The 72,089-nt window shown below is 36.6% G+C and overlaps 1 protein-coding gene and 1 pseudogene across 2 annotated transcripts; both read left to right on the plus strand.

The window, feature by feature from the left end:
- Positions 1–19,324: 19,324 nt before the first annotated feature.
- Positions 19,325–47,279, plus strand: ZNF484 (zinc finger protein 484). Of its 2 annotated transcripts, XM_024732965.1 has the most exons (6): positions 19,426–19,460; positions 29,446–29,490; positions 31,643–31,744; positions 37,555–37,681; positions 37,957–38,052; positions 44,490–47,218. In XM_024732965.1, exons 4-6 carry the CDS (start codon positions 37,648–37,650, stop codon positions 46,814–46,816), a joined length of 2,457 nt encoding a protein of 818 aa, XP_024588733.1. In that variant the 5' UTR covers positions 19,426–19,460; positions 29,446–29,490; positions 31,643–31,744; positions 37,555–37,647; the 3' UTR covers positions 46,817–47,218. The 2 variants fall into 2 exon arrangements, with proteins under 2 accessions (XP_024588732.1, XP_024588733.1); XM_024732964.1 differs by lacking the exon at positions 31,643–31,744 and having other exon boundaries at positions 19,325–19,460; positions 44,490–47,279.
- LOC112391595 (protein archease pseudogene) lies at positions 46,907–47,358 on the plus strand (annotated as a pseudogene).
- Positions 47,359–72,089: the final 24,731 nt, after the last annotated feature.

The raw sequence follows: 72,089 nt of genomic DNA on the forward strand, positions 1-72,089 counted from the left end.
GAGCGGCTGGGCCCGTGAGCCATGGCCGCTGAGCTTGCGCATCCGGAGCCTGTACTCCGCAACGGGAAAGGCCACAACAGTGAGAGGCCCAGGGACCAAAAAAAAAGTAAAACATAGCATTACCATATAATTCATCAATACCACTTCTAGGTATATATCCCAAAGAACTGAAAGCAGAGATTCAAACAGATGCTTGCACACCAATATTCATAGCAGCATTTTTCTTAATAGCAAAAAGGTGGAAACAACTCAAATGTTCATTCATATAATAGATAAACAAAATGTGATATATACTGTACATACAATGGCATATTATTCAACCTAAAGAAGGAAATCCTGACACATGGTTCAGCATGGGTGACATGTGAAGACATTATGCTAAGGGAAATAAGCCAGGCACAAAAAGGACACATATTGTATGATTCCACTTATATGATGTACTTAGAGTCAAGTACATAGTCAAATTCATAGAGAAAAAAGTAGAATGATTGTCGCCAGAATTGGGATTAAGGAAGAATAGCAGTTATTGTTTAATGGGTCCAGTTTCAGTTGGGAAGATGAAAAAATTCTGGAGATAAATGATGGTGATGTTTTCAAAATAATGTGAGCATACTTAATGCCACTGAACTGTGCACTTAAAAATGGTTAACATGGTAAATTTTACATATGTATATTTTACCTCAATTTTTTTAAAAGCCAGTATTTTAATCCCCAAATAGGGAAACGAAGTAGGGGGTGCCTCCCATATTAAACAAAATGATCTCTTTTTTAGATAAAGAGAACAAATATTTTCCTCAGGTCCTTTTTTTGTTGTTGTTACCTCAAGTCTCTAAAATGTTTAGCAAAATGTTGAATTTCATGCCATGGGATGATTTTTCAGTCAATTTTTTGTTTACATACCATATTTGTAGTTTCTGGCTCTGAGTCATCAAGAAAAAAAAGTCCAAAGAGCATTAGAAATGTGAACAGTAGAAGCTAGTTCTGATTATTGTCTAAAGTTACTGTTTAGGGAAACAGTTTCTCATACTTCCTCATAATTCTCATATTAAATTTATATACTATTATAGGGAGGCAATTTTTGAGTCTAAGTTTCATTTTGGAGCCTCTGCATATGAAACAGACAGTTGAACAGTAAAAATATTTTGTTGTTCTTGTTCTAAGGCACCTCTCATATGAACAACTTGTTCATATTCAAGTTCTGCAACAGTGACCACTGTAATTCCAAAATGTTCTTGGTGTCTAATTGTGCCTGTTAGAAAGGTACTCTTAAGAATTAGCATTAGAGTGAGAAAACAGAAAGAGAGCAGGTGCTTTGTGTGCAGAAGGCACAGTTTTAATTTGAAAAAAACACATAAGAAATGCAAAGTAAGAGTGGTGCTGGTGGCCTATGTCTGTAGCCATGGCCACCAATAGGGAGGGGGTTCAATGCTGCCTTGTTATTATAGGGCAGGGATGAAATACAGGGTGCCACACATATTCTCGGAGCCTCAGAACCTGGTGAGGAGAAGGGCACAGATTTTTTGTGGTGTTTACTTGGAATTGGGTAGTACTATGGCCTAGATATCTGTGACCTTCCAAAATTCATATGTTGAAATCCTAATGAGGAACAGAGCTTGGCCAAGATGGTGGAGTAAGAAGTGGTGTACTCTCATGGTACACCAAAATTACAACTATCTACAGAGCAACTATTGATGAGAAGGACTGGAATCTACCAGAAAAGATTTGCAACTAAAGATATAAAGAAAGGACTAAAATAAGACAGGTAGGAGGAGCAGAGTCACAGTATAGTCAACACCCATACCCCAAGGTGGGCAACCCACAAATGGAAGGATACTTATGATTGCAGAGTTTCTTCCCAAAAAGTGAGGGTTCTGATCCCCATATCAGGCTCTCCATCTCGGGGGTCTTGCACTGGAAAGACAAGCCCCCAGAACATTTGGCTTTGAAGACCAGTGGGGCTTACTTTTGGAGGAGCAAGAGGGCTGTGGGAAATAGAGACTCCACTCTTAAAGGGCACACACAAAATTAGATACAGAAATCAGATGCACACAAATATCAGATGCAGAAAAATCTTTTGACAAAATTCAACAACTATTTATGATTAAAACCTCTTCATCAAGTGGATATAAAGGAAATATACCTCAACATAATAAAGACCATATATGATATGCCCACAGCTAACATCATACTCAACAGTGAAAAGCTGAAAGAGTTCCTTCTAAGATCGGGAACAAGACAAGTATGCCCACTTTTGCCACTTTTATTCAACATAATATTGGAAGTCCTGGCCACAGTGATCAGACAATAAAAAGAAATAAAAGGAATCCAAATTGGAAAGGAAAAAGTAAAAGTGTCACTGTTTGCACATGACATGATGCTATACATAAAAATTCCTAAAGACAGCAACAAAAAACTAATAGAGCTCATGAATGAATTTGGTAAAGACACAGGATACAAAATTAATATGCAGAAGTCTGCTGCATTTCTATGAAAACCTATAAGACACTGATGAAAGAAATTGAAGACAACACAAACAGTTGGAAAGATATACCATTTTAATAGATTGGAAGAATTAATTTTGTTAAAATGCCCATAGTACTCAAGGAAATCTACATATTCAATGCAACCTTTATTAAAATACCAAAGGCATTTTTCATAGAACTAGAAGAAATAATTGTAAAATTTGTATGGAAACACAAAAGACCCAGAATAGCAAAAACAATCTTGAGAAAGAAGAACAGAGCTGGAGAAATCATGCTCCATGACTTCAGATTATACTACAAAGCTACAGTAATCAAAACAGTATGGTACTGGCACAAAAGCAGACACACAGATCATTGGCACAAAATAGAGAGCCCAGAAATGAACCCAACATTCATGGTCAATTAACCTATGGCAAAGGAGGCAAGAACATACAATGTGGAAAAAGTCTCTTCAGTACGTCAGTGTTGGGAAAACTGGACAGCTACATGTAAAAGAATAAAATTAGAACATTCCTTCACAAGGAAACAAAAGCAAAAATAAACAAATGGGACTTAGCAAAACTTAAAAACTTTTGTACAGCAAAGGAAACCATTGACAAAACAAAAAGACAACCTACTGAATGGGAGAGTATATTTGCAAGTGAATGATCATAAGGGATTAATATCCAAAAATATAAACAACTCATACAACTCAATATCAAAAAAACAAACAACCCAATAAAAAAATGGGCAGAAGACCTGAATAGACATTTTTTGAAAGAAGACTTACAGATGGCTAACGAGCACATGAAAAGATGCTCAACATCACTAATCATCAGAAAAATGCAAGTCAAAACCACAGTGAGATATCACCTCATACCTGTCAGAATGGCTATCATCAAAAAGAACACAAATTTTGGTGAAGATATGGAGAAAAGGGAACCCTTGTACACTCTTGGTGGGAATGTACGTTGGTGCAACCACTGTGGAAAACAGTATGGAGGTTCCTTAAAAAACTAAAAATAGGGAATTCCCTGGTTGTTCAGTGGTTAATACTCCATGCTTCCACTGCCGGGGGTTTGGGTTCAATCCCTGGTCAGGGAACTAAGAACCTGCATGCCACGTGGTGTGGGGAAAAAAAAAAAGGAGAAAAGAAGGAAAAAATAAAAAGAAAGTGAAAAGGCAAACTAAAGGTTGGGGAAAAAATTAAAAATCAAAACTAAACTAAACTAAAAGTGGAACTACCATATGATCTAGCAGTTCAACTCCTGGGTATATATCTGAAGAAAATGAAAACACTAATTCAAAAAGATACACGCACCCCAATATTCATGGCAGCATTATTTGCAATAGCCAAGATATGAATACAACCTCAATGCCTATCAAGAGTTGAATGGATAAAGAAAATGTTGTATATATACACACAATGGAATTCTACCCAGCCAGACCAAAGAATGGAATTTTGCCATTTGCAACAACAGGGATGGACCTAGAGGGTGTTATGTATGCTTAGTGAAATAAGTCACAGGTAATGACAAATACTGTGTGTTATTACTTATATGTAGAATCTAAAAATAAACCTAAAAAATAATTAATCCAAGAAAAAGAAATAAATGAATATAACAGACAAAAATAGACTTACACATATAGAGAACAAATTAGTGGTTACCAGGGGGGAGAGGGAAGCGGGGATGTGCCAGATAGGGGTAGGGAATTAAGAGGTACAAACTACTATGTATAAAATAAATAATCTACAAGGATATATTGTACAGCACAGGGAATATAGCCAATATTTAATAATAACTTTAAATGGAGAATAATCTATAAAAATTATGAATCATTATGTTGTACACCTGAAACTAATATAATATTGTAAATCAACTATACCTCAAGAAATAAATAAATAAAATAAAGAGAAGTTAGAAAAATTCTAACCCCCAAAGATGATAATATTAGGAGGTGAGCATTTGGGAGGTGCTTAGGTCTTGATGATGGAACAATCATTAGTGGAATTAGTGCCTTATAAAATAGGTCCCAGAGAGATCCCTAGCCTCATCCACCACGTGAGGACACAGTCCACCATGTGAGGACACAGCAAGAAGGCACTAGCTATGTACCAGAAAGGGCCCTCACCAGAAGACAAACATGCTGGCACATTGATCTTGGACTTTTCAGCCTCCAGCACCATAAACATTAAATTTCTGTTGTTTATAAGCTACCCAGTCTGTGGTATTTCTTATAGCAGCCTGACCAGATTAAAACAGGTCAAAATGTTTCTGTCCTTCTGGACTGCCTTCTTCCTTGCTTTTTGCTAAATAGAGCTGGCTTTTCTTGGGGACAATTTTGTCTACATCCATTAGTGTTATAAGTTGTTATGTCTTCTTGGAGAGTTGACCCCTTTATCATTATGTAATGCTTCTCTTTATCCCCGATAATTTTCCTTGCTCTGAAGTCTGCTTTGTCTCAAATTAAAATAGCTACTCCAGCTTTCTTTTCATTAGTGAGTGTTAGCATGGTGTGTCTTTCTCCATCATTTTACTTTTAATCTATCTGTGTCTTTGTATTTAAAGTGGGTTTCTTGTAGACAACATATAGTTGGATCTTGCTTTTTGTCCACTCCGACAGTTTTTGTGTTTTACGTGTACTCAGTGTGTATTTAAACCATTGATGTTTAAAGTGATTATTGATATAGTTGAATAATATGTTTTCTTTCTATTTGTTGCCTTTGTTCTTTGTTTCTTTTTATTTGTTTCTACTTTTTCAGCCTTCTTTTGTTTAACTGAGCAATTGATATGATTCCATTTTATCTCCTCCCTTAGTGTGTCAATTATACTTCTTTATAAAGACTTCTTAAGTGATTGATTTGAGTGTTCAAAATACATTTATAACTAGTCCAACTCCTCTTTGAAATAACACAATACCACTTCACAGGTAGTGCAATTACCTTATAATGGAGTATTATATATCCAATTCCTTCCTCCATCCCTTACAACATTGCTGTCATTCATTTCACTTATCCATAGGCTATAGTCACTGATTATTTTGTTGCTATTATCATTTTGAACAAATTATTATCTCTTACCCTCAATTAAGAATAAGAAAAATGAAAGGTTTTATTTTACCTTAATTTATTCCTTCTCTAATATTCTTCCTTTTTTATGAGATCCAAGCTTTTGACCTATACATAATTTCCATTCTTTCTGAAGAATTTCTTTTAACATTTCTTGCAACACAAGTCTTCTGGTGACAAATTCCCTCAATTTTTGTTACTTTTGGAGGTAATTTCACTGTATACTACTTCTTCAGCTCCTTTCTCTCTTTCTTCTTCTTCTTTTATTCCCATTAATCAGATATCACACCATTTTTAACTGTCCCTTGGTTCTTGGATAATATGTTCTATCTTTTCCATTCCTTTTTATCTTTGCTTTTCATTTTGGAAAGTTTCTATTGACATATCTTCAAACTTACTGATTCTTGTCTGACTGAGTTCACTCTATTGATTAGCCTATTAAAGCAATTCTTTATTTCTGTTACAGTGTTTTTTATATCTAGCTCTTTCTTTTGATTCTTTCTTAAGAGTTTATATCTCTCTGCTTACATCACCCATCTATTCTTGCATGTTGTCCACTTTTTCCATTAGAGCCCTTAGCATATTAATCAAAATTGTATTAAGTTCCTAGTCTGAAATTTTCAATATCTCTGCTATATCTGAGTCTGTTTTGACAGTTGGGTTCTATCTTTTTAAACTGCTTTTTTTTGTTGTTGTTTTTATAGTATGCTTTGTGATTTTTTTGAAAGCTGGACATGATGTACTGGGTAAAAGTAACTGAATAGGTGTTTAGTATGGGGATTTATGTTTATCAGGATAGGAATTAAGCTGTATTTAGAGTTTACTGTAGCTGAATGTATCAGAGGCTATTTCCTCTAGTGCCCTTGGTTTTATCTCCCTTTTTGTACAAAAATGCTATTGATGTGGTGGTAAATGTGTGTGAGGGGGTATTCATTCTATATCCCTCTCATTAGGTTTCACGTTTAGTGAGTCTGTGCTCCTGGGCTGTGACCTTCACACGGGCTCCTCAGATTGTTTACACTTTAGGTGGGTCAGAAAGGCTTGAGGGAACTGGAGTTGGGTATTTCCCTTCCTTCATGTGTCTTCTTGAAAGACACAAGCTGATAAAATTCACACAAGCAGAAATAGACACTCTGTATAGGCGTATATCTATTAAAGAAGTATAGGCCTATATCTATTAAAGAAATTTAATCAATAATTAATAACCTTCTTAATAAAAAAGCACTAGGTCCAGATGGTTGCACTGGTAAATTCTAATAACTATTTTGAGAAGAAATTATACCAATTATTTACAGTCTCTTACAGAGGATAAGAGCAGAGGGAATATTTCCTAATTCTTTCTTTGAGATCAGGATTGTCCTAATACCAAAAACCAGACAAAAACTTTACAAGAAAAGGAAACTAAAGAACAACATCTTCCATAAATATAGATGCAAAACTCCTCAACAAAACATTAGCCAATTAAATCCAACATGTATAAAAAGAATTATACACCATGACTAAGTGAGATTTATCTCAAATATGTAAGGCTGGTTAAACACTAGAAAATCAATTCATATAATCCTTCATATCAATGGGCTAAAAAATTCAGATGATTATATTAATAGATACAGAAAAATAATTTGACAAAATCCAACACCCATTTATGATAAAACTCTCAGTAAACTAGGAATAGAGAGGAACTTTCTCAAGTTGATAAAGAATATTTATTTTAAAACCTATGCTAACATCATATTTAATCATGAGAAACTCAAAGCTTTACCACTAAGATCAAGTACAGTGCAAGGATGTCTCCTCTCACCACTCTTTTTCAACATCATACTAGAAATCATAGCTAATGCAATCAGACAAGGAAAGTAAATAAAATTATACAGATTTGGAAAGAGAAATAAAACTGTCTTTGTTCACAGATGACATGATAATCCATGTAGAAAATCTGAAAGAATCAACCAAAAAACTCCTACAACTAATATGTGATTATAGCAAGGTTTCAGAATACAAGGTTAAAATACAAAAGTCAATCACAGGGGCCTCCCTGGTGGCGCAGTGGTTGAGAGTCTGCCTGCCAATGCAGGGGACATGGGTTCGTGCCCCAGTCCGGGAAGGTCCCACATGCCACGGAGTGGCTGGGCCCTTAAGCCATGGCTGCTGAGCCTGCGCGTCCGCCTGTGCTCCGCAACGGGAGAGGCCACAACAGTGAGAGGCCCGTGTACAGCAAAAAAAAAAAAAAAAAAAAAAAAAAAAAAAAAAAGTCAATCACTTTCTTATATATCATCAATGAAAAAGCGGAACTTGAAATTAAAAACACAGTATCATTTATGTTAGCACAAATGAAATCTTTACATATAAAGCTAACAGAATATGCATAAGATCTATACCAGGTAAACTACAAAACTCTGATGAATCAAATCAAAGGAGAGCTAAATAAAAGGAGGGACATTTCATGTTTATGGATAGGAAGACTCAGACTCAGTATTGTCAGGATGTCAATTTTTCCCAGCTTGCTCTATAAATTCATTGTAACCCCAATCAAAATCCCAGCAAGTTATTTTGTGGATACTGACAAACTGATTCTAAACTTTATTTGGGGGAGTTCCCTGGTTGCCTAGTGGTTAGGATTCCAAGCTTTCACTGCTGTGGCTTGGGTTCAATCCCTGCTTGGTTATGGAACTAGATCCCACATGCATGCCACAACTAAGAGTTTGCATGTCGCAACTAGAGTCCACATGCTGCAACTAAGGAGCCCGCCTGACACAACTAAGGCCCAGTGCAACAAAATAAACAAATAAGTAAATGTACAGTTCAATGATTAAAAAAAAGAAGATATACAGATGTTAGATAAGCATATGAAAAGATGCTCCACATCATATGTCGGCAGGGAAATGCAAAATAAAACAGCAATGAGATACTACTACACGTCTATTGGAATGTCTAAAATCCAGAACACTGAAAACACCAAATGCTCATGAGGATGTGGAGCAAAAGGAATTCTCATTCATTGCTGATGGGAATGCAAAATTGTACAGCCAATTTGGAAGACAGTTTGACAGTTTCTCACAAAACTGAACACACTTTACCATATGACAGCATTTGTGCTCCTTTCAACCCAAAGTACTTGAAAATCTATGCCCAGACAAAAATCTCACATGGATGTTTATAGCAGCTTTATTTATAATTGGCAAATCTTGGAAGCAACCAAGATGTTCTTCAGTAGGTGAATGAATAAATAAACTGTGGTACATCCAGGCAATGGAATATTATTCAGTACTAAAGAGAAATGAGCTATTAAGCTATGAAAAGATGTGGAGGGATTTAAAAAGCATATTATTAAGTGAAAGAAGCCAAAGGCTATATACTGTATAATTCCAACTATATGAAATTCTAGTAAAGGCAAAACTATGGAGGCAGGAAAAAGATTAGTTGTTGCCAGGGGTTAGGGTAAGGGAATGGGTGAATAGGCAGAGCACAGAGAATTTTCACAGAGGGTATCATAATGATGGGTACATGTAATTATACATCTTCCAAACTTATATAATGGACAACACCAAGAGTGAACTTTAATGTAAGCTATGGATTTAAGTGATTATGTTGTGCCAACCTAGGTTGCTCAGTTATAACAAATGTACAATTCTGGTGGAGGATATTGATGATGGCAGAGGTTATGCAGGTATGGGGACAGGCAGTATATGAGAAATCTCTGTAGCTTTCTCTCAATTTTGCTTGGAAATTGAAATTGCTCAGAAATTTACATTCTTCTAAAAAATTCCTTTTTTGTCCTTTTAATATGCATGGGATCAGTAGTGATGTTCTCTCTTTCATTTCTGATACTAGTAATTTTGTCCTCTCTTTTTCTTAGTTAGCTTAGCTAGAGACTTATCAATTCCATTGATCTTTTCAAAAAACAAGCTTTTGGTTTTGTTCAGTTTCTCTATTAATATCCTGTTTTCAATTTTATTTATTTTTGCTCTAATTTTTATTTCTTTTCTTCTGCTTGCTTTAGTTTTACCTTGCCCTTTTTCTTTAACTTCCTAAGATGGACGTTTATTTTTTTTTAACTTTATTAATTATTTATTTTTACAGTAGGTCCTTGTTTGTTATCTAGTTTAAATATAGCAGTATGTACATGTCAACCCCATACTCCCAATCTATCCCTCCCCCTCCTCCTTCCCTCCTGGTAACCATAAGTTAATTCTCTAAGTCTGTGAGACTGTTTCTATTTTGTAAATAAGTTCATCTGTATTCATTTTTTTGATTTTTGCATGTAAGCTATATCATATGATATTTATCTTTCTCTGTCTAATTTATTTCCCTTAGTATGATAATCTCCAGGTCCATCCATGTTGCTGCAAATGGCATGATTTCATTCTTTTTAGTGGCTGAGTAATATTCCATTGTATGTATGTGCCACATCTTCTTTATCAATTCATCCGATGATGGACACTTAGGTTGCTTCCACGTCCTGACTATTGTAAATAGAGCTGCAATGAACACTTTGGTACATGACTCTTTTTGAATTATGGTTTTCTCAGGGTATATGTTGAGTAGTGGGATTTCTGTGTTGCATGATAGTTCTATTTTTAGTTTTTTAAGGAACCTCCATACTGTTCTCCATAGTGGCTGTAGCAATTTACATTCCCACCAACGGTGTATGAGGGTTCCCTTTTCTCCACAACCTCTGCAGCATTTATTGTTTGTAGATTTTTTGATGATGGCCATTCTGACCAGTGTGAGATGATATCTCATTGTAGTTTTAATTTGCATTTCTCTAATGATTAATGATGTTGAGCATTCTTTCATGTGTTTGTTGGCAGTCTGTATATCTTCTTTGGAGAAATGTCTATTTAGGTCTTCTGCCCATTTGGGGATTGGGTTGTTTGTTTTTTGTTATTGAGCTGCATGCACTGCTTGTAAATTTTGGAGAAGATTTGGGGTTGTCATGTTTCCATTGTTATTTGTTTCTAGGTATTTTTTGATTTCCTGTTTGATTTCTTCTGTGATCACTTGGTTATTAAGTAGTGTATTGTTTAGCCTCCGTGTGTTTGTATTTTTTACAGATATTTTCCTCTAATTGATATCTAGTCTCATAGCATTGTGGTCAGAAAAGATACTTGATATGATTTCAATTTTCTTAAATTTACCAAGGCTTGATTTGTGACCCAAGGTATGATCTATCCTGGAGAATGTTCCATGAGCACTTGAGAAAAATGTCAAAATATTTTAAAATTTTCTCCTAAGACTTTTTTGATACATGTGTTATTTAGCAGTGTATTGCAGAGTCTCCAAAAATTTTGGGATATTTCAGCTCCTTTTTTGTTGCTGATTTCTTGTTTAATTCCACTGTTGTCTGAGAACATACTTTATTTAATTTGTATTCCTGTAAATTTGTTAAGACCTGTTTAATGGCCTAGAATGTGATCTATCTTGGTGAATGTTCCATGTGAGCTTGAGTTCAACGTGTATTCTGCTGTTGTTTGATGAATTTTTTATAAATGTCTATTATGTCCAGTGGATTGATGGTGCTGGTGAGTTCAAATATATCATTACTGATTTTATGCCTATAGGATCTTTCAATTAGTGATAGAGGAATACTGAAGTCTCCAATAGTAACAGTGAATTTGACTTCTTCTCTTTTCAGTTCTACCAGTTTTTTTTCCAGTTTCATTGAGAAATAATTGACACACATCACTGTATAAATAAGTTTAAGGTGTACAGTATGGTGGTTGATTTATATATATTTTGAAATGATTATCACAATAAGGTTTAGTTAACATCTATCATCTCACATAGATACATAAATAGAAAAGAAAAAAGCAATCTTTAAATTTATAAATATTATGAGATGAAAATTTAATACCTCTTCCTGTCATTCCTCACCTTCTATCCAAAAATTTTATCATACTTTAAATTATATCATAATTAGTGTTTGCATCATTATAACAATGTAAATATAGCTCACTGCAGAACCTTTTAGAATACTGTGATTATATATCCTTTTTAAATATTGAAGTATAATTGACCTACAGCACTGTATTAGTTCCAGGTACACACCTCAGTGATTCAATATTTCTGTACATTACAAAATGATCACCACAGTAAGTCTAGCTACCATCGGTGACCATACAAATTTATTACAATATTATTGACTATATTCCCATAGCTGTACATTTCATTCCCATGACTCAATTATTTTGTAACTAGAAGTTTGTACCTCTTAATCTCCTTCACCTATTTCACTCAACCCCCCATCCTCCTCTCCTCTTGCAACCGTCTGTTTGTTCTCTGTATCTATGAGTCTCTCTGGTTTGTTTTGTTGTTGTTGTTCATTTGTTTCAGATTCCACATATAAGTGAAATCATACAGTATTTGTCTTTGTCTGATTTATTTCACTTAGCATAATACCCTCAAGGCCCATCCATGTTGTTACAAATGCCAAGATTTCATTCTTTTTTATGGCTGAGTAGTATTCCATTGTATGTGTATGTGTCTGTGTGAATATATAGATATTCATACGTCTTCTTTATCCATTCAATCTATTGATGGACACTTAGGTTGCATCCATATCTTGGCTATTGTAAATAATGCTGCTATGAACATTGGGGTACATGTGTCTTTTTGAATTAAGTTTTTTTGTTTTCTTCAGATTTGTACCCAGAAGTAGAATTGCTGGATCATATGGTAGCTTTTTTTAAAAAATAAATTTATTTTATTTATTTATTTACTTTTGGCTGTGTTTGGTCTTCATTGCTGGGCATGGGCTTTCTCTAATTGTGGTGAGTGGGGGCTACTCTTCATTGCAGAGCAGGGGCTCTAGGTGCGTGGGCTTCAGTAGTTGTGGTGCATGGGCTCAGTAGTTGTGGCTTGTGGGCTCTAGAGCACAGGCTCAGTAGTAGTGGCACATTGGCTTACTTGCGCTGTGGCACATGGGATCTTCCTGGACCAGGGCTTGAACCTGCATCCCCTGCATTGGCAGGCAGATTCTTAACCACTGTGCCACCAGGGAAGCCCCATATGGTAGTTTTATTTTTAGTTTTTTGAGGAACCTCCATACTGTTTTCCTCAGTGGCTGCCCCAATTTACATTCCTACCAACAGTGTACAAGTGTTCTTTTTTTCTCCATATCTTTGCCAACATTTGTTATTTGTGTTCTTTTTGATCATAGCCATTCTGACAGGTGTGAGGTGCTATTTTATTGCAATTTTGATTTGCATTTCTCTGATGATTAGTGATGTTGAGCATCTTTTCCTGTGCCTGTTAGCCATCTGTAAGTCTTCTTTGGAAAAATGACTATTCAGATCTTCTGCCCCCTCCTCCCTTTTATTTTTTGGCCATGCCACATGGCTTGCATGATCATAGTTCCCCAACCAGGGACTGGACCCTGGCCCAAAGCAGTGAAAGCACCAAGTCCTAACCACTGGACCACCAGGGAATTTCCCTCTGCCCATTTTTAGATTGGGTGGGTTGTTTGTTTTTTTGATAGTGAGTTTTATATATTTTAGATATTAACCCTTTATCAGCAATATCATTTGCAAATATATTCACCTATTCAGTAGGTTGTCTTTTAATTTTTTAAAAAAGATTTTTTTTATGTGGACCATTAACCCTTTATCAGCAATATCATTTGCAAATATATTCACCTATTCAGTAGGTTGTCTTTTAATTTTTTAAAAAAGATTTTTTTTATGTGGACCATTTTTAAAGTTTTTATTGAATTTGTTAAAATATTGCTTCTGTTTTATGTTTTGGTGTTTTGGTCATGAGGCATGTGAGATCTTAGCTCCCCGACCAGAGATCGAACCTGCACCCCAGCACTGGAAGGCAAAATCTTAACTGCTGGACCACCAGGGAAGTCCCCTCTTTTCATTTTTTTGATGATTTCCTTTGCTGTGCAAAACCTCTAGCTTTATTTTGACTAATGTTAGCATGCTATATCTTTCTCTATTACTTTAATTTGATCTATTTGTGTCTTAAAATATTTTTTGTTTAGTTTGAATCCACAGTTTATTTAGAAATAATTAATATATAACATTATGTAAACTTTAGCTGTACCGTGTAATGATTTGATACACATATATATTAGAAAATGATTACCACAAAAGATTAGTTAATACATCCATCATCTCACACAATTACAGTTTTTTATTGTGATATAATGGACATACAACATATCAGTTTCAGGTGTACAACATAATGATTTGATATATATGTATACATATGTACATATATATATAACAAAATGATCATTATTATAAGTCTAATTATATCCATTACCACACAGTAACAATGTTTTTCTTGTGATGAGAACCTTTAATATCTACCCTCAGCAACTCTCAAATATACAGTCCACTATTATTAACTATTTTCACCATACTGTACATTATGTCCCCAGGACTCATTTATTTTATAATTGGAAGTTTGTACCTTTTTAAAAAATAAATGTATGTATGTATGTATCTATTTATGGCTGCATTGGGTCTTTGTTGGCTGTTCACGGGCTTTCTGTAGTTGTGGCTAGCAGGGGCTACTCTTCATGGCGGTACAGGGGCTTCGCATTGCGGTGACTTCTCTTGTGGAGCACGGGCTCTAGGCGTGTGGGCATCAGTAGTTGTGGCACACGGGCTCAGTAGTTGTGGCTCGTGGACTCTAGAGTGCAGGCTCAGTAGCTGTGGCGCACGGGCTTTGTTGCTCCGTGGCATGTGAGATCTTCCTGGACCAGGGCTCAAACCCATGTCCCCTGCATCAGCTGGCAGATTCTTAACCACTGTGCCATGAGGGAAGTCCCAGAAGTTTGTACCTTTTGACTCCCTTCACCTCATTCAACCACCCCCACCCCCATGGCTGGCAACCACCAATTTGTCTGAGTTCAATTTTTTCCTTCTTTCTTTTTAAAATTTTCAAATATAAGTGAAATCATACAGTATTTGTCTTTCTCTGTTTGACTTATTTCACTTAGCATAATGCCCTCAAGGTCCATCCATGATGTTGCAAATGGCAGGGTTTCCTTCTTTTTATGGCTTAATAATTTTCCATTATATATACATATGAAGGTCTATACAGATCCTTTTCCCATTATTTAATTGAATTATGTCTTTTTGCTATTGAGTTGTATGAGTTCTTTATATATTTTGGATATTAACCCCTTGTCAGAAATAATTGATATATAACATTGTGTAAGTTTAAAGTGTACATTTCTCTCTACCTGGAGATAGTAGTGGATTTCACAGGTTAAATACTCCCCCCTTTGCTGCCCCCCTACTCCCTCCCAGACTTTAGATCCCAATGGTAAGTAAGGTTTTGTTACATGTACTTTTGACCAACTGGCTATAAATCAGAGGTTCCTGTGATTTCCTCCTTGGTTTCCATTAATTTGCTAGAGTGGATCACAGAACTCAGAGAGACATTTTACTTACTAGATTACCAGTTTATTATAAAAGGGAAAGGTATGGGGAATAGACACTGCACTTCCATGTCTTCTCTGAGAGCGTCACTCTTCCCAAATCTCCATGTGTTCACCAATTCAGAAAGTCTCTGAACTTTTGGATTTTTACAGAGGTGTCATTTCATAGACATGATTGATTAAATTGTTGGCCACTGGTGCTTGATTCAGACTCTCTCCCCTCCCTGGAGGTCAGTGGGGTGAGACTGAAAGTTAGGTAGGAGGTCAGGGGCCCCTGGTTAGCTCCCCTGATAACTAGCCCCCATCCTTAGGTGGTTTCCCAAAGTCACCTCATTAACATAACAAAAGACAACTTTTTCTTTCTTATCACTCAGGAAATTCCAAATGTTTTAGTAGCTTTGTGCCAGGAGTGGGGGGACAAAGACCAAATATATATATTTCTTTTTATAAATCACAGTATCACAGCTTCCAAACCATTTGTTGTGTTACCGAGTCTAAGCTTGTACTGCTTGCCCACAATAGGCCAATATGTCGAGAGACAAGTTATTGGGGCAAGGAATAGCGACTTTATTTGGAAAGTCAGAAAATTGAGAAGATGGCTGGCTAATGTCCTAAAGAACCATCTTAACTTGGAATAGAATTCAGGCTTCTTTTATGTTAAGGGAAAGGGGAAGCAGGAGGATTCAAGATTAAAGGGTAAAAGTGGAGTGCAGACTTCTTGGAGCCACCTGGCCTTCAAGGGAAGCATAAGATTTCTTTGTCCTTCTGCTTGCTCATGTAGGCTGGATCACAAGCCCCCTGTAAAAACTTAAAATTGTTAGTAGTTAGTTTTACTCTACCATTCTTATCTCTGCTTATTAGCAAGATTTCTGGGCTGAAAGCAAACTTATCTACAAGTAGTAGCCATAACTAGCTCAGGACCAGGGGATGGAAACTTTCCTCGGGGAACTTAATGAGCTATTTGGGCACAAGCAATATTTCTCTAATTTTTTTTTTTTTTTTTGAATATTTAACTCTTTATGCGCAGGACTAGAGTAATAGAGTATAAGCTAAAAAATGAGGGAGGCTGTTCCAACATGGTGTTAGTTCTGTTCTTCCTCTGTTACAGTTGGAAAGACTATCCTGCCATTGAATTGCTTTTGCACCTTTGTCAAAAATAAGTTGGCTGTACTTGTGTACTATTTCTGGGTTCCCAATTCTTTTTCTTTGAACTGTCTGTCTCTTTGCTAATATCAAACTGTCTTGATACTGTAGCTATATAATAAGTCTAAAAAATGAGTAGAATGATTTCCACTTTATTTTGTCTCAAAATTATTTTATTGAGCTGGCTGAGTCTTCCAGGGCTAGGTAGAATTAGAGTGGTGAGAACAAACATATTTGCCTTGTTCCCAAACTTAGGGGGAAAGCATTCAGTCTTTCATAATTTAATTTGATATTAGCTATAGTTTCCCCCCCTAACTTATGAAGTTAGGAAGTTCACCTCTACTCTTAATTCCTGACAGTTAAAAGAAAACAAGAAATGACTGTTCAATTTTGTCAAATGCCTTTTCTGCATCAATTGATATGATCATGTAATATCTTTAATTTTATCCTGTTAATATGATGGATTACAATGATTGGTTTAATTTATTCCATGACTTAATAAACACCACTTGGTAATAGTGTATGATTATTTTTATATATTTGTTAAAAACATAATAAGAGGCCCCAAATGGAGTCACTTATGCTAAACCTCATGTCACCAAACTGACACATACCTTAATTACAGTTTCAGCTCTCCAAGAAATAAAATCTTAAACCAGTCAATACGGAATCACCTGATCAGCACTTGTTAGGTAATCTGCCTGATAGACCCCTGTCATTCCCTAAAGGAAAGTAATCTTGCAATAACCAATCTGCTTTCTGCCTGATAGAAATAACTTCCTTGTTCCTGCTCTCTTCTGCCCATAAAAAAATTTCATTTTGCACAACTTCTCAGAGCTCCTTTCTATCTGCTACATTGGATGCTGCCAGGCTCATGAATCGTTGAATAAAGCCAATAAGATCTTTAAAATTTACTCAGTTGAATTTTATTTTTAATATATTTAAAAATTCTATTTGCTAATACTTTGTTAAGGATTTTTTCCTTATCAACATTCATGAAGTATATTGATCTGTATTCTTTTTTTTTTTTTTTTTGGTACTGTCCTTCATTTTGGTATCAGGGCAATACTGGGCTCATGAAGTTAGTTGGACTGTGTTCCTTTCAATTGTTTATTCTGAAAGAGATTGTGTAGAATTTGTGTTAATCTTTAAATGTTTGTTAGAAATCTCCAATCTCCAACATCTGGGCCTGAAGATTTCATTTTCAGATGTTTAAATTTTGACTTCAATTATAGAGCTACTCAACATATTTATTTCTTGCTGTGAAAGTTGTTGGAGTTTGTGCTTTTATGAGCAATTGGTGTATTTTTCTAAGTTGTCAAATTTATGTGTGTAGAATGGTTTTGGGTATCCTCTTTTTTTTAACGTCTTTATTGGAGTATAATTGCTTTACAATGGTGTGTTAGTTTCTGCTTTATAACGAAGTGAATCAGCTATACATATACATGTATCCCCATATCCCCTCCCTCTTGCATCTCCCTCTCACCCTCCTTATCCCACCCCTCTAGGTGGTCACAAAGCACCAAGCTGATCTCCCTGTGCTATGTAGCTGCTTCCCACTAGCTATCGATTTTACATTTGGTACTGTATATATGTCCATGCCACTCTCTCACTTTGTCCCTTCCCCATGTCTTCAAGTCCATTCTCTAGTAAGTCTGTGTCTTTATTCCCATCCTGCCCCTAAGTTCTTCATGACCTTTTTTTTTTTGCTCTTCCTCTTCTAGTTTATTAACGTGGGAACTTAGGTTATTGATTCGAGAATTTTCTTCTTTTCTAATGTAAACATTTAGCAGTATAAAATTCCTTTCACCACTACTTTACTTGTCAACTACAAATTTTGATACATTTCGTTTCCACTTTCATTCATTTCAATGTATTTAAAAAATTTCCTTGAGGGCTTCCCTGGTGGTGCAGTGGTTGAGAGTCCGCCTGCCGATGCAGGGGACATGGGCTCTTGCCCCAGTCCAGGAGGATCCCACATGCAGTGGAGCGGCTGGGCCCGTGAGCCATGGCCGCTGGGGCTGCGCGTCCAGAGCCTGTGCTCCACAACAGAAGAGGCCACAACAGTGAGAGGCCCGCATACGAAAAAAAAAAAAAAAAAATTTCCTTGAGTCTTCTCTTTTGACCCACGGATTATTTAGAATTGTGTTGTTTAATTTACAAGTGTTAATTTCCCATTGTCTTTCTGTTACTGGTTTCTTGTTTGATTCTATTGTGTCCAGAGAACATACTCTTGATGGAGAAAATTTTCACATACTGAGGTATGGAGAAGTCATTTTGGCTTATACATGATTCAGCCTGAACTTTGGGTGAACTAAAGCAGCCTGACTCATGGCCTGTCAAGTACACACAGTGTGTCTGCTTTAACCATTAAGGTAAAGAATGTCTGTTTCAAAGGTAAGGATAAATAACTCCCTTCCTATAGCTTCCAATGTTAACACTCCCTCAAAGATAAAGTTCCCTTTCCAGACACCAGGGTCCTGCTGTCTCGCTGTATATGTAATAAATCTGTCTCTTTTGAAAGCTTGAAGGAATATACCCCTGTCATGTTTGATGTATGCTCTTTGTTCTGATAAGGTTTAAGCTTATGCTAAAAACCATGCTTCAGGGGAGTGGTTCCTCAGAGCTATCTGAGAAGCTGTCTCCTGGGCTACAGTCCTCAGTTTGGCTCAAATAAAACTCTTTTATATTCCTATCTTAGATTGTTTACTTATTATTTCCATCAATACTCTCTAAGATTTCAGTTCTATTAAATTCGATAAGATTTGTTTTACAGCCCAGCTTATGGTATCCCTTGGTAAATGCTACATAGGTGCTTGCATAGAATGTTTATTCTACTGTTTGGGGGCGGAGTGTTTAATAATTGCTGATTAGATATTATTGTTTGATGGTGTTTGAAGCCACAGGAGTAGGGGAAAGGCCTGGGGCTACTTGGGGTGACGACTCTGGTCACCCACAGCTCTGGGTTGTTCCTGGCTTAATTCCAGGATACATACCTCTGGTCCACCTTTCCTCCTGACAACTCTTAACTACACACAAGTCTACGTCACTTCAACATGGCCGCCCACAGGCTTGAGTGACTACAGGGGCGCCGCCATAATGACTTCAAATTTAAGACATTTAGAGAGGGGCGGGGGTTCAGCAGAGCGCCATGTTGGATACTGGCAAGTTTTGGCAAAGAAGCCGCTACTGAGCATGCGCACACCCAGGAGGCGCCGAAGGAATTCCGCAAGGACAGGGAGGGATCCAGAAAAAGGAAGTGGGTGCTGTTGTCGTTCCAGTGATTAAATGACCACTGTCTTGAAAGAGCGAGGGTGAGGGGCTGGTGAGTGCAGGGAGTTTCCGAGGGCTGAGTGAAGAGGTGTCTCTGATGTCCGTGAAGAACAATCAGGTCAGTGATGGAGGCGGTCAGTGGGTGGAATAATAGGGGTCGGTGTGGTCTTGATGGTGGCTTCCCGGCGGATTGATAGTGGGGTCTTTAATGGTGGATCCGCGGAGACATGGGGTGGGAGTGATGGGGTCTACGATGGTGGATTCCCAGGCGGAGTGATGGGGTCTGTGGGATCTTTGATGTTGGATCTGTGGACGGCTTCCCGCAGTCTGTGGGGGGTGGGGAGGATAACTGTGGGGCCTGAGTAATGAAGGCTCTGAGGGGGAAGGATGCTAGATCTTCATTGATTTCCTCTCTTTTTTCTAATTACTGGTTTGTTTCTATTTCTGATATTTTAAAAGTTGTCGATGGAAATAATCAATAAATAATCATAACAGGAGTAGAAAAGAGTTTTATTTGAGCCAAACTGAGGACTGTAGCGCAGGAGATAGCGTCTCAGAAGGCTCTGAGGAACCTCTGGGTTGAAGCATGATTTTTAGCATAGTCTTATACCTTATCAGAACAAAAATCATACATCAAACATGACAGGGATATATTCCTTCAAGGTTTTAAGAGCACCAGATTTAGTACATATAATGAGAGAGCAGGACCTTGGTGTCTAGGAAGGGGATGCCATGGGAAGGGAGTTATTTATTTTTATCTTCGGAACAGACTTCTTTACTTTAATGGTTAAAGCAGATGTGCTGTGTGTGTTCACACAAGTTCAGGCAGAACCATGTATAAGCCAGAATGACTTCCCCATACCTCTGTATGTGAAAATTTTCTTTATCGTTATCATGGTACACTTTGCTAGAGACTTTTTGATCCCTTCCATATCCAGATTAGTAGCTACTGTGTCATTCCTAATATTTATGTATCATTTTCTTTCCCTTTTTTATTATCAATCATCTCAAGGTTTACTTTATTGGTCATTTTGAAGTACCGATTGTGTTTATACTCTCTTCTGTTTTTATATTAATTTTATCTTTTTATTTTTAGATAGTTTCTCTCTTATCTCCATTTTATGCAAATTGCCATTCTTTCCCTTGTTTTCCCAGTTTTATACTGGATACGTTTAGGGGTATAAAGTTTCTTTTATATACATCTTTATCTTTGAAATGTGTAAGTTCAGTTTGATGTTCCACTTTGATCCTGAGTTATTGGAGTTTCTTCATTCCCAAATTATTGATATGTTTTGTTTATTTAAAATTTTATTATATTGTCATAAACTGTAGACTACAAAGTCTCAACTTTTAAAAATTTGTCAAGATTTTCCTTGAAGACAAGTTACACAAGTTACATTGAACTTTGTTCAATGGTTATAGGAGAAAGTATATTTTCTGTTTGTGTGGTATAAACTTCTCTTCATGTATATTAAATATAGCCTGTTAGTATTTTTCAAGTTTTTTTCTTTCCTAATTTTGGTCTACTTGATTCATCATATTCTAAAAAAGATATAAAAATAATCTCTCACTAATAATTCACTTTGTAGTTCTATATGCTTTTTTGCTAGATTTATTTGTGTGTGTTTGGGGGAGAGACACACATAAACCTAATGGTTAATGCATTTTGTATCATTTTTTTCATTTATTGGATGCTATTATTACAGGATCCCTCTTTTCAACAAAAAGCAATTTCAATTTTGAATTTCACTTTGGTATTTATATTGCTATCCTTGTTTTCACTTTCATTTCATTTGGATGATTTATCTTTGCCCAGGTCTTTATTTTATATTTCTATTTGTCTCATTGTTTAGGTTAACTACTTATAATAGATACATTTTAGTTTTCTCAAATCCAACCTATAACTTAGTCTTTGTTTGTCAATAGGATAATTTTACCTTTTCAGTTTAGTGTAATAATGATTTACCTGATTTTTATACCTTCTGTTTTAATGTTTACTATTTATTTTAACTCATTTTCTTTTCCTTTTTCATACTTTTATTGGATTGATGAAATTTCTGTTCATTGTTTCCATTCTACACCCCAGATAACTCCTGTTTTTTTCCTGAGATAGTTTAAAATGTTTTGTCATAGGATAGTATTATTAATTTTCTGTTTAATGGCCTCCTTAATCACATAATCATCTTTTTAAATAATTATATATCTCTTGCAAAAATTATTGCTGAACAATTTTTCTATTTGCTGTTTCTCATCTGATTTATTTTACATTTGTTTGGAATACTTTTTGTGGGTATTTTCCTCAGGTAATGATAAGAGATATTCTTCAAGTGCTTTTATTTCTGAAAATGTCTTTGGCCCTAACAGAAGTGGTCCTTTAGATGCTACTTCTGATGTCAGTTAGCTTTCATTACTGCATATGGGGCATCTTGATTTTCTTAATTCTTTTTCTGTAAATAATCTGTTCTTTCACACATGATTTAGATGTGTTTTAGATTTTAAAGTTTACCTTTAAAATTCAAAAATATTCCTAGATTTGTTCACTGATTGAGCTCCAACTGGTGTGCGTGTTTGTGTGTAAATTTGTTGGAAAGGCTAATGGTGTAGGCCTAGTGAGTGGTGTGGATAGTGGTAGGAGTCCTTGGGTGATTTCTCAGAGTCCATCACAGGTGCAGGTATGTCTGGAATTGGAGTCTTGGGATTACTGAGGGAGATGCATTGTGGATAGTGTGGACAAAGAACACTGCCTGCCATTTCAGTAAACAAAGTATGTTGTGGCTATCAAGCCATCAGCCACTGCAGCCACCCCCAACTGTGCATCCTAAGGGGAATCCAGAATGGGGAAAAGCAGGATATTGGCCCTAGATAGTTAGATGCATGTCAAAGGAATGATTTCAGTGAGCCCAGACTCTTGCATCTCCCATATATAGGAAAGTGCTAAATTTATTAACTTGAGATGTCTGGATTTTCTTTAATTGACAGTAATCTTTTGATGTTCCAATTAGATGGTTTTGGTTTTGTTTTGTTTTGCAAAAACTCATATATATTCTGGCTCCTCCCTTACCTCTTTGGAACAGTCCCTCAGAGCTACCTGAGGGGCTGTATCCTGGGCTTAAGTCCTCAGTGAGTCTGCTGAATAAATAATAATCCTCACCTTTTAGGCTGTGCATTTTTTTTTCAGTCGACAGTAGTGATAACAGTGTGGAGGCCAGTTATTGGTACATGTGGTATTGTGATATAATAAGAAATATATATTTTGGGTTTCATCCACAGTTCCCAGCACATAGCTCCTAACACCTTTATTATTTTCTAAGTGATAAGGGCTATAGGGGCTTCTTTTGTTCCTGTCTCTTGAAATAGCATCAAAGGGATAGGGTGAAATTAGTGGGGGTTTTTTGCTATAAAACATTCCTTTCAACCACACCTGAAGTGATGTTTGGAAAGGCCCTAGTGAATTGCTGGATGGGGGCTGGTTGCCAGGGGAACTAAGCAAATTTTTAGCGTTTTAGAACTTGAAACCCACTCTCTGGCTGGAGGTTGAATCAGTTGCCAATGGCCAGTTATTTAATCAATCATTTGTACATTGTGAAGCCTCCATAAAAACCCAAAAGTGTGGGGTTTGGAGAGTTTCTGGATTGAACATGTTGAGATTCTGGGAGAGAGATGCACTGCTTCCGACATATCTTGCCATAACCATCTCTTCTATTCTACCTGGCTGTTTCTGAGTTATATTCTTTTATAATAAATTGGTAATCTAATAAGTAAAATATTTTCTTGAGTTCTATGAGCTGCTCTAGCAAATTAATGGAGACTGAGGAGGAGGTCGTGGGAACCTCTGATTATAACCAGTTGGTCAGAGCACAAGTAACAATCTGAACTTGTGATTGGCACCTGAAGTTGGGGTGGGGACAGTCTCATAGGACTAAGCCCTTAACCTGTGTGATCTAGTGCTAACTCTTAAGTAGATGGTGTCAGAACTGAGTTAAATTGTAGGACACCCAGCTGGTGTTGTAGAATTGCTTGGTTTGCGGCCCCCTCCTCCCAAAACACACACAACACACACACACACACACACACACACACACACACACACATTTGGTGGCCAGAAGTGTTGAGAATAGAGGAAAAATAACACAGGAGGAGTTTTTCCTTTTCAGGGCATGATTGATGTAGAACCAGGACCATGAGGTAGAGATGTTGGAGGTTCTGTGATCAGGGACTGTAGAATGAGTGATTGTGATCTTGTGGAGAGAGCAGTGAGTGGTGGCTTGAAGTGAGATCTTAGTTACATGCCCAAGAATTGGACCTGGGTAGCCTGGCTGAAAACCAAGAATCCTAGCCCCTAGACCAGCAAGGGCAAAGTTTCCCTGGCTCTTGCCCCATTTGAAAGCAAGAATGTTTCAAGGAGGCAGAAACCGTAAAAACAGATACAAAGTTTATTATTAGAGACACAGCACAACATGTGGGAGAGACATAGAGAAACAGTTTGTGTAGTTAAGACAGAAGCAAGGCAGAGATACACACCCGGAGAGAAAGAGTATGGGCATCCTCCCTAATGAGGAGGAGTGAAGCAAGGAGGTGGTTAAATCATTTATATAAGGCATTTCATCTGGGTCTTTGCTTATCTTTAACCAGTTATCTCACTTCTTTTTCCACACCTGACCTATCCTAGGTCCCTCCCTCACATGTATGCACATCTTTTTGCCAAGATGGATTCCAGTGCAGAAGCCTGTGGGAATGTTGACACCACCTATTATGGGGTGGCACCCCCTCCCTTTATTGACCCCTGAGGAGCCTTTCTATGCATGTGTAGTTGGGGAGGTCTCCTTGACCTCAAGCATGAGAAATATGTGGTCTCTTTATCATTTATCTGGGCAGGACTCAGGTCCTGTCTGCCCCTGCTATTACTGTTATCTTAAAGTGTCCACTGGAGGCAAAGTGCAGCTGTTTACCATTGTTCCTGTGTTCTTTCTATCTGGAAGTGTAAACAGGAAGCTGGCTGTAAATGTCTAACCTGGAGCCCATCTATTTCTTGCCTCAAGAAATATAAACAGAGGATGGTTGTAAATGTCTAGCCTGGAACCCATCTATCTTCTGCCTCAATTGCGGCCTGTGGGAAGCAGGACAAGGGAACCAGTGATTCTGATGTGTGAGTAATGGCTGCTGGGGTGAGGTCAGTGTGCAGCAGTTGACAGTTGTAGTAAGCAGATTGAGGAGTGGGAGTGAGGAATTGAGTGTCAGGGTTGGTGATGACTTGAGGGGCTGGTGAAGTCAGATAATGTTTGATACAGTAATTGCATTCTATGTGGATTACTGATTTTGTAATAATAGCAGTAATTAATATATAACAAGCACTTATGTGCCACACATGGACTGAGTGCTTTTTAAGTATTATAAAATTGGTTTATCTTAAAAGTATAAGGATGAGGAAACTGAGACTGAAGTAAGTTCTTCCGATTGTCACAGCTAGAAGATGGAAGACCTGGGATTCAAATGTACATTGATTTGGCTCCACACCTCATATATTTCCCCTGTGCCACCCTGTTCCATACTGTTTGATGCACTCTTGCGAGGACAGCTGAGAGGCTGTCACTGAGTGGCACTCTCTCTGTCAGGATCCCTTTGTGTTTCCACAGAGCCCTGAGGTCAGACCACTTAGTTGAACCTTCAGGATCGTTTTTTCAGACTCCAGCCCAACTTGGCCCGATAATCACTGGCAGTCTTTGGACCCTCACTCAACTTAGGGCTCCTGGGAAGACTGGAGTTCTAAGAAAACAGAGGTGAAGCTCATTGTGAACATGCCAGCCAAAAAGAGCTTGTCTCATAGATCGCATATCCAGTTCAAATCCTGGCTTGGCAGGAATATGACAGTTCCTGTGAGTGGGGAGGGGGAAGCCCAGAAGCATGAATCTTTTCAGAGGTGGACTTGCTGAAACAAAGCATGATCCTTTGCAATGTGAACAATGCATGGCTCATGTCAAGTACTCAAAGGCTGTTCCCTGTAGTGGGAGAGGATTTATTTTTTTAAGTTTTTATTATAGAAAATTTCAAACATACAGGAAAGTAGAGAAAATGTTATAATGAACCTACAAATGCCCTCATCACCCAGTCTCAATAATTATCAACTATTTGCCAGTGTTGTTTCACCTATCTCTTCTCACTTGCTTTGTTCTAGTTAGAATATCTTAAAACAAATCTTGGATACCATGTCATTTTACCCACAAATACTTTAACATGCAAATCCAACTGGTGTGGACTTTTTTCTCCCACATAACCCCCAGGCCATTACTCACCTAACAAAAGTTACAGTAGCTCCATAATATCATCTGCTCTTCAATCTATAGTCAGAGATCTCTGATTATTTTGGACAAAGAAAGTTGTCATCTGCTGTATCAGTAAACAAAGGAAGTTGTGGTCAACAATCCATCAGCCACTGCACTCACCCCCACTGTGCACCCTGAGGTGATTCAGGATGGAAAAAAACCAGGATACTGGCCCTAGATATTTAAGGTGCATATCAAAGCCATGATTTAATGAGCCCAGACTCTGAATCTTCCCATACATAGAGAACTGCTAAATTCATTAACTTGAGATGTCTGGATTTTCTTTTCTTTTTTTAAAATTTTTATTGGATATAATTGATTTACAATGTTGTGTTAGTTTCTGGTGTACAGCAAAGTGAATCAGTTATACTTATGCATATATCCACTTTTTTTTAGATTCTTTTCCCATATAGGCTATTACAGTGGATTTTCTTTAACAGTAATCTTTTCATATTCCAGCTACCTATTTTTTTTTTTTTTTTTTTTGTAAAAACTCCTATATATCCTGGCTCCTCCCTTACCTTTTTGGAACAGTCTCTCAGAGCTATCTGAGAGGCTGCATCCTGGGCTTAAGTTCTCAGCAAGTCTGCCAAATAAAACATAATTCTCACCTTTTAGATTGTGCATTTTTTTCAGCTGATGTTATCTAAAAAATGACTTTTTAAACTTTTCCTATGAAAATTTAAAAAATACAAATGTAGAGAAAGTAGTATAAATAAGCTTCATTTAGGGAACTTCCCTGGTGGTCCAGTGGTAAAGAATCCGCCTTCCAATGCAGGGGATGCGGGTTCGATCCCTGGTCAGGGAACTAGGATCCCACATGCCACGGGTCAACTAAGCCTGTGCACCACAGCTACTGAGCTTGTGCGCCTCAACTAGAGAGCCCATGTGCCACAAACTACAGAGCCCATGCGCTCTGGAGCCCGTGTGCCATAACTAGAGAAGAGAAAAACCCCACGCCACAACTAGAGAGAAACCCTCACGCCGCAATTACCCATCAATTTTCACAATTATCAACTCATGCCCAGTCATTTGTCGTCTATCCCTTCCTCCAATATTTCTTTTCTTCTGCTGGATTATTTTGAAGCAAATCTCAAAGATTTTGTCATTTTATCCATAAATATTTCAATATGTAAAATTCCTTTAATAAAAATAGCCACGTCACACCTTAAAAAATTACAATACATTTTAAAGTATCATTTTATGTGGATTGGATTGGTAAGATTTAGAGGCTTGATCAGATTCAGATTCCTTTTTTTGTTTTTCTTTTTTGGGGAGCAAGACTACTTCCCAGGTGATATACTTGATCAGGAGGCACATAATGTCTGGTTATCTGTTTTGTGATGTGAGCAGCCATTGATGATTGTTTCTTAGATCCATATTTCATTATGTGTGCAAAATGGACATTTCTATTTCTACCATTCCTTTACTTTGTCAACTTATAAAAATGCATAATGTGAGAGTTGAGAGTTGTCTTATTTGGGGCAAAATGAGGACCATAGCCCAGGAGACTGTTTTATATAGCTCTGAGAAACTGCTCCGAGAGCTAGTGGGGAGGGTCACTATTATATATGATTCAGGTGAAGGGGGTGGTACGTACAGTCAAGCACACATTTTGGCAAAGTCTTGCTGCTAGTCCTGCGAAGGTTGCTGCTAGTCACAAGGAGCAGATGTCTCTGTTAATGATTTTAATGCCTTTCTAGATATGAGGAGATGCAAGAATTTGGGCTCATAAAATATTCTCCTGAAAATATCTTACTATCTGCAGGGCTGTTCTGCCAGTTTTTGCCAGAGCATCAAGTGCCTCATTCCTGATCTCCACCATGAACTCCTTTCAGGATGTGTTGAAGGTCAGCAGCTGCAGTGGCTAGTGACTTAACCCTTGTAGAGGCAGATGGCCAGTGCCAATTTTTAGTTGGCAACTTGTAGCTGGAATAATTATATAAGCAGAAAGAGAAATTCCTTCATGAAGTGTTTGGTGATGCTTGACTGACTCTTTTGCTTTTTGACAAGTTTCAAAAATAACAGTTTGATTCCCTGATACTTTCCAAAGGTGCTAGAAATGTTCTCTCTCTTGATCTGGATGGCAGATGTGAAAAATAGGGGAAAGTGCTGTATACTTAATATTAATGTACTTTACATAAGTTATACCACACAAAAAAATTAGCAAAGAAGTAACCAAAATGTTGTTTATATTAAAAAGTGTATGTTAGAAGCAAAAATTTTAAAAGTCCATCATAAAAAGATACTGGGGAGGATAGGTCTAGGGTAAAAGGGACACAGTCCCCAATGTATGAGTCTCGATTGGAACATGCTTTCAACAAAACAGCAAGAAAAGGTTTTTCTGGGGTAATTGGGAATTTTGAATATGAGCTGAATATTAAAGTGTTATAGAATTGCTAATAATTTTCTCAGGCATGATAATGATCTTTTAGGAGATTGATGTTATGAATTTAGGCATGAAGTGTCATGACATCTGCAACTTTCAAATGGTTCAGCCAAAGAAAAAGTATATACACCAGTATACTCATATATATGTATGCATTTACATGTAACTATGTTTATATAGAAAGATTAAACAAATATGGCAAAATACTAATTGTTGAAACTAGATGGAAGGTATATGTGTATTTCTTGTACTAATAATTCAACTCTTTATGTTAGAAAACTCAATAAAAAAATTAGACGGGCTTCCCTGGTGGCGCAGTGGTTGAGAGTCCGCCTGCTGATGGAGGGGACACGGGTTCGTGCCCCGGTCCGGGAAGATCCCACATGTAGCGGAGCGGCTAGGCCCGGAGCGGCTGAGCCTGCGCGTCCGGAGCCTGTGCTCCGCAACGGGAGAGGCCACAACAGTGAGAGGCCTGCGTACCGCAAAAAAAAAAAAAAAAAAATTAGAAAACAGTGGCTTCTGTCAGTAAGTGACTTAGGTCTTAAGGTTTATTAACTAGAACCAAATCCACTTACTATGTTGTAGTTAAGACAAAGTTTCCATTGACAGTTCCCTTTTAAGAATGGGAAGCGGGAATTCCCTGGTGGTTCAGTGGTTAGGACTCAGCACTTTCACTGCTGGGTCCTGGTTCAATTCCTGTTCTGGTAGCTAAGATCCCGCAAGCCGTGGGGTGTGGCCCCCCAAAAAAAGAACTGTAAGCAAAGAACAGTGAAAAAGCTAGCAGTCTCCCTTTTTTTGGTCTTACTTACGGATATTCTCACTACTTGTGATGGGCTGGTCACAGAAGCTCAGAGCAAAATCATTAAAAAGTTACTTTGCTTTTTACTAGCAAATAAGAAAAATATAAACGTTCAAATTACTTATAATTTTACCATCACCCAAATATTATATCTGTCAACATATAGCTCCTTCCAGATAATTTTCTCTATGTGCATGAATTCATTCATGTATGTGTGTATGTACACACATATTGTTCAATGAAAATGGACTCATACTGTTTGGTACATATTTTTATTTTTACTTAGCATTTTAACACATTTTTCTACAGTAGTTTAATTTTACATGACATTATGTCTATGGATGCCCTATAAAGTATTTAAAGCTGTCCACAATTATTGTTATCAAGATGTTTCTAAACTTTTTCTTTTTGGTATTAGCTGTGGTAAAACTCCTGGATTTAAATCTTTGTGCAACACAGGATGATTTTTTTATAATGTAATTCTAGGAATAAGTTTTTGGGTCAGTTGCATGGACACTAAATGATGTATATGTCCATGTGTGCCATTGACACACTTCCTTCTCTCATCGGTCTCTCTGTCAATCTGTTTTTTCAGATCTCTGCCCCTTTTCCAGAAGAACCAGAAATGACCAAGTCCCTGGTGAGTTCTTATTTGTTCATGTATTTATTTGTTGCTTTCTTTATTTTTTAGTGGATTTTAGGAGGCATCTATTAAACCATATAGTAAATGTGTAAGTATAAATAAATGAAAACTAAGATCAGAGAAAGTAAAGAAGAGATTATCAACTCCAAGTCAAGCTTGGATTATAGGTATATGTGAGTTGTGTGGCTTCACACAGTTATGAACTTTGAACTGTAAAATTGTCTGATCTTCCTGAAAGACATAGCAATGATGGAAGTGAAATTCATGGTTTATATTGTTGAAAAGTAATTTATTTCATCTATAGTAACTATTTTCTGGTTTTTGATGTTTGAGAAAATTTTTGATAGATCTTCAGATGAATGGAGATAGGACAGTGTCTTTAACAACCCTGTTAGAAGTTCACTAACAGGTTTTCTATAGTGACTTACAAAGCAGTGCTTTTCAACTTGCACATGACTTCAGATTCTGATTTAATAGGACTGGGATTCCCACAGGATGTTAGTGCTGCTGGTGCAAGGACCACCTTGTGAGGCAAAAGTTTTGAGTGAATGGATGTTGAGTTTTGGCAGTTGCTTTTTCTGCATCAGTTGACATGGTCAGGTGATTTTCCTTTTTAGCTTATTGCTGCGGTAGGTTACATTGATTGATTTTCACATATTGAGCAGCCTTGCAACCTCTGAATAATTTCCACTTGGTCATGACATACACTTCTTTTTATATATTTGTATTTGCTAGTATATTTTTTAAGGATTTTGTAATCATGTTTAGGAGGGATATTGTTCTGTTTTTTTCTTTCATTACTACTATGCATGGATGAAAGTCCCAAAACTCCACTTGGCTTTTTTCTTTTTCCATACCACTCCATTGGAGCGTGATGGGGCCCCTCTGTTCAGCCAGGCAAGAGTGGGAATCTAAGCTACCCACTGGGTCTTTGCTGATGGGCATGGGATCAGGCCCCGAGTTTTCTGTTTATTTATTATGTTTGACTGGAGCATGTTTTGCCTAAAGGTTTTCTGTTTCTAGATTGCCCCTTTTCTGGTCTTTTAGCTAGAGAGAGCAGACTTTTCTGTGAGTTTTTTTGTTGTGCCTTTGTTGGTGTTTCTGGGTTGTAGGCTTTTCTAGTACTTGGTCAGGGCTGTATGAGTCAATAGACTTCAGGAAACTCATGCTGTGTAGTTCTTTGGTTCCTAAGGTCCCTAGACAGTTTGCTTTTTTTCTTTAAGCTTTCAGTCTTCTTATGTTTGCTTTATGGATAATGTCTATGGTTACTAGAGGTACTTAGTGGGTGAATAGGGACAAGTGCATCTACTCTGTTTTTCCAGGGGTTGAAGTCAGTTCATTGATTTTTTTTTAAAAGGAGGAGTTATTTATATATTAAGCATGGTCTTTTGTTTTTTTCAATTTTTTTACCTCTTTGTTCTTTGCATTTTAACTTTTAAAAGTAAATATTTAATTTTGAATATCATTAAGGTTATAGATATGTTTACTCAATCAAATAGTTTTTTGAAGCTTCATTTAAAAAAAAACAAACCACCTGTTAGCTGCTCTCTTATCCCTCAAATTGCAGCTTCTTAAAGGTAATCACGTCACTCTGAACTCAATTGAACTAATTTTTTTAGTATTTACGTTCCCATGTCTAAATAACATGTTTATATTGGTACCTTTTGGTTTTCAGTTTTAGGCAGTTTCTACTGACTTAGCACAATGGAAAATAGGGATTTAACTCTCTTTCAGACACTTAAGGCTTCAACACTTATACGAACATTTCTTCTTCCCCTCCTTCTAATATAGGTATATCATAATTTTGGGTAAATCAATAGGCTGTATTTATTATTATGATTATTTTAATTATATTCACAGCTGAACCATTTATTTTACCTTTTATGCACTATTTTTTGTTTTACCTGGAATTAATTATTGTTTGGTTTAATCATTTGTTTCATTTTCCATATTTGGATCACTAATTCAACTCCACATTCTTCCCAGGTATATAAATATCTTCTCAATATGTTAAAATATATTAGATAATAACAGTAATCACAAACATTAATATAGGCTTACTATATGCTAGGCACTATAAACATTCTCTATTAACTGATTTAATCATAACCCCTTTGAGGTATCTATAATCATTATCCTCATTTTACAGAGAAGGAAACAGATCCACAGAGAAGTAACTTGCCCTGGGTCACACTGCTAGTAAGTGGTGAAGCCAGAAGTAAAACCCAAGCAATTTGGCTCCAGAATATAGGTATTTATTTCAGCTGTTGAAAGAAGCTTCCCTTAGAGTCTTTGACCTGCTTGAAGTTGCTCTCTATTTGATACTCATCTACTGACTTGGGGGTCTCCCTTTGGCATGATACTAGGAATTCCTTTCATGTCTCTCAAGTATTGGAGCTCTTGTTTTCTGGCTGTTTCCTGATTTATGCTTTCATTTTTAGAGAATATTATCCAGTAGCTCTCTAGAAAGTATTGTGTGGAAAGTAAATTTTTTGAGACCTTGCATGTCTGGAAATATTTTTATTTTACCCTCAGTAATTTCATAGCTAATTCTAGATTGTAAGTCATTTTTACTCAGAAATTTTAAGCCACTCTTTTTACTTTTACTATCCCATCTTTTCTTACTGGATGTGATAGGCAGAATAATAACCCCCAAAGGTATCCACATCCTAATTCCTGAAACCCGTGAATATGTTACTTCACATGACACTAGGGACTTTGAAGATGTGATTAAGTTAAGGATTTTGAGATGGGGTGATTATTCTGGGTTATCTGGGAGGGCCCAGTGTAATCACAGTTCCTTATAAGTGAAAGAGGGAGGCAGAAGGGTCAGAGTCAAGGGGAGATTTGAAGATGCTACTCTGCTGGCTTTGAAGATAGAGGAAGGGACCACGAGCCTCTTAGAAGTCATATAAGACAAGGAAATGGATTCTCCCTTATAGCCTCCAGAAGGAGTGCATCCAACACACTGATTTTAGCCCAGTAAGAACTATTTTCAACTTCTGACCTCCAGAACTGTAAGATAATAAATTTGTGTTTTAAGTTTGTGGCAATTTGTTGCAGCAGCAATAGGAAACCATTACAGATTTTGGTACCTGGAAGTGGAATGATGCTGTAACAAATACCCAAAAATGTCAAATGGCTTCGGAATTTGGTAATAGAAACTGTAAAAATTTTGAAGAGTATAATAGCAAGAGCCTAGATTTCCTCGAACAGACTGATAATAGAAATATGAATGTTAACTCTGCTCGAGGACTCAGAATGAAGTGAGGAGCACACTAGGAAAAAAGCTATATTGTTTTAGAGAATATTTCAATTATTATAAACAGACTATTGATAGAAATATGGGTGTTAATGGTGCCGCTGCTGAAGACTCAGAAGGAAATGAGGAACGTGTTACTGGAAACGGGAGGAAAAGGACATCTCTGTTATACAGTGGCAGAAAGCTTAGCTGAATTTTGTCCTGTAGTTATGTGAAAAGCAGATTTGTCAATGATGAACTTGTATTTTTCTCTGAGGAGATTTTCAAGCAAAAGGTTGAAGATGTAGCCTGGTTTCTTCTTCTTGCTTATAGTAAAATATGAATGTTAAGAGACAGATTGAAGGAAGAACTGTCGAGCAAAAAGGAACTAGATTTGATGTTTTGGGAAATTTTGGGGCTATCAAGATTCCAAAAGATGCTAAAATTAGTTTCACTGTAGGAACGTATGCTCTTGAGAGAAAGTCAAGGGTGTGGAAAGATGTTTGTATATATTTCTAGGTTTTTAGAAAAAAACGTAGGTATTTAGCAGGATGAATAGGGTGGAATGCATTTAACTTTTTTTTTTTTTTGAACTGGAAGTCTCAATCTTTGCTGTTAATTTGATTGTTTAGTTTATTTATATTTAATGCAATTACTGATATACTTGAATTTATATCCAGGGTTATTTTCTTTCTTTCTTTCTTTTTAAATTAATTAATTAATTATTTTGGCTGCATTGGGTCTTTGTTGCCGGGCACGGGCTCTCTCTAGTTGTAGCGAGCAGGGGCTACTCTTCGTTGTGGTGCCTAGGCTTCTCATTGTGGTGGCTTCTTTGTTGTGGAGCATGGGCTCTAGGCACATGGGCTTCAGTAGTTGTGGCACGCAGGCTCAGTAGTTGTAGTGTGAGGGCTTAGTTGCTCTGCAGTATGTGGGATCTTCCTGGACCAAGGCTCGAACCCATGTCCCCTGCATTGGCAGGCAGATTCTTAATCACTATGCCACCAGGGAAGTCCTATATCCAGTTTTATTAGTTTTATGTTTGAACTGTCTGTTTAATATTATTTTTACATTCCTTTCTTGACTTTCTTTTAGATTAGTCAAAATTTTAATTTTAATTTTGTTAACTTGCTTGTTATACATTCTTTCGTTTCCCTAGATATTACAATATCCATTTTTAACTCATTATTACCTTTCCCCCTTCTCAATAGATACTAAAACACCTTAATTCCATTTGCTGCATTTAAATTCTACACATATTTTAAACTTCACAAGATATTACTACTCTTACTGTTTTTGCATAGTCAGTATTTACAGTATTGTAAAGTGGGATTTGAGAAACTTCTTGAATCTTTGAGTTGCTGTCATTCACCATTACTTTTTCAAATTTTGCTTCTGCCTCATATTCTCCCTCTTTATCTTCTCAGACTACAATATGTTTTTCCTTTTCACTGTGTTGTACATGTGATACGTCACATGCACTTGTGTTTATTTTATTTAAAAAAAACTCTGTGGTCTGGTTTGTATATTTTCTGTTTGCTTGTCTTCCATTTCAGTAATTCTGTATTCTGCAATTAAACCTCTCTCAGTTCTTGATTTTAGATACTGAATTTTTCAGTTTTCATTTGATATCTTTATTATAAGTCCCATTTTCTCTAATGAAATTCTCCATCTTTTCTTCTAACTCCAAAGTGCTGTAGGACTGTTTCTTTTGAATTTTTTTCCTCTGGTTTTGGATATTTGGCCCCGTTTTCTGATAGGCATAGGATTTCTTTTATTGTATCAAAACATGTATAAAGCATTGTAGAAGATCTAGATTATGATATCTTTCTCAATAGTGGATTCATCTTTCCCTGAGCAGATAGAGTAGAAGATGAACATCTTTATCCAGTCAGGCACAGTGTTATGTTGAATCAAGGCTGAGTTTAAGCCCTAATAATAGTCTACCTTTGGTTCACTCTGGCCATCTAAGATTTTCAGCTGAGAGCCTGGTTTGTCCTCTGTGGACCCTCCTCCTGATAGATGCCAACTCTGTCTTCTTACCAGACTACTAAAATTTTGCTTTGCTTTTCAGAGGTTATTCTGCTTAAGTTTTTAGTCTTCTGCTCATACAACCCTAGGATTTGACAGATGTCTTGAGGGGAAAATTGGCCATGTGTTTGAGTTCTGGTTTCTCTGTCACCCAACTGTAGCCTTCTACTTGTTCAAAGCTGGATTTTCACCTTTTGCCACACCCAGAACTGGTAAATACTCCCAGTGTAAAAGTGTCTGCGCACATCAACTTAAATCTTCAATGTTCTCTTGAGAGTCTTAGTACCTAACAAGCTTCCAGTACTTCCAAACAGATGATTTCAGTATTTCATCTGGCATTTATAGTTATTCTTGGAAGAAACACTGGACTGCCACAAACTATTGTATGCCATCTGGAAATGACAGTGCCTCAAAAGGGTCTTCTTCACATACCATATATATTGCCCATTTAAAGTGTGCATTCAGTGGGTTTTAGTATATTCATGGAGTTGTGCACCCTTTTTCACAGTTGTAGAACATTTTCTTTCTTTCCCTCCCTACTCCGACACATACCTTTACTGCTGACATCCTTCCATTCCCCCCTAGCCCTGGGCAACCAGTAGTCTTCTTTCTGTCTCAATAGGTTTGCCTGTTCTGGACATCTCATATAAATAGAATCATATAATATGTGGTCTTTTGTGACTGGCTTCTTTCACTTAGCATAGTATTTTCAAGATTCATCCATATTGTAGCATAAATCAGTATACTTCATTTCTTGTTATGGCTGAATAATCTCTTGTATGTATATACCACATTTTAAAATTCATCATTAGTTGGCAGACGTTGCACTGGTTTTATTTTTGACTATTAAGAATAATGCTACTATGAACATTCCTATACAAGTTTCATATGGATAAGTGTTTTTATTTCTATTGGGTATGTACCTAGAAGTGGAACTGTTGGGTCATATTATTCCTTTTGAGGAAGTATCAGACTGTTTTACAAAGTGACTGCACCATTTTACATTCCCATCTTTACTGTATGAGGGTTCCAGTTTCTCCACTTCCTCACTAACACTTGTTATTATGTGTCTTTTTTTTTTTTTAATTATAGCCATCCTAATGGGTGCATTTTTCTGATGACTAGTGACTAATGATTTAAGCAGTTTTTTAAATGTCAGAATGAAAATTTTAATGTCATTTATTATTTTGCTACAAAATAATAATAAAAATACAGATAGGCACAAACAGCATTTTTTAAATTATAATCATCTTAGTGAATTTGAAGGGGTATCTCTTTGATTTGAATTTCAATATCCCTTATGACTAAAGATATTGAGACCCTCTCATGTGCTTTTTTGGCCATTTGTATATCTTCTTTGCAGATATGTATATTCAGATTCTTGATCCATTTTTAATTGGATCATTTATCTTTTTATTGAGTTGTAAGAGTTCTTTATCTATTCTATACACAAGTCCCTTATCAGATATATAATTGCAAACATTTTCTCTCAGTCTTTGGGTTGTCTTTTCACTCTCTTTTTTTAAAAGTACACCTTTTATATGTTTGTTTGTTTGTTTTGGCTGCGCCACAGGGCATGTGAGATCTTAGTTCCCCAACCAGAGATCGAACCCATGCCCCCTGCAGTGGAAGCACAGTGACCTAACCACTGGACCACCAGAGAATTCTCCCTGTGTTTTCATTTTATTGATGGTAACCTTTTAAACACAAAGTTTTTAATTTTGATAAAGTCCAATTTATCTATTTTTTTCTTTGGTTGCTTGTGCTTTTGATTTTATATCTAAGGATTGACATATATATGCTACCAAATGTAAAATAGTTATCTAGTGGGAAGCAGCAGCATAGCACAGGGAGGTCAGCTGGGTGCTTTGTGATGACCTAGAGGGGTGGGATAGGGAGGGTGGGAGGGAGGCTCAAGAGGGAGGGGATATGGGGATATATGTATACATATAGCTGATTCACTTTGTTGTACAACAGAAACTACAACAGAAACTAACACAGTATTGTGAAACAATTAGTCTCCAATAAAGATCTATTAAAAAAAAAAAGAAATCATTGCCAAATCCAATGTCACAAAGATATACCCTTCTTAGCTAAAACTTAAGAACATTTAGGTCTTTTGATCCATTTTGAGTTTATTTTTTTAATATGGCATGAGGTAGGAGTCCAACCTCATTTTTTTGCATGTGGATGTCCACTTGTCCTAGCACCATTTGTTGAAAAGACTATTTTTCCCCTTTTAAATTGTTTTGACACCTGTGTTGAATTATCAGTTTACCCTAAATATGAGGGTTTATTTCTGGATTCTTGGTTACATTCCATTGAATTCTATCATCTATATTTATACCAATACCACACAGTTTATTGGAAAAAGAGGCCTATTTTATTCATCTTTTTTAAAGAAAGAATTGACTTAGTAGATTGATGAGTGCAAAGTGAAAAGCAGAAGATATATTCTAAGTGAAGTGTTAATGAAATATGGCATACATAGAAAAGAATGCACAAATCATGTATGCAGCTTGATGAGTTTTCACAGCTTATTCTTTTGTAACCAGCACACAGATAAAAACAAAACAAAATAAAACTCCAGAATATTATCAGAACCATAGAAAGAATGGCATGATACTTTTAATATTTATTTTTTCCTTGAAATAATAATATAAAATTTAGGTATTTAGTGGGAATCTTATATGTCATATCATGTTAAAAATTATTAAAAATAAGTTTCTAAATATCTTGTTCCTGTCCTGCAATCCTGATCCTTTACATTGAATAAGCATGTGTTTTTCCAGGGATCAGTGTCTTTCAAGGATGTAACTGTAGACTTCAGCAGGGAGGAGTGGCAACAGTTGGACCTTGCTCAGAAAAGTCTATACAGGGATGTAATGCTGGAAAACTATTTCAACTTGATCTCAGTGGGTAAGCACAGCTCTGCTGGGTAAGGCTGTACCTAATTGAGTGTATTTTCTTTCTCAGTGGAATTTCTGAAATCTGTGAGATTTCTGAGGTACGTGGGACTTCTAAAGACTGCAGGACATCTGAAGTGTGTAATAGTTTTGTCCTTATTTTTTGTCCTATGTTCTTAACAATATTATGAATATACTTCTGTTCCCCATGAACTTTTCTGGAAAGTAAATGGAATATTTCATTGTATGACCTCTGAAATCAAGTATTTTATCATTTCCTGTTATTAGGGTGTCAAGTTCCCAAACCAGAAGTCATTTTCAACTTGGAGCGGGGAGAACAGCCATGTATGTTGGATGGTGAAATCTCAAGCCAAAGCTATCTAGGTGAGTAGGGAACAAAAAGCATAAGAGATAGCACAACCGAACTGCAGTTGTACTGGCAGAGGCTGACAACTTTGAAGTGCTATTATTATGATGTTTCTCAACATTCTGAACTTTTGGAACTGCATGGATAGAGTTGATATTGGCCCCTTGGACATCTAAATGCCATCCCCACTTCAGGCCCCTTCCAATATCAGTGTCTTTGTTGCTTGACTTTTTTTTTTTTTTTAGCAGAGTTCCCTGTGCTATTCAGTAAGTCCTTGCTGGTTGTCTATTAAATTAAATTAATTAATTAATTTAAAAAGCATCTTTATTGGAGTATAATTGCTTTACAATGGTGTGTTAGTTTCTGCTTTATAACAAAGTGAATCAGCTATACATATACATATATCCCCATATCTCCTCCCTCTTGCATCTTCCTCCCACCCTCCCTATTCCACCCCTCTAGGTGGTCACAAAGCACTGAGCTGATCTTCCTGTGCTATGTGGCTGCTTCCCACTAGCTATCTGTTTTACATTTGCTAGTGTATATATGTCCATGCCACTCTCTTCATCCCACTTTGCTTGACTTTTTAGGAGGGATGTGCTACAACTACTGGTATGTTGGATTTAAGATACTGCCTTTTTGCTTTCCCTCCCTTTTTATAGAATTTTTTTATTCTTTTTACCTCCATCAAGGTCTTAAATCGTTTTCTTGCACATTCAGGGGCTCATAGAGTTGCTTTTTAAAAAAATTACTGTGGGTCACACTCCTGCTGATTTCTTTTCATTGTTTTTCTTTTCCCTTAGTGCTTCAGAATTGTCACCTAGAGATGGCCTTATTATATCTTCTCCCATGCCTCTCCTCCAACTGTTGACTTTGAGGGTACCATTACCTACAATTGGGGACAGGTTTTTATTGTATGTGATATTAGTAATTATGCTTCCTGACATTTTTTTCCTACCTGGCTAGTGTAACACAACACTCACTAGGTCTTTCTGATTAATTTATTAATTTTGATATTTTACAAAAAGTTTCTGTACCTTGTGTGCAGGAAATTGAGTAAATTACAGTCCTCAGTGTGTAGTCAATATATTCATCACTCTGTTTAAGCTCCCCTTCTTATTTTATTTCTTTCATAACTTTTTTCTTTTTTTTTTTTTTTTTTTTTTTTTGCCACACCCTGCAGCATGCAGCATGCAGGATCTTAGTTCTCTGACCAGGATCGAACTGTGCCCCCCTGCAGTGGAAGCTCAGAGTCCTAACCACTGGACAGCCAGGGAATTCCCTATTTTACAATTTAAAAAAAATTTATTTTATTTCTTTACTTATTCCTTTTAATCCTCACTCCCAGGCAACTGCTCTATTATATTTGATATGTTTGCAATCTATCCTTGTATTTGTGGGGTATTTGTAAAATTTAAATTGTTGGTCATTTTAATTTATAGAAATGGTACTGTGCTGTATGTCCTACTCAGTTTCTTATTTTTTTCTCTCAGAACTAAATTGGTTCATGTTACAATGTGTCTTTCTAGTTCATTTCTTCTAATTGACGCATACATTTCATAGTGTGTATATATACCACATTTACTTGTCCAACTTTCTAGCTACTACAACTAGTACTGTAATAATTTCTATTCTTATAGGAAATGAGAATTTCTTGAGGAAGGGTAGTGGGATTGTTTTATTACTGAGTATACTAATACTTTATTTCACTAAGTATAAACATGTTGTTTTCTAGATTGGATGTATTAGTCTGCAATCCCCTGAACATACAAGGGCATCAGTTTCTCCACATCCCTGCCCATATTTTTAATAATTTCACATAATGTGGCTAATCTGATGGATTTTAATTTCTAACTATTGTTTTAATTTGTGTTTCTCTAATAACAAAATATTTTGAACATCTTATCATGTACCTTGTAGTAGATCCTGACTTCATTTTTGGTATTTGACTGCTGACACCTTCTAAACTTCACCACTGTCTCTTCACCTTCTGCCCCACATCTGGGCAAATGGACAAGAAAGCCCAGGTGCTCTTTCCCTTGGTACTAGTGGGAAGTTGCACTCATCCGTCAGCTTAGCCCCATATCCCAACCACCATAAACAACCCAAGCAAGTTTCCTTTTCTTGCTCTCTTAAGTCACTTTTGGACCTGCTTGGGAGCTCTCCCTTTAAAAGCCTCATTGTGTGAGTAATGAACCTTTTCACACCTTATTGGTATGTGTGTCAAATCATCACTCTTGACATTTGAACCAAATTTGGGGTGGGAGTCCATTCCTCCTCCGCAGGTGACTTAACAGTTGGTGTAGTAAGCAGGATCTTTAGGCGATGACCACCACCAGGGGGTCTTTCTTCTCTTGTTCTGTGGCTTTACTGCTCTCTGGTGAGTATACATTTTGAGCTGTGTTAGTTTATGCTACATTTGCTGAGTGCCACAAGTCTCTGTCATATTTTTTTTTTCTCTGTGGGTGGGCGAGGATATATTTATTCTCTCAGAGTATACTTAATAAGTGGAAATAAGAATCAGAGTAAATAATCACATTTATATGTATATTTTGTAGGCTGATTAGCAATAAGTGAAATTGAAATAAAAATGACAAACATAAAAACATCAAAAAACAAATAACAGTTAAAACAATGATGGCAGGTACATTGAGAAACAGGTACAATGCTGAAAGCTCTGTAAGTTTAGCCAAATCTTTCTGGAAAGAACTCTGGAAACATATAATAAGTGATATTAAACTGAACATGCTTCCTGCCCTGGAAATTCTACTTTGGGGACATACTCCAAGGAAGTAAGCAAAAGAAAAGTCAAGAAGTTGACACAAAGATTTTTATGGCTACACTATGTATGAGGATAAACTAAACATCCCAAATGGTCCAAACAGAGGAAAAACTACCATAGCTATAAAAAAAATTATAAGTATAGGAAGTACTAATATACAGAAATGTACTATGAAATGTTATGTGAAAGAAGCAAAAACAAATAATCAACACAGAGTTTAAATACATGTAATTGTACACACAGACCTTAGCAGGGTTTATAAGATTTTAAACAATATAAATAAATCATAATGCTCTGTCATATTTTTAACCAATTGAAGTTGGAAGTTATTGGCATTATGGGACATATGTAAAAGACAATGCCTTCGTTAAAGTGGCCTAGACCTATCTGTGTGTCTCAGATTGAATCACGTGTCTCAATTCTGGCATAAGCCTTTCAGGGGAACAACTGATACCTTACACATATAAGGGCCCATCAGGTGGCTGCTTGTGTGGAGGAAGAGCAGTTACAGTGCAGCATGCTAACAGCAGATGGTACACCTTTCAAAATTTTGTCATATTTTATTGTGCTTTTTGCTTTTCCCTGTGACTCATCTTCTCAAATAATTCTTTATGCGCTTTCTACTAATTTTTCTCTTTTATAAAATATCAGTTAGATGCCCTCCTCCTTTTACTTTCCAGTGATATCACCAAAACCATGTCTGTATTTACTTATGCCTGGATTATTCTAACCCTATTTGGATATACTGTTTCCTTTTTTTTTTTTTAACTTTTTTTCTTAGATACTGATTAAAATATTCTGCTTATCTTGTCATAGCTATATGGTGCAAAATATTATCTAACATATGACAAATTCCTCTCTCAATGGGTTTATAAACTAAAGGAAGAACATGCCTCATATTTGCAATTCACATTTATCTCTGTTTAGTTTCCATAATCATGTTTACTTTGTTTTAACACTTTCTTTAATGATACCCCTGTGTCTGACCCTTTATTTTCTGGCCTATCTGCCTATTCAGATAATCCACATACTTATGCTTTGCTCTCAGGTTTCACTTACTCCTTGAATTGGACCTAACTATTACAGCATACATTGTTTTTCCCTTTTCTAATTCTTCAACCCCCAGAAATTCAGAGAAAACAACATTAATTTGTGTGATAACTGAGTCTTTTACCTCTTTTTTAAAATGTTTCCTTAGTGAATAGTTAGTGAAATTAACTTCTTTAATTTATGTGATAGGCAGAGGAGGTTATTTTGTGCTATTTCAGAGGGATTTGAAATTTTTTCTGCTAGGAGTAATTAAAAGGGCTAATAATTGTAATTAGAAAGGGAAGATAACTGCAAGAAATGTTTAAAATTTCAGGCTTTGAGCATTAAGCATTTGTTATTGTGCAAATCTATGCCGATTAAATATGACTATGAAAGGCTCAGAAATATCTGTGTTTGTTTTTAAGTTAAAAGAAAAGAGAGTCTTCCTAGAGTTGTGCTGAGATTTGAGATTCATTTTCAGAGCATAGAACCCTAAATGATCCATGAAGAAAATGAATTTTGAATAGGAACAGAGGACCAGAAAAAGGAAGCTTAATGGGGAAAAGGAAAAGAATATATGTTTGGATTCAGTAATAAAATAGATTTTAGTGACTGGTGGAAAGATAGCTTGCATACATTCATTTTATTGGCCTGAATTATGATTCTGTATTTTATTGAATGAGTAATTCAATGTGTGACAGAGGAATTATGGATAAACTTTTTACCACAGGAGCAAACTTTTTACATTGAACATTGTTGGTAATAACGTAAATGTTGTCAGGTGTAGCAATGGGTTTATAAGCTAAAGAAAGTGAAAGGTTGCAAAAGATGAAAATCCATGTTTAGAAATCAGTATTAGAGGTCCTCAGGATTAATGAAAGCCATTAATGTGTATGAATAAAAATGTAATATAAAAAATAAAGAATGTGTTTGGGGACATTACAAGGCCTTAGAGATAGAATGAAATGGATATGAGGTTAGACTGTGTCTATATTCAAGAATAATCTAATTTTTACTTAAATATTTACTGAGAATCTTGTCATACACACTATTTCAGAATTTGGAATATTAGTGATTCTTATTCTGGGCAAGAATGGTATCTTGGAGTAAAACTAAGCCCCTGTCACTGAGAGACCCCCAAGAAACAGTGACTTAGAGAATATAAACATTCACCCATCACATGACAGTTCCAAAGTGAGTGGTCCAGGTCTGCCAGGCCACTCTGCTTCCAATGACTATTTAGGGACAGAGTTTCTAGAAAGTCATTGCACCATCATCTCCTAGAGCAGGGGTCAGCAAATATTTTCTGTAAAGGCCCAGAAGTAAATATTTTAGGCTTTGTGAGGCATGTGATTGCTGTCATAATTACTCAATTTTGTTTTGAAGCCCCAAAGCATCTATAGACAATACATCAATGAATAGATGTGGTTGTGTTCCAATAAGAACTTTATGGACATGGAAATTTGAATTTCATATAGTTTTCATGTACCATGAAGTATTACTCTTCTTTTGTTTTTTCAACCATTCAAAACTGTAAAATCTTTTCTTAGCTTTTGGGTAGAGGCCTGGATTTAGCCTGAGGCTGTAGTTTTCTTATCTCTGCCTTGGGCATTGCCAGCTGCAAGTCTGGAATATAGCCAGTGGGAAGAGGAGAGGGTTTTGGGAGACACACCCACTTCCTTAAGACCTTGGCCCGATTACAACAAATATAACTTTTACTCCCATTTGATTGGTGATAACTGAATTACTTGGCTTTACCTAATGACAAATGAGGCTACACAGACCTATTGTTTTTTTTAGACCTATTTTGAGGCAGACACATGCTTGGCTACAAGCTTAATACTGTTGAAGGAAGGGGACAGATGGACAACTTTCAGTCTCTGCTTCAGAGTTGGCCCTTTTTGCTGTTATATTCTTCCTATTAGATGCATGTATGTGCACCCCAAACAGGACATAAAGAATTGAATCATATACATACATTTATTGTTTGTAATAGTAAAGCTAATTCAGGATGACTGAGGCTACAATAGTTTTCTAAACATAAATAAGTTGGTATTTAGGGCACAGTGGTTAATAGGGAAAAGAAAGCAGGGAGATTAAGATTTATAGATGAAGGATAGTAAGAATCTAGACTCAGAAACACTTCTTTTTAGCCACTTAGTTTGTCACTTTGTTTTTCTGACCCCTTACTATGTAGTTCTGCTACATGCACAGAACTGATGTACTTCAGTTTGAATCTCATCTTCCCCAATTACTAAACATTTGATTTGGACACACTACTTAACTCTTCTGTGGCTCAGTTTCCTCATCTGTTAAATAGGGATAATAATAACACCAATATCAAAAGGTTGTGATGATGTTTAAATGAGTTAGAACTTGGAAAAATGCCTGGCAAGTCTAAATGCTATTGTTTATCAGACAGCAAGTTAATGTAAATGCTTATTTTATTATTGCATATTATTATATATAAAGAGATTACTACACATATATTTATTCATATTTTATATATTTATCTATATTTAGTATTATGTTTATATAAACCTCTTCCATTTCTCTGTGTTCACCCTGTATCCACTCTATGTATCATCCCTTCTGTGTTCTGCTAACTGTTCTTTGTGTGTTTTATTTTATTTTATTTTTTAGATCAGGGTATTGGTTTTGAAACGTCACAACAGGGAATGTCTGAAGAAGTTTCAATCCAGTTTGAGAGAATTAATCTCTTCACAAGAGATGACCTGTATTCCATTTTAGAAGAATTGTGGCAAGATGATGAACAGACAGGGAGATGTGAGGAAAACCAGAACAAACATTTAAGTCATGTTGCCTTCATCAACAAGGATACACTAACTAATGAGGGAGACTGTGAGTATAATAAAGACATTAGGAAAATGTTTCGTGTAAACACATACCTTATTCCTTCAAGAAAAAGACTCCATAACTATGACTCATTTCAAAAGAGTTTGAAGCCTATTGTAAGCCTATGTAATTATAATAGAAACAATGTAACAGAAAATTTTGATAAGATTATTGGATATGGTAATATCTTTACTCATATGAATTCTCATACAGAAATGAATGCTTGTGAATATAATCAATGTAAGAAACTTCTGAGTCATAAGCAAACTCTCATTCAACATCAAAAATTTCATGGGGAGAACCTCTATTTATTTTCTGATTGTGTAAAACTTTCCACCCATAAGTCACAGCTTTTTGCACATCAAAGGCTTTATACTGAAGAGAAACATCATGAGTGTAGCAAATGTGAAACAGTCTTCACTCGGAAGTCCCAATTTGCTGTACCTCAGGTTTATACAAGAGAGAAACCTTATATATGCACTGAATATGGGAAGGACTTTTCCCTCAACTCAAACCATGAGAAAACTCCTCACACTGAGGAGACTGATTGTAAATTCAGTCCACATGGAAAAGCCTTTATCCAGAAGTCAGATCTGTTCAGACACCAGAGAATTCATACTGGAGGGAAAAAACCCTATAATTATAATGAATGTGGGAAAAATGTCTCTCAGAATTCAAACCTCAATATACATAAAAAAGTTCATACTGGCGAGAAACACTTTGAATGTACTGAATGTGGAAAAGCTTTCACAAGGAAATCAACACTAAGTATGCATCAGAAAATTCATACAGGAGAAAAACCCTATGTATGTACTGAATGTGGGAAAGCCTTTATCCGGAAGTCACATTTTATTACACATGAGAGAATTCATACTGGAGAGAAACCTTATGAATGCAGTGACTGTGGGAAGTCCTTTATAAAGAAGTCACAGCTCCATGTGCATCAGCGAATTCACACAGGGGAGAATCCCTTTATATGTTCAGAATGTGGGAAGGTCTTCACCCACAAGACAAATCTCATTATACACCAGAAAATTCATACTGGTGAGAGACCCTATATATGTACTGAATGTGGGAAGGCCTTTACTGACAGGTCAAATCTCATTAAACACCAAAAAATTCATACTGGAGAGAAACCCTATAAATGCAGTGACTGTGGAAAATCATTCACCTGGAAGTCACGGCTCAGGATACATCAGAAATGTCATACTGGAGAGAGACATTATGAATGCAGTGAATGTGGGAAAGCATTTATTCAGAAGTCAACACTGAGTATGCACCAGAGAATTCATAAAGGAGAAAAACCCTATGTTTGCACTGAATGTGGGAAGGCCTTCTTCCATAAGTCACATTTTATTACACATGAGAGAATTCATACTGGAGAGAAACCTTACGAATGCAGTGATTGTGGGAAATCCTTCACGAAGAAATCACAGCTTCATGTACATCAGCAAATTCACACAGGAGAGAAACCCTACAGATGTGCTGAATGTGGAAAGGCTTTTACTGACAGATCAAATCTCTTTACACACCAGAAAATTCATACTGGTGAGAAACCCTATAAATGTAATGACTGTGGAAAAGCTTTCACTCGGAAATCAGGCCTCCATATACATCAGCAGTCTCATACTGGAGAAAGACATTATGAGTGCAGTGAATGTGGGAAAGCCTTTGCAAGAAAATCAACACTAATTATGCATCAGAGAATTCATACAGGAGAGAAACCTTATATTTGTACTGAATGTGGGAGGTCCTTCATCCAGAAGTCACACTTAAATCGACATCGGAGAATTCATACTGGAGAGAAGCCCTATGAATGCAGTGACTGTGGGAAGGCCTTTATTAAGAAGACACAACTCCTTGAACACCATCGAATTCACACAGGAGAGAAACCATATATGTGTGCTGAATGTGGAAAGGCCTTCACCATCAGATCAAATCTTATTAAACACCAGAAAATTCATACTAAACAGAAACCCTATAAATGTAGTGACTTTAGGAAAGCCTTCAACTGGAAAGTACAACTCAGTATACATCAGAAATCTGATACTGGGGAAGTAGAATGCTCAGTGCCACAATCATGGTGTGGGGATAAAAATTTTGAGGAGCTATAGCTTGACTAAGAAGCAAGAGGTAACCAAAGTCACTTTATCTAGTCAGAAGTATGAATATCTGGATCTCATAGCTGACGTCCAGTTTTATACATATGGGGAGACACTCTGGAGAAAGTGTTTAAGCAGTGTTTAATGGCCATGCTTGGTTACTTGGGATTGTCAAGCCCCTGCAAATAATAGTACATTTGGAAGGAGATAACTTGGCAATCTTTCTTGTTTCACATTTTGGATAAGGAGCTTTATAAATCAGGGCTGTTGAGTTTTTCATGCCCTGCATAGCAAAAATATTCAATGTTGACCAAAGGAATTTCTTAATGAACAGTGTTCTAAGAAAATTTTTCATTGTCCAAGCACCCTAAGGACACTGAAATCAAGGCAACAGTATAGACAATTCAGGTCTATAATGAAGAAAAGCTAGACGTTTTTGTGAAAATTGACATTAAACGCACAAAGAAGGACTCTACTTTTTTTTCCTTTGGGAAGTCAGTATTATTTATTGTTTATAATGTTTACTAGTGTGTGGAAATTTGGATTCGTAAATTTAAAATTAACAATTTGACTTTGAGATTGGCAAATCAGAACCACAGACTTACCTGAATATTCACAGGCATCTTTAAGTAACCAATGTGTTCCCTTGTTTACTAATTCCCTGCCATGGCAGCAGATAACTCATGGCCAAGAGGTATAAAGTGCTCCCAGCCTATATCCCAAAAGTGATCAATGATGTAAGCAGCACCCCATAGACTACCTGTCACACTAGAACTAGCCCTGAGATCATGGAATTTAGCTGCAGGTTGCAGATTTAGCACTCTGGATTCTCAGCATCTTCCACAGAAATTCCTACTTTTTACTGATTTCTGTTTGAAAAAGAAACAAGAAAATGAGTTTTAAAACCTAGAATTCTTTCCTTCGAATTTCGTTAATGCATTCTCTACATATTTATTATTACATACTAGGTTATTATGAGCTTGTATTCTTAGAAGATAGCTGCACATTTGGAAGAGTACTATTTCCTTTCAATCTCTACAAATTAATTGTTTTCAAATCCTCTATATTCTTAAATTCTTAATCCTCTATATTGTATCAGATACTAAAAGAATGTGTGTACTAATCTCCCAGAATAATTGTGAATTTGTCTCCTTTTAGAGCTACCAGTTTTTGTTTTATATATTTTAAGTCTTTGTCTTTACAAATATTCATATTTAGAATTGTTATACTCTTTCTGGTTAGTTGAAACAATCATTATAAAATGTCTTTTTTATCTCTGGTGGTGCTTTTTGTCTCAAAATTTGCTATGTAAGATATTAATACAATATGCATACTTTACTTATTAAAGGCTAATGTAAATTAGTACACCACTTTCTGTATAAGGTGAAGAGTTAGAACATTAATTTTATTTCCTTCTTGACTTATATGGTATTGGTAGCATGCATTTTAATTCTGAATGTAGTTGAAACACTCAGTCATTACTGTTTCAGAGTCAATATGCATTTAAGTTAATCCATATATTTACCATTTTTGTTACTTTTTTCCCTTTTTCTTGAATTTTCCTTCTAGAATCATTTTTTTTTCTGACTGAAGAACACCTTTTAGTATTTCTTTTAGTGTATGTTTGCTAGTGACAAATTGTTTTCATTTGTTGGAAAATGTCTTAATTTTGCCTTCATTTTTAAAGGATGTTTTTACTGAGTATAGAATTCTAAGTTGGCAGTTATTTTCTATTAGTATTTTGAGATATTTTGTTTTGATTGTATTTCATTGTTTTGTTGAAAAGTAAGCTTTCAATCCAGTTACCTTTGAAGGTTATGTTTTTTAAAAATTATTCTTTTCTCTCACTCCTTTAAAATCTATGTCTTTGTCTTAGGCTGTCAACAGTTGGACAGTGATATGCTTAGGTATGATATTCTATGTATTTATCCTGCTTGGGGTTTGCAGTGTTTTTTAAAATCTGGAGCTTAATGGTTTTTTTCTTTGGGTTTTTTTTTTTTTTTTTTTTGCACATTTGGGGAAATTTCTAGCTATTATTTATTCAAATTATGCATTTACTTCATTATGTTCCTCTCCTTCTCCTAGTGATGACCCCATTGTCTAGATCCCATAGTATTTTTCTGTTGACTATTGTTTCTCTTGGGTTTTGGTGATGTCTTGTCTTCTCATATACCTGGTGCTTTTAAGTGAACTGCTTAGACATTATATATTAAAAATTGTAGATATGATTAGATGGCCTGGATATCTTTCAGAGAGGATTTCCTTTGCTTCTAACAGGTGACCAGCCTAGGAACATGAGCAATCCCTGATTGCCTTCATCCACTCATGTACTAAGATTATTCGAAACTGGGCTGTAGTCCCTGTGAGGGCTTGTCTATTTTTTTTCACTCTTATTCTTAGGGGATACCCACAAGACTTAGGACTTTGGGAGATTTATCAGGACGCTCCTCCTTAGAGGGAACTTAATTCTACTATTTGTCCCTTTAGTCCCATAAGTTTGTCAAAAAACTGTCTTAAGTTTCTCTTGCCTAGCATTTTCTTTAAGAATTAGTAAACAACTCTTTTTAATAAATAGTTCCAAATTCCAGAGGTTATGTCTTTAATCTTATTCTTGCAGTTTCTCACTTCCTTGGTAGCTCTCCAGTGCTGTCACAAAGCTAAACGTTTTTAATATTTTCTTCCACCTTTTATAGTTCTCAGAGGGAGTACTGGTGTAGACCACCTACATTGCCATTAACAGAAGTTTTTAATTCACTGAGATAGCTGTTGCTACTTAAGGAATGCAGAGTCCAGACATATATTTTTTTAATTACCAAAACTCTCCAGACTTTCCAAAAAATGAAAGTGCTCTGATTTGCAACATTACTTTATTCCCAATTTTTGCTGCTAAAAGTTAAGGCATTCACTCTTTTGTTAAACACTTTATAAACTTTGATACATATGAGAAAACTACTTCTGGTGGTGTCAAATTTTATTACAGTAGCTGCCAAATTTTAGCAAAAGGAGGAGATTGACTAAGAGCCTCTCAGATTCCTTCTTTGATAGTATGCCCCCCCATTGGCTAATTAATAGAAAGTTGAGTTAATGAAAACTGGTGGCAAGAGCCCAACAGTTTGATTCTCAACTTTTTTTTTCTCTCTATGTTGGGGGTAGGAGTTATTTATTAATTTATTTTTGCTGTGTTGGGTCTTCATTTCTGTGTGAGGGCTTTCTCTAGTTGTGGCAAGCGGGGGACACTCTTCATCGCAGTGCTCGGGCCTCTCACTATCGTGGCCTCTCTTGTTGCGGAGCACAGGCTCCAGACGCGCAGGCTCAGTAGTTGTGGCTTACGGGCCTAGTTGCTCTGCGGCATGTGGGATCCTCCCAGACCAGGGCGCAAACCCATGTCCCCTGCATTAGCAGGCAGATTCTCAACCACTGCGCCACCAGGGAAGCCCCTCAACTTTTTTATTCTCAGGTATATTTTAAAAAATACAATTCTACATTACCAAGCCAAAAAAAAAAAAGATACTTTACCTTTCGTAAACACACAATCTCTAGGAGAAAGAAGAGTGTTTTGTGGGCCTCCATGTATCTCAAGGGATACTTGGGAATTGATTGAGGGATGGATGATGGAAAATTATCCGTGGAATATGAGAGCTAAATCTTAAGTAGGTAAACCCCAAGGTCGGTATAAATTGATTGGGGGAAATGTGGAGTATAGACTTGACTTGGGAAAGTAGTGTGAGTTAGCCATATCTTTTTTTTTTTTTAACATCTTTATTGGAGTATAATTGTTTACAATGGTGTGTTAGTTTCTGCTATATAACAAAGTGAATCAGCTATACATATACATATATCCCCATATCTCCTCTCTCTTGCCTCTCCCTCCCCACTCCCTATCCCACTCCTCTAGGTGGATACAAAGCACTGAGCCAATCTCCCTGTGCTATGTGGCTGCTTTCCACTAGCTATCTATTTTACATTTGGTAGTGTATATATGTCCATGCCACTCTCTCACTTCATCCCAGCTTACCCTTCCCCCTCCTCATGTCTTCAAGTCCATTCTCCACAGCTGTATCTTTTTATGACAGCACTATAATACAGTTCACTTTATTTACAGCAAAACTATTTTAAGGCAGTTTTACAATAGAAATTTTTAAAATAAAAATGCACTTTATATTAATTTTTCAAAAAGGAATCTTGTTCTGTGAATTCAGGAAATGTAAGAAAATGGTCACTTGGACCAGTATTTAATTATACATCAGGTAATTCATAGGGGAGAGTACTTTGATTAAATGTGGGTAGGGCTACATTCACAAATCATACTTCATTACAGAAACTCATTTTGGAGAGAAAAACCTATAAAAGCAGTGACTAGAAAACACTACACCTGGAAGTTATCAGAAAATTTCTGCTAGAGGAAGACAAATGCACTAAATATGGGAATAGCTTCATTCAGAAATCAGTTTTCAGTATTCTGTATTATACACAAGTAAAATTGTGTATTTCTTAAAAGTGAGAAAGTATTTTTACACAAGTCAGAATTATTAATTACAAGTTATTCATACTACAGAGAGGCCCTATGATATTGTATATTGTATGTTATATGTCGAAAAGTCTTTGTCCATGAGTTACACCTTACTGGACATCAGATAAATAATTGAGAAAAATAAGTCTTCTAAGAATACATCATTTTCTTAAAATGTCACAAAATTCATAGTGGGAGGAAACTATATATTTGATACAGTAGAAGAAGCCTTCCTATAGAAGCAAATTCCTCAAGAAATATGATTCCTCTTGTTCATTGCTTTAATTTCATGCCCATGTCTCTAGAACCAGTGGGGACAAATAGGTCAGACCAAAAATCTCCTTTCTTTTAATTAAAAAAAATATTTAAAGACACACATGTGCACACACATAAAACTTTATATAAATGTGACATAATATATTTAATCTCTTGAATTTTGTACTTTCTCCATTCTCAGCCACTCCAGCCATCAACAGTCTGTCAACAGATAAGCAATGCTGATGAACTTCTTTTGTTTTTCTTTATACTCATAACCATATGTAGACAAATTAATTTGTTATCTGTGCACACATATATGAGTGTGTGTTTCAATTGTCTTAATATGGGATTATACACACATTTTTGCATATGTTGCACTCAACAGTACTTTAACCAGCTGAAGACTCCATGGTGTGGATTGCCATAATTTGTTCAACCACTTTGCCACTGTTTATTGACATTTTTGTCACTAGGAAAAATGATCTGATAAACATCTTCAAGAGCTGACATAGCATAATAGGTTAGTGGACAAGCATAATCATGCCCTTAACTACTGGAGCTTTTTTTTCCCCCTGTAAGAGTGAGATTGATGGATTGAATTGTGTTTTCTTATTTTAATAGATGTTGCCAGATTTCTCTAGAATAAAACTAGCATTTCATATTTCTAACATTAGTATAAAAATATGCCCTTCTCCTGTATTACAAGTAGCTGTTACTCTTTAACCTTGAGGAATTTTATGATTTCAAAGTAATAACTAGTTTTATTTTAATTGACATGTTAATATACCTCTTTAAAAGTTCCTTCACCACTTTGCTAATCTGCAAAGTTGCCTTTATAAACCATCCTAAATTTTTCTTTTTGGATTGTCTTGTCAATTTGTAACAGCTTTTTATGTTCTAAAGGTAGTAACTCCTTTAAAAAAAATAGCCTATTTGTTGTCTCTTGACTTTGTATATAATATTTTCCCATTCACATTTTATTTTTTACGTTTTTTTTTTTTTTTTTTTTTTTTTTGGGCATCCTGGACTGGGGCACGAACCCGTGTCCCCTGCATCGGCAGGCGGACTCTCAACAACTGTGCCACCAGGGAAGCCCTTTTTACATGTTTAAATATGCCCCTCAATTCTTCCGCAGTTTCTGAATTTCTAGTCTTAGTTAATCTTCACATATTATAAGATTTTTAAGTGTTTGTGGGGGGTTTTGTATACTTTGTATATCTTTTTTTCTTGGATATGGATAGTCACTTTCACAGTTGTAGACCCTGTTGGTTTGCTGAGCAATTCCAATACTCCTCTCTCACTGCTTACTCCATTAGCACCTTTTGAAGCTTGTAGTGGCCAAGTGAACTGACTCAGGCCAGGAGAAGCAAAACACTGGTAGTTCTGGGAAAACCTTTGCTTTCCTAAAGAAAAGGACAGACTTAGCTGCTGTCATCAATTTACGCTTTCTTCCTTTTACATGATGCCTGGGGCAGAGGCAATATTTTCTCAACCATAGGGGAGAGGCCAAAAGAATCAGAGACATGTACTGACATATATTTAATCAACACTAGCAGCAAGTTACCTCCTGACTTTTGTTATGTGATAAAAATAGACATGCTTTATATAAACTGTTCTATTTTAGATTTCTCTTGCATGGGAAAGTATGCCTGAATTTATTCAGGCACCAAATTTATAAAGTAGTCCATCTTTTCTCTATTAAAATAAATAGAAAAGATTTTTTAAAACCCCAGTAAACTAGATACCCCACAGAAACTGAAATGAAGTAGACAGATAGCAAAATTAAACAAGATGTGTAATGAGTAAAAACAACCACAGATACTGGGTCAATCAATAGGACCAGAAGAGAATACTACCAAGAGTAAATGATTTCCTAGCAAGACATAATTGATCAAAATTGAAAAAGAAAAAACTGGAAAAAGTCAACAATCATAAAAAATTGTAAATGTCATTATAGAGCAACCATTTAAAATGTACCGGGACCATAGGAAAATACTTCTTAGATTGGACACACAAATAATGAACTATAAAAGAAAAAATGTTAAGTTTGACTTTTCAGAATTAAAAACTTGTCCTTTGAAAGGCACTGTTAAGAAAATGAAATGGCAAGATACAGAATGGGAGAGAATATTTGCAGTAGACATCTGATAAAAGATTTGTATTCCGAAAATATAAAGAAATTTACAACCCAATTGTAAAAAGCCAGATAACCGCCCCCCGCAAAGCAGCAACAAATTCAGATAGAGATCATTCATGAAAAAAGATATGAAATAGCCAATAAGGACAAGAAAGGATTTTCAACATTAGCCATCAGGGAAATACAAATTAAAATCATGAGACATCTCTCTACACTCATTAAAAACACTAAAAAGGATTGACATCATGTGTTGAAAGATATGAAGCAACTGGAACACATACATGGCAAATGGGAATATAAAATGACACAAACACTGTAAAATAGTTTAGCAAATTCTTAACAGTTAAACATACAACTACTATACAACACAGCCATCCCATTCCTATATTTAATCCAAGAGAAATAAAAACTTATGTCCATACAAAGACTTGTACATGAATGTTGATATCAGTTTTATTCATAATAGCTTCAAACTGGAAATAACGCATATGTCCATCATCAAGTGAATGGATAGTCAAAATGTGGTATGTTCATAAATGAATACTACAATACTATTCAGCAATGAAAAGGAATGGACTACTGATATATGTAACAACATAAATGAATTTCATAGCCATTCTGAGTAAAAGAAGCAGACACAAACCAGTATTATATACTGAATGGTTGCATTTATATGAAATTCTAGAAATGAAAACTAATATACAGTGAAGTGACAAAAATCACATCAGTGGTTGCCTGGGGCTAGGGGCAGAGTGAGGGATGACCAGAAAATGTGTACAAGGAACCTTTTGGGGATGATGAAAATGTTCTGTATTTTTATTGTGTTGGTGTACGCAACTGTCAAAATGCATTGAATTCAACACAATGGGTGCAGTTTATTGTATGTAAATTATATCAATAAAGTTGATTTTAAAAAATAACATGAAAAGATGGACTTATATATGAATTTAGCTCACGTTTAAAGACAAGATAATTTTATTCAATACTTCCAAGTCCTAGAGAAAGATAGTGTTTCCCAGTACATTTTACTATTTTCATTGCACCATTTGTGGTTTAAAAATATGCTGTCACTATACAGCCATCATAGTAAGTACAATACAAAAATAATTATTGACTCGTGTTATGTATGACTACACATGCATTTTAGCAAATAGAATCTTGCAGTATATAAAATGAAAATTAGTAGTGATTTTAATTCTAAAACTCAACAGTGATGGAATATCAAGAAATTAGAATAAGTAATTAAATTAAAAGAGAAAAGCAATATGTTGATATCAATATTTACTGAAAAGTGATTAGTTCATCATTCTTTACTAATAGGCATAGTAGAAAACTACTTAAATATAGTTATTTTCTAAAAGCAACAACAAATATTTTAAGTGGAAATAAATAGTTGAATTAAAATCAGTAATTAGAGATTTCCACTGGTACCATTATTGTTTAACATACTATTAGAAAATATGACGTATGAAATAAGATGAAAAATGCAAGTATTGATACAAACATTGGAAACAGAATTAAGAACAGATTTTAGTGGCTGGAGGGTTTTAAAACAGCAGACATGGCATTTAATTCTATGAGAAAATGTGATTCATTTTTTATTATTGATAATATATGCACCAGCCTGAAATATTTAAAACATTACAAAAGAAAGTGCAGGTAAATGCTACCTCCACTATTTCATGGTCCGCACATTCCTCTGCCGATTATAATCTTTGAAAATGTAAGCAGAAAGTAGGCATGGCTTGTTAATTAGTCTAGATATTAGAACCCGTATATCTGTATCACTTATTTTTTAAATTTTACTTGTATATATCCTATATATACATTAATAATGGGTGTACCATTATTATTTACTCCATCACATTCTGATGGGCATATGTTTATATCTAGCATTTTTATATGTCAGAAAGTGTGTAGTTTTTAATGAAGAGAATTTCCAGGTTGGGGATATTTTAAACTTATACATCATAGAAGCTAAAAGATTGTCAAATTTTTCTGACAGTTTGATAAGTGAAAAAGGTAACTATATATTTTTAAATTATATTTTCATATGAATGTGGTAGAATTTTGTGTGTTTAGAAGCCATTTTTTTTTCTTTTACTATGAACTGCCTACTTATTTTCTTTGCCCATTGTTTTACTGTCTTATTGTTTCTTTGTTGGCTCCGTATACTTAGGAAATGATGCCTTTGTCATATACCACGCATGTGGTTCTTACTAATCTGTCATTTCTCTATTGATTTTGCTTGTGATACATTCAGCTATGCATCAAATTTTATTTTGATATAATTTCAGATTTAAAGAAAATTTGAAAAAACATTACAAAATTCTCATATATGCTTTACCCAGATTCACCGAATGTTAATATTTAACTACATTTACTTCAACCCTTTCCCCATTAAAATATGCATACGTCCACAAACACACACAGACACACGTCATTTTTTGAAACTTTGAGAGTATATTGAAGATATCATTCGTCTTTCTCCCAAATTCTCAATTTTTATTTTCGAAAAACAAGGACATTCTCTTATATAATCACAGCACAATTACCAAAACAGGAATTAATACGGATTCAATGCTATTACCTAATGAACAGACTTTATTCAGATTTTACTACTTCATCAAATAACATAATTGCCAAAGCAAATTCTAGATTATGTTTTACATTGTTATCATGTCTTTTAGTCTCCTTAAATCTACAACAGCTCCTCAGTCTTTTTGTGCTCTTCATGACATTTTTCTTAACATCTTTATTGGAGTATAATTGCTTTACAATGGTGTGTTAGTTTCTGCTTTATAACAAAATGAATCAGTTACACATATATCCCCATATCTCTTCCCTCTTGCGTCTCCCTACCACCCACCCTCCCTATCCCACCCCTCTAGGTGGTCACAAAGCACCGAGCTGATCTCTCTGTGCTATGTGGCTGCTTGCCACTAGCTATCTATTTTATATTTGGTAGTGTATATATGTCCATGCCTCTCTCTCGCTTTGTCCCAGCTTACCCTTCCCCCTCCCCATATCCTCAAGTCCATTCTCTTGAAGGTCTGCATCTTTATTCCCGTCTTGCCCCTAGGTTCTTCATGACCATTTTTTTTTTAGATTCCATATATATATGTGTTAGCATACGGTATTTGTTTTTCTCTTTCTGACTTCACTGTGTATGACAGACTCTAGGTCCATCCACCTCACTACAAATAACTCAATTTCGTTTCTTCTTATGGCTGAGTAATATTCCATTGTATATATGTGCCACACCTTCTTTCCATTCATCTGTCAATGGACACTTAGGTTGCTTCCATATCCTGGCTATTGTAAATACAGCTGCAATGAACACTGTGGTACATGACTCTTTTTAAATTATGGTTTTCTTAGGGTATATGCCCATTAGTGGGATTGCTCGGTTGTATGGTAGTTCTATTCTTAGTTTTTTAAGGAACTTCCATACTGTTTGCCATAGTAGCTGTATCAATTTACATTCCCACCAACAGTGCAAGAAGGTTCCCTTTTTTCCACACCCTCTCCAGCATTTACTGTTTCTAGATTTCTTGATGATGGCCATTCTGACTGGTGTGAGATGATATCTCATTGTAGTTTTGATTTGCATTTCTCTAATGATTAATGATGCTGAGCATTCCTTCATACATTTGTTGGCAATCTGTATATCTTTTTGGAGAAATGTCTATTTAGGTCTTCTGCCCATTTTTGGATTGGGTTGTTTCTTTTTTTGATATTGAGCTGCATGAGCTGCTTGTAAACTTTGGAGATTAATCCTCTGTCAGTTGCTTTGCTTGCAAATATTTTCTCCCATTCTGAGGGTTGTCTTTTCGTCTTGTTTATGGTTTCCTTTGCTGTGCAAAAGCTTTCATTAGGTCACATTTGTTTGTTTTTATTTCCATTTCTCTAGGAGGTGGGTGAAAAAGGATCTTGCTGTGATTTATGTCATGGAATGTTCTGCCTATGTTTTCTCTAAGAGTTTAATAGTGTCTGGCCTTAATTTAGGTCTTTAATCCATTTTGAGTTTATTTTTGTGTATGTTGTTAAAGAATGTTGTAATTTCATTCTTTTACATGTAGCTGTCGAGTTTCCCCAGCACCACTTATTGACGAAGCTGTCTTTTCTCCACTGTATATTCTTGCCTCCTTTATCAAAGATAAGGTGACCATATGTGCATGGGTTTATCTCTGGGCTTTCTATCCTGTTCCATTGATCTATCTTTCTGTTTTTGTGCCAGTACCATACTATCTTGATTACTGTAGCTTTGTAGTATAGTCTGACGTCAGGGAGCCTGATTCCTCCAGCTCCGTTTTTCTTGCTCAATAGCTTTGACTATTCAGGGTCTTTTGTGTTTCCATACAAATTGTGAGATTATTTGTTCTAGTTCTGTGAAAAATGCCAGTGGTAGTCTGATAGGGATTGCATTGAATCTGTAGATTGCTGTGGGTAGTAGAGTCATTTTCACAATGTTGATTCTTCCAATCCAAGAACATGGTATATCTCTCCATCTATCTTTTTGTTGCAATGGTAAATGAGAGTCTTTTCTTAATTTCACTTTCAGATTTTTCATCATTAGTATAGAGAAATGCAAGAGATTTCAGTGCACAAATTTTATATCCTGCTATGTTACCAGATTCATTGATTAGCTCTAGTAGTTTTCTGGTAGCATCTTTAGGATTCTCTATGTATAGTGTCATGTCATCTGCAAACAGAGACAGCTTTACTTCTTTTCTGATTTGGATTCATTTTATTTCTTTTTCTACTTGTTATAGTCTTTGTTTTAAAGTCTGTTTTGTCTGATATGAAAATTGCTACCCCAGCTTTCTTTTGATTTCCATTTGCATGGAATATCTTTCTCCATCCCCTCACTTTCAGTCTGTATGTGTCTCTAGGTCTGAAGTGGGTCTCTTGCAGACCGCATATATACGGGTTTTATTTTTTTATCCATTCAGCCAGTCTACGTCTTTTGGTTGGAGCATTTAATCCATTTACATTTAAGGTAATTATCGATATGTATGTTCCTATTACCATTTTCTTAATTGTTTGGGGTTTGTTATTGTAGGTCTTTTCCTTCTCTTGTGTGTCCTGCCTAGAGAAGTTCCATTAGTATTTGTTGTACAGGTGGTTTCGTGGTGCTGAATTCTCTTAGCTTTTGCCTGTCTGTAAAGGTTTTAGTTTCTGTGTCAAATCTGAATGAGATCATTTCTGGGTAGAGTAATCTTGGTTGTAGCTTTTTCCCCTTTAAATATGTCCTGCCACTCCCCTCTAGCTTGCACAGTTTCTGCTTAAAGCACAACTGTTCACCTTAAGGGGATTCCCTTGTATGTCATTTTTTGTTTTTCCCTTGCTGCTTTTAATATTTTTTCTTTGTATTTAATTTTTGATGGTTTGATTAATATGTGTTTTGCAGTGTTTCTCTTTGGATTTAACCTACATGGGACTCTCTGTGCTTCCTGGACTTAACTATTTCCTTTCCCATATTAGGGAAGTTTTCAACTGTAATCTCTTCAAATATTTTCTCAGTTCCTTTCTTTTTCTCTTCTTCTTCTGGCACCCCTATAATTCGAATGTTGGTGCCTTTAATGTTGTCCCAGAGGCCTCTGAGAGTGTCCTTAATTCTTTTCATTGTTTTTTCTTTATTCTGCTCTGCAGTAGTTATTTCCACTATTTTATCTTGCAGGTCACTTATCCGTTCTTCTGCCTCAGTTATTCTGCTATTGATCCCTTGTAGAGAATTTTAAATTTCATTTATTGTGTTGTTCATCACTGTTTGTTTGCTCTTTAATTGTTTTAGGTCCATGTTAAACGTTTCTTGTATTTTCTCCATCTTATTTCCAAGAGTTTGGATCATCCTTATTATCATTAGTGTGAATTCTTTTTCAGGTAGACTGCCTATTTCCTCTTCATTTGTTAGGGCTGGTGGGTTTTATCTTGCTCCTTCATCTGCTGTGTGTTTATCTGTCTCATTTTGCTTAACTTACTGTGTTTGGGGTCTCCTTTTCTCAGGCTCCAGGTTCGTAGTTCCTGTTGTTTTTGGTGTCTGCCCCCAGTGAGTAAAATTGATTCAGTGGGTTATGTAGGCTTCCTGGTGGACGGGTCTGTTGCCTGTGTTCTGGTGGATGAGGCTGGATCTTGTCTTTCTGGTGGGCAGGTCCACGACTTGTGGTGTGTTTTGGTGTGTCTGTGGCCTTATTATGATTTTAGGCAGCCTCTCTGCTAATGGGTGTGGTCTTGTTTCTGTATGGCTAGTTGTTTGGCATAGCGTGTCCAGCACTGGAGCTTGCTGGTCATCAAGTGGAGTTGGGTCTTGGCATTGAGATGGAGATCTCTGGGAGATTTTCATCGTTTGATATTACCTGGAGCTGGGAGGTCTCTTGTGGACCAATGTCCTGAACTTGGCTCTCCCACCTCATAGGCACAGCCCTGATGCCTGGCTGGAGCACCAAGAGCCTGTCATCCACACGGCTCAGAATAAAATGGAGAAAAAAATTAAGAAAGAAAGAAGATAAAATAAAATAAAGTTATTAAAATAAAAATTAATTATTAAAAAGAAAAATTTGAAAATAGAAAGAAAAAGAAAAAAAGAAAGAAGAGAGCAACCAAACCAAAACAGAAATCCTCCAATGATAACCAGCACTAAAAACTATACTAAAAAACCCCCCAAAACGGACAGACAGAACCCTAGGACAAATGGTAAAAGCAAAGCTATACAGACAAAATCACAGAGAGAAGCAGACACATACACACAAAAAAAGAAAAAGGCAAAAAATATGTATATCGTTGCTCCCAAAGTCCACCTCCTCAGTTTGGGATGATTCGTTTTCTATTCAGGTATTCCACAAATGCAGGGTACATCAAGTTGATTGTGGAGATTTTATCTGCTGCTCCTGAGGCTGCTGGGAGAGATTTCCCTTTATCTTCTTTGTTCACACAGCTCCTGGCGTTCAGCTTTGGATTTGGCCGTGCCTCTGTGTGTCGGTCGCCTGAAGGCGTCTGTTCTTCGCTCAGACAGAATGGGGTTAAAGGAGCATCTGATGCAGGGGTTCTGGCTCACTCAGGCCACGGGGAGAGAGGGGTACGGAGTTCAGGGTGAGCCTGTGGTGGCAGAGGCTGGCGTGACGTTGCACCAGCCTGAGGTGCACCGTGTGTTCTCCCAGGGAAATTGTCCCTGGATCATGGGATCCTGCCAGTGGCAGGCTGCACAGACTCCCAGGAGGGAAGGTGTGGATAGTGACCTTTGCTTGCATGCAGCCTTCTTGATGGCTGCAGCAGCAGCCTTAGCATCTCATGCCCGTCTCTGGGGTACGCTCTGATAGCCGCGCCTCACGCCCGTCTCTGGAGCTCCTTTAAGCAGTGCTGTTAATCCCCCCTCCTCACGCACCATGAAACAGAGGCAAGAAAAAGTCTCTTGCCTCTTCAGCAGGTCCAGTCTTTTTCCCGGACTCCCTCCTGGCTAGCTGTGGTGCACTAACCCCCTTCAGGCTGTGTTCACGCATCCAATCCCAGTCCTCTCCCTGGGATCCTACCAAAGCTGGAGCCTCAGCTCCCAGTCCCTGCCTGCCCTGGCTGGTGAGCAGACAAGCCTCTCCGGCTGGTGAGTGCTGGTCGGCACCAATCCTCTGTGCGGGAATCTCTCCACTTTGCCCTCCGCACCCGTGTTGCTAAGCTCTCCTCCATGGCTCCAAAGTTTCCCCCCTCCGCCACCAGCAGCCTCTGCCCGCAAAGGGGCTTCCTAGTGTATGGAAACCTTTCCTCCTTCACAGCTCCCTCCCACTGGTGCAGGTCCCGTTCCTATTCTTTTATCTCTGTTTTTTTTCTTTTTTCTTTTGCCCTACCCAGGTACGTGGGGGAATTTCTTGCCTTTTGGGAGGTCTGAGGTCTTTTGCCTGTGTTCAGTACGTGTTCTGTAGGGGTTGTTCCACATGTAGATGTATTTCTGATGTATTTGTGGGGAGGAAGGTGATCTCTGCGTCTTACTCTTCTGCCATCTTGAAGCTTCTCCTCTTCATGACATTTTAAATGAAGAGTTTAAAGACCAGTTATTTTGTAGACTGTCTCTGTCTGATGTTTCCTTATAATTAGATTCTGATAATTTTCTTTAAAAAAACCATAGAAATTACTTTGTATTGTAAGTTCATCATATCAGAACTCATATGATATTGATTTACTTCATTACCAGTTATATTAACTTTGGTCATTTAAGGTTGCTGTCTACCAGGTTTCTCCCCTGTCAAGTTTCTGTTTTCCATTAATATTAATAAGTTCCCTGGAGGGGGGAATCTTTGAGACTATGTAAATATCTTTTAACTCCTCATCGATTCATCCACTACACTTAGCATTTACTGATGCTTCTTGCATGAATCTATTATTCTGATGGCTGCAAAATGATAACTTTTTAATTCCATACATTTTATATGTGTATCAGAAGACTTTCTATTTTTAAAAATTCATATTTTTATTTTTACAGCTTCATTGAGACATAATTGATATATAATGTGTAAATTTAAGGTGTACAACGTGATGACTGTATACACATTTATTGTAAAATGATTACTAAAATAAGGTCAGTTAACACTTTAATTGTCTCACATAATTCCCTTTTTTTGTGTGATGAGAACATTTAAGATCTACTCTCTTAGCAACTTTCAAGTATATAATGCAGTATTGTTAACTATAGTTACCATGAGGTACATTAGATCCCAAGAACTTATTCAATATTAAACTAGAAGTGTGTATCCTTTGACAGACTCGCACTTCCCCTGGCCCCCAGCCCCGGCAACAACCACCACTATATTCTCTCTGTTTCTATGAGATTGGTTTTATTAGATTCCACATATAAGTGAGATCATACAGTATTTGCCTTTGTCTGGCTTATTTCACTTAGGATAATACCCTAAAGAGCCATCCACGTTGCCTCAAATGGCAGGATTTCCTTCTTTCTTATGTGTGAATAATATTCTATTGTGTGTGCATTTGTGTGTGTGTATGTATGTATGTGTGTATAATGTTTTCTTTATCATTGATGGACACTTAGGTTGTTTCCATACTTTGGCTATTGAGAATAATGCTGCAATGAACATAAGAGTGCAAATATCTCTTTGAGATACTCATTTCATTACCTTTGGATACAGACACAGGAGTGGAATTGCTGGGTCATATCTTAGTTCTATTTTTAATTTTTTGAGGAATCTCCATATGGTTTTCCATAGTGGCTGTACCAATTTACATTCCTACCAACAGTGCACAAGAGTTCCCTTTTCTTCCCATCCTTAAAAACACTTGTTATCTCTTGTTTCTTTTTGTTTTTGTTTTTTGTAATAGCCATTCTAACAGGTGTGAGGTAATATCTTGTGGCTTTGATTTGCATTTCCCTTATGATAAGTGATGTTGAGCATCTTTTCATGTACATGTTGGCCATTTGGATATCTTCTTTGGGAAAATGTCTATTCAGGTTCTCTGCCCATTTTTTAAAATGGATTGTTTCTTTTTTCTGCTACTGAGTTGTATGAGTTCTTTCTATATTTTGAATATTAACTCCTTATCCTAGGTATGATTAGCAGATATTTTCTCCCATTCTTTAGGTTTCCTTTTCATTTTGTTAATTGTTTATTTTGTTATGTAGAAGTTTTTAGTTTTATGTAGTGCCACTTACTGACTTTTGCTTTTGTTGCTTGTGATTTTAGTGTCATAAAAAACTCATTGCCAACATCTATGTCAAGAGCTTCTTCCCTCTGTTATTTTCTAGAAGTTTTATGATATAAGGTCTTATCTTTAGTCTTTACTTCCATTTTGAGTTAATTTTTGTGAGTGGTGTGAGGGAGGGGCCCAATTTTATTTTTCTGCATGTGGTTATATAGTTTTCCCAACACCATGTGTTGAAGACTGTTCTCTCCCCATTGAGTATTCTTGCCTCCCTTGTCAAATATTATTTGACTTAATATGCATGGGTTAATTTCCATGTTTTCTATTTTGTTCCATTGATCAATGTGTCTTCTTTATGCTAATACTATACTGTTTTGATTACTGTGGATTTGAAATACACTTTGAAATCAGGAAGCATTATGCCTCCAGCTTTCTTCTTTCCTAAGATTGCTTTGGCTACTTGGGGTCTTTTGTGGTTCCATGCAAATTTTAGAATTGTTTTATCTATTTCTGTGAAAAATATCACTGGAAGTTTTATAGGGATTGCATTGAATCTATAGATGGCATTGGGCAGTATGGATATTTAAACAATATTAATCCTTCTGACCCATGGATATGGGACGTCTTTCTGTTTATTTGTGTATTCTCCAATTTCTTTCATCAATGTCTTACAGTTTGTTTGGTTTTGTTTTTTTGGCTGCACTGTATGACTTGTGGGATCTTAGTTCCCTGACCAGGGACCAAACCTGGGTCCACAGCAGTGAAAGCACAGAGTCCTAACCACTGGACCACCAGGGAATTCCCTGTCTTACAGTTTTTATTGTACAGATCTTTCACCTTCTTGGTTAAATTTATTCCTAAGTATTATATTGGTTTTGATACTATTGTAAATAGGATTCATTTTTAAATTTTTTTTCAGATTGATCATTTGTTAGTGTATAGAAGTGCAACTGATTTTTGTATGTTGATTTTACATTATCCTGAAACTTTACTGAATTCATTTATTAGTTCTAATACTTTTTAGCAGAGTCTTTAGGATTATTTTTACATAAGGTCATCTGAAAACAGAGACAGTTTTACTTCTTTATTTCTGATTTAGATGCCTATTATTTCTTTTTCTTGACTAATTGCTCTGGCTAGGACATCTAGTACTCTCTTGAATAAGAGTGGTGAGAGTGGGCATGCCTGTCTTATTTCTAATCTTAGAGGAAAAGCTTTCAACCTTTCACCACTGGGTAAGATATTAGCTGTGTGCTCATCATATATGGCCTTTATTATGTTGAGGTACATTCTTTCTATACTCAATTTGTTGAGAGTCTTTATCGTGAAAGGATATTGAATTTTTCAAATGCTTTTTCTACATCTATTGAGAGGATTGTGTTATTTTTATCTTTAATTCTATTAATGTGATGTATCACATTTATTGATTGTGTATGTTGAATCATCCTTGTATCCCAGGGATATAGCCCTCTTCATCATGGTGTATGATCCTTTTAATGTGTTAATTGAATTTGGTTTGCTAATATTTCATGAGTTTTTCCCCTTCTATATACACCAGGGATGTAGTTTTCTTTTCTTGTAGTGGCTTTGGTATCAGAGTAATGCTGGTTTTGTAAAATGAGTTTGGGAGTGTTCTCTTCATCTGTAGTTTTGGGGGAAGAGTTTGAGAAGAATTGGCACTAATTCTTCTTTAAATGTTTATTAAAATTCACCAGTGACACCATCTGCTCATGGACTTTTCTTTGTTGGGAGGTTTTTAAATTACTGCTTCAATGTTATTGATATTGATTTGTGCAGATTTTCTTTCTTGATGATTCATTCTTGATATGTTGCATGTTCCTAGGAATTTTCCATTTCCTCTAGGTCATCCAATTTGTTGATGTATAATTGTTAGAGTAACCTTTTGTGATTCTTTGTATTTCTGTGTTGTCAGTTGTAATGTCCCTTTCAGTTGGGATGTCTCCTCTTTTATTTCTGATATTATTTATTTAGTCTTCTTTTTCCTTTGTTAAAAGGTTTATCAATTTTCTGTGTCTTTTCAAAAATTAGCTCTTAGATTTGTTGATATTTTCTATTGTTTTTCTGGTATCTACTTCATTTATGTCTGCTCTGATGTTTCTTTCCTTCTGCTAAAGTTGGGCTTTGTTCTTCTTTTTCTAGTTCTTTGAGGTGTAAAGTTAGGTTATTTATTTGAGTTCTTTCTTTTCTCTTAATGTAGGCTAAAACTTTCCTCTTAGAACTTCTTTTGCTCCATCTCAGAAGTTTTAGTATGTTGTATTTTTGGTTTTGTTTGTTTCAAGATATTTTCTGATTCCTTTTTATATCTTCTTTGACTCATTGCTTGTTCAGGAGCAGGCTAATTTCCACATCTTTGTGAATTTTACAGATTTCCTCATGTTAGTAATTTCTAGCTTTGTATCACTGTGGTCAAAAAAGATACTTGGTATGATTTCAATCATCTTAAGTTTGCTAAGACTTCTTTTGTCATCTAACATATCATCTATTCTGGAGAATGTTCTTTGTATGCTTGAGTAGAATGTGTATTCTGGTTTTATAATATGGAATGTTCTGTTATATGTGTGTTAGGCCCATTTGGTCTAAAGTGTAATTCAAGTCCACTGCTTCCACTCTCTGGATAATCTATCCATTGTTAAAAGTGGGGTATTGAAATCTGCAACTATTATTATATTGTCTATTTCTCCCTTCAGATCTGTTAGTATTTGCTTAATATATTTAGGTACTATGTTGTTGGGTGCATTTAAATTTACAATTTGTTTATCCTCTTGATAAATTTACCCCTTTATCATTATACAATAACGTTCTTTGTCTCTTGTTACAGTTTTTGGCTTAAAGTCTGTTTTGTCTGCTGTAAGTGTTGCACTCCCTGCTTCCTTTTGGTTTCCATTTGCACAGAATATCTTTTTCCATCCCTTTACTTTGAGCCTATATATGTCCCTAAAACTGAAATGAGTTGTAGGCAGTATATCCTTGGTTCTTGTTGTTTAAATCCATTCAGCCACTATGTGCTTTTGAATTGGAGAATTGAAGCCATTTACATTTAAAGTACTTATTCATAGGGAAGCACCTATTAATGCAATCTTACTGTTTCTGGCTTTTTTTGTTGTTTGCTTTTTCTTTTTTTCCTTTCTATTGTCTTCCTTTGTGTATTGATGATTTTCCATAGTGATATACTTTGATTCCCTTCTCTTTATCTTTTGTGTATCTACTATATGTTTTTGCTTTGTGGTTACCATGAGGCTCACATAAAACATAGTATACGTGTAACCATCTATTTAACACTGATAACAACTTATCTTCAATCATATGCAAAAACTCTGCTCTTTTACTCCCCTTCACATTTTTTGCTTTTGATGTCACAATTTACCTCTTTTTTTTACCTCTTTTTATATTGTGTATCCATTAACAAATTGTTGTAGCTATAGTTAGTTTTAATACTTTTGTCCTTTAACCTTAACACTAGCACCAAGAGGTTAGCACACCACCATATTATAGTATTAGAATATTCTGAATTTGAAGTATACTTACCTTTGGCAGTGTGGCTTTTATTTTGATATGGTTTCATGTTACTAATAGGGCCCTTCATTTCACATTGAAGAACGCTCCAACACTTCCTATAAGGCAGGTCTAGTGGTGATGAGCTGCCACAGCTTTGGTTTGTTTGGGAGAGTCTTTATCTCTACTTCATTTCTGAAGGACAGCTTTTCCAGGTAAAGTATAATTCTTTGACAGTTTTTTTTCCCCTTTCAGCATATTGAATATATTATCCCACTGTACTGGCCTGCAAGGTTTCTCCTGAAAAATCAGTTGATAGCTTAACTGAAGTTTCCTTGTATGTAAAAAAAAAAATTCTCTCTTCTTTTAAAATTCTCTCTTTGTCTTTGATTTTAGACAGTTTTGTTATAATGTGTCTTGGAGAAGATCATTTGGGGTTTAAATTTTGAAGGGACCTATGAACTTCATGAACTTAGATGTCTAAATCTCTCCCCAGATTTGGGTAGTTCTCGGCTATTGCTTTTTTTAAAAAATAAATTTATTTATTTATTCACTTTTGGCTGCGTTGCGTCTACATTGCTGCATGCTTTCTCTAGTTGTGTCGAAGGGGGCTACTCTTGTTGTGGTGTGTGGGCTTCTCATTGTAGTGGCTTCTCTTGTTACAGAGCACAGGCTCTAGGCATGCAGGCTTCAGTAGGTGTGGCACACGGCCTCAGTAGTTGTAGCTTGTGGGCTCTAGAGTGCAGGTTCAGTAGTTGTGGTCATTGTCAGTTTCCCTGTGGCAAGTGGGATCTTCCCAGACCAGGGCTCAAACCCATGTCCCCTGCATTGGCAGGTGGATTCTTAACCACTGTGCCACCAGGGAGGCCCTCAACTATTACTTCTTTAAATAAGCTTTCTACCCCTTTCTCCCTGTCTCCTCCTTCTGGGACTCCAATAGTGCATAGATTGCTTCTCTTAATTTTATCCCATAGTTCACACAGGCTTCCTTCATTCTTTTTCATTCTTTTTTCTTTGTTTTCTGACTGGATAATTTCAAGAAACCTGTCTTCTACTACATAGATTCTTCTGTTTGACCCTATCTCTCATTGATTTTCTCTATTTTTTGTTTGTTTTATGCATTATGCTCTTTGGCCCGAGATGTTCTTTTTTATTATTTCTATCTCTCTGTTAAACTGAAAAGTTTTTGTTTGTGTGTTGTTTTCCTAATTTTTTGAATAGTTTTTCTGTGTTTTCTTGTAGCTCCCTGAGTTTCCTTAAAACAACTATTTTGAATTCTTTCTCAGGCAAATTTCAGATCTCCATTTCTTTTGGTTTGATTATTGGAAAATTATTGTATTCCTTCAGTGACGTCCTGTTTCCTTGATTTTTCATGTTCCTTGAAGTCTTGCATTGCTATCTTTGTATTGAAGAGGATGTGACATCTTCCCATCTTTACTGACTAACTTTGGGACAGAAATACCTTCCATCAGCCCTGTTAGGGATTCTGAGGTTTTTTCAGACCTTTTCTATGGATATGCTGGTGCCAAACTTCTGGTTGCCTCTTGTGGGAGAAACAATAAGATTGTATGCCTTCTATCAATACTGCAAAGCCCGGTTGGGTGTGGACAACCTCCCGTTTGCTTTCCCTAAGGTGGTGCTGAATGCCTACGTTTATGAGGTTTCTCCTGATTCTGCAGTTGTGCCAGCTTCCTATGCAAGCTCACTAGGCCTCCACACAGGCTCACTCTCACCATTCTGTGGGGGGAGGCATGCACAGGGAGATGGTCACAATGTGTGAGGGTATGTGTGAGTGAGGCATGTGAAGCATTGGGTCAGTTGGGGGGATCTGTAGGCAAGGCATTACCAGCAGTCATGGGTGGGTTCCCTGATGGAATCTGTAATGCAGTTAATAGGATCCACATCTCTTTGATGCCCTCTGAGAAACGTAGCTACTCTTCTCCCAGTCATTCCCTGTTCTTATCTCACTGCACACCTCAGTATTCTGGGTGGGGTGAAAAAGAAGTAGGTCTGTCTTTTAGCACCTTGCAGAGCTGAAGAAGCTGGGTGCTCATTCATATGCTTGCTTTTCCCCATGGGAGAAAACATGGCCAAGAAATTCCCTCTTGGTACTGAGCTAAACTGCCTTGGGGGAGGGTTGATGCAGGTAATGTTAAACTGTTCATCTTCCCTATTTAATGCACCCACTCTCAGATTTTTCTTTTTTTGTTCCAATGCTGTGCTAGAACTGTCCTCCTGGACATCCACAAATGTCTCTTATCCATTGTTAATTGTCTAAATATGTTTTCTTTGGGGGGGAAAATGGTAGAAACTCTTATCCTGCCATGTTGATGATGTCACTTCTTCTAGATGATTTCTAGTATAAGAAAGATATTTCCTTTCTCTGTCTTTAATTTTTTAAATTAACCCATGCTTTCCTTTACTCTTTTGTTATATGCATAAGGAATCCTGGATTCTTATTTTATTCACCTTAATGTCATTATTTATTATTTTTTACATCTTTATGAGAGTATAATGGCTTTACAATGATGTGTTAGTTTCTGCTTTATAAAAAAGTGAATCAGTTATACATATACATATGACCCATATCTCTTCCCTCTTGTGTTTCCCTCCCTCCAACCCTTCCTATCCCAACCCTCCAGGCGGTCACAAAGCACAGAGCTGATCTCCCTGTGCTATGTGGCTGCTTCCCACTAGCTATCTACCTTACGTTTGGTAGTGTATATATGTCCAATATGTCTACTATGCCTACTATGCCTACTTTCTGGAGAGCTTTTATCATAAATGGGTGTTGAATTTAGTCGAAAGCTTTCTCTGCGTCTATTGAGATGATCATATGTTTTTTCCCTTTCAATTTGTTCATATGGTATATTACATTGATTGATTTGCATATATTGAAGAATCCTTGCATTCCTGTAATAAACCCCATTTGATAATGGTATATGATACTTTTAATGCGCAGTTGGATTCTGTTTGCTAGTATTTTGTTGAGGATTTTTGCATGTTTGTTCATCAGTGATATTGGCCTGTAGTTTTCTTTCTTTGTGACATCCTTGTCTGGTTTTGGTATCAGGGTGATGGTGGCCTCACATGGAATACCTTTTTCCATCCGCTTACTTTCAGTCTGTATGTGTCTCTTGGAGACAACATATATATGGGTCTTGTTTTTGTATCCATTCAGCCAATCTGTGTCTTTTGGTGGGAGCATTTAGTCCATTTACATTTAAGATAATTTTGATATGCATGTTCGTATTCCCATTTTCTTAATTGTTTTGGGTTCGTTTTTGTAGGTCTTTTCCTTGTCTTGTGTATCTTGCCTAGAGAAGTTCCTTTAGCGTTTATTGTAAAGCTGGTTTGGTGGTGCTGAACTCTCTCAGCTTTTGCTCATCTGTAAAGGTTTTAATTTCTCCATCAAATCTGAATGAGATCCTTGCTGGGTAGAGGAATTTTGGTTGCAGGTTTTTCTCCTTCCTCACTTTAAATATGTCCTGCCCTCCCTTCTGGCTTGCAGACTTTCTCCTGAAAGATCAGCTGTTAACCTTATGGAGGGAGGGAAGGAGGGAGGGGGGAGGAAGGAAGGAAGGAATGAGGGAAGGAAGGAAAAAAAGAAAGAAGAAGTAAAATAAAATAAAGTAAAATAAAATATAATAACGTTATTAAAATAGAAAATAATTATTAAGCAAAAAATTTTTTAAAAACCAAAAAAAACCCGGACTGATAGAACCCTAGGACAAATGGTGGAAGCAAAGCTATACAGAGAAAATCTCACACAGAAGCATACACATACACACTCACAAAAAGAAGAAAAGGGGGAAAAATCATAAATCTTGCTCTCAACGTCCACCTCCTCAATTTGGGATGATTCGTTGTCTAAAGGAGGGAAGGAAGGAAAGAAAGAAAGAAAGAAGATAAAGTAAAATAAAGTTATTAAAATAAAAAATTATTATTAAGAAAGAAACTTAAAAAAACAAAAAAAACTGGATGAATAGAACCCTAGGACAAATGGTGGAAGCAAAGCTATACAGAGAAAATCTCACACAGAAGCATACACATACACACTCACAAAAAGAAGAAAAGGGGGAAAAATCATAAATCTTGCTCTTAAAGTCCACCTCCTCAATTTGGGATGATTGGTTGTCTATTCATGTATTCCACAGATGCAGGGTACATCAAGTTGATTGTGGAGGTTTAATGCACTGCTTCTGAGGCTGCTGGGAGGGATTTCCTTTTTTCTTCTCTGTTCTCACAGCTCCCGGGGCTCACCTTTGGATTTGGCCCCACCTCTGCGTGTAGGTCGCTGGAGGGAGTCTGTTCTTCGCTCAGACAGGACAGGGTTAAAGGAGCAGCTGCTTCAGGGACTCTGGCTCACTCAGGCCGGGGGGGAGGGAGGGGCACAGAGTGCGGGGCGGGCCTGCTGCAGTAGAGGCCGGCATAAGGTTGCACCAGCCTGAGGCGCGCCATGTGTTCTCCTGGGGAAGTTGTCCCTGGATCCCGGGACCCTGGCAGTGGTGGGCTGCACAGGCTCCCCGGAAGGGAGTTGTGGATAGTGACCTGTGCTTGCACACAGCCTTCTTGTTGGTGGTAGCAGCAGCCTTAGCGTCTCATGCATGTCTCTGCGGTCTGCGCTTTTAGCCGTGGCTCGCGCCCATCTCTGGAGCTCCTTTAAGCAGCGCTCTTAATCCCCTCTCCTCGCGCACCAGGAAACAAAGAGGGAAGAAAATGTCTCTTGCCTCTTCGACAGGTCCAGACTTTTCCCCGGACTCCCTCCCGGCTAGACATGATGCACTAACCCCCTGCAGGCTGTGTTCACTCCACCAACACCAGTCCTCTCCCTGCGCTCTGACCGAAGCCCTAGCCTCAGCTCCCAGCCCCACCCACCCCGGCGGGTGAGCAGACAAGCCTTTTGGGCTGGTGAGTGACGGTCGGCACCGATCCTCTGTGCAGGAATCTCTCCGCTTTGCCCTCCGCACCCCTGTGGCTGCGTTTTCCTCCATGGCTCCGAAGCTTCCCCCTCTGCCACCTGCAATCTCCACCCGCGAAGGGGTTTCCTAGTGTGTGGAAACTTTTCCTCCTTCACATCTCCCTCCCACTGGTGCAGGTCCCGTCCCTATCCTTTTGTCTCTGTTTATTCTTTTTTCTTTTGCCCTACCCAGGTACGTAGGGTGTTTCTTGTCTTTTGGGAGGTCTGAGGTCTTCTGCCAGCGTTCAGTAGGTGTTCTGTA

Source organism: Neophocaena asiaeorientalis, unplaced genomic scaffold (assembly GCF_003031525.2).
Source record: "Neophocaena asiaeorientalis asiaeorientalis breed wild unplaced genomic scaffold, Neophocaena_asiaeorientalis_V1.1 scaffold778, whole genome shotgun sequence".
NCBI lineage: Eukaryota > Metazoa > Chordata > Mammalia > Artiodactyla > Phocoenidae > Neophocaena > Neophocaena asiaeorientalis.

Coding starts and splice junctions, on each gene's coding strand:
- ZNF484 (XM_024732964.1), top strand. CDS start 19,440: ATGTCCGTGAAGAACAATCAG. Junction 29,491..37,554: donor CAGAAATGACCAAGTCCCTG/GTGAGTTCTTAT, acceptor GTGTTTTTCCAG/GGATCAGTGTCTTTCAAGGA. Junction 37,682..37,956: donor TTTCAACTTGATCTCAGTGG/GTAAGCACAGCT, acceptor TCCTGTTATTAG/GGTGTCAAGTTCCCAAACCA.